The 66,275-nt window shown below is 41.0% G+C and overlaps 2 protein-coding genes across 2 annotated transcripts in view; one reads left to right on the top strand and one right to left on the bottom strand.

Moving 5' to 3' along the window:
- Window positions 1-7,691, top strand: part of STOML3 (stomatin like 3) — a 9,199-nt gene extending 1,508 nt beyond the window's left edge. Inside the window, exons 2-7 of the mRNA XM_036388384.1 lie at window positions 1,348-1,451; window positions 2,074-2,146; window positions 3,361-3,443; window positions 5,156-5,359; window positions 6,345-6,479; window positions 6,891-7,691. Of these exons, the coding sequence (XP_036244277.1) occupies window positions 1,348-1,451; window positions 2,074-2,146; window positions 3,361-3,443; window positions 5,156-5,359; window positions 6,345-6,479; window positions 6,891-7,091 (800 nt within the window). The 3' untranslated portion in view covers window positions 7,092-7,691. The remainder of the gene's footprint in view (window positions 1-1,347; window positions 1,452-2,073; window positions 2,147-3,360; window positions 3,444-5,155; window positions 5,360-6,344; window positions 6,480-6,890) is intronic.
- Window positions 7,692-8,919: 1,228 nt separating this feature from the next.
- Window positions 8,920-60,595, bottom strand: LOC118689901 (complement C4-like). The gene is made up of 43 exons (XM_036388372.1): window positions 60,530-60,595; window positions 56,201-56,260; window positions 49,128-49,210; window positions 47,469-47,661; window positions 46,279-46,459; window positions 45,567-45,637; window positions 45,169-45,254; window positions 44,406-44,488; window positions 43,178-43,265; window positions 40,658-40,763; window positions 40,343-40,466; window positions 39,909-40,024; window positions 38,989-39,156; window positions 38,045-38,242; window positions 36,861-37,052; window positions 35,372-35,521; window positions 34,827-34,953; window positions 34,385-34,456; window positions 33,325-33,525; window positions 32,441-32,552; window positions 32,147-32,217; window positions 31,170-31,309; window positions 30,125-30,337; window positions 28,801-28,852; window positions 28,302-28,382; window positions 27,047-27,250; window positions 25,469-25,544; window positions 24,893-25,049; window positions 23,785-23,880; window positions 23,293-23,461; window positions 22,446-22,612; window positions 21,852-22,010; window positions 21,208-21,267; window positions 20,651-20,744; window positions 19,738-19,906; window positions 17,995-18,082; window positions 17,315-17,389; window positions 16,585-16,693; window positions 15,524-15,613; window positions 15,039-15,131; window positions 14,260-14,343; window positions 10,368-10,500; window positions 8,920-9,256 (listed from the first exon to the last, which is right to left on the bottom strand). Exons 3-43 carry the CDS (start codon window positions 49,208-49,210, stop codon window positions 9,118-9,120), a joined length of 5,070 nt encoding a protein of 1,689 aa, XP_036244265.1. The 5' UTR covers window positions 56,201-56,260; window positions 60,530-60,595; the 3' UTR covers window positions 8,920-9,117.
- Window positions 60,596-66,275: the final 5,680 nt, after the last annotated feature.

A 66,275-nucleotide genomic window follows, 5' to 3' on the forward strand; every position in this document is an offset into this window, starting at 1 on the left:
CCTGCCACACCACTAGTGTAATGTAATGTGAGGAGAACAGATAACAGCTAAAGGGTTAAAGATTTTCACACTAAATCCTAATAATCCTGTTTTTATACACATGGCCTTAAGATTTGCACAGTAATTTGCTTAGGGAAGCTCCTCAAATCAATTTTGCCACTGATTGCAAAGTGCCTGATGATACCTCATAAAACAACCAGGGATTTAAAATTGCTGTTTTTTTGGGAAGAGTGAGGAGGAAAGCTGGGCTCCCAGTGCACCAGTTCTGTGCCCAGCTCTCAGGGGACACCTGAACCAGGGCCCTTCTGAATGCAAATGTGTTCACTTGTGAGTCATTCAGTCTGCATCAGGGGCCTCACAAGCAGAATGGGCCAAGCTGTGAGCAGCCAAGGGCGAGATGTCCCATGTCCCATGTCCCACCCAGGAGTGGAGCCGCCACCGCAGCAGGCACAGCCCAGCCATGCGCAGGGACCCAGGAGGGGCAGGGGCTTCAGGAGGGCTGTGCTGTGTGTCCTCCTGCCCCGGAGCTGCTGGGAATGTTCTGACAAACCTGTCAGTCCTGCTCTGCTGCTCTGCCAGCTCCTGCCTCACAGACCAGGGAGCCTCCTGCTGTTTCAGGGTCCTGACAAGCTGGTTTTTTCTTACGAAGTTTAAATTGAATTGTTTCCTATTTCTCATTTCTGTCGGCATGTGAGTTTTATTTGGTATTAGAAATTTCCAGTCCCTCCCTACACCTTTGAAATAACTTACTTTATTACTGCCTTCCCTTCAAGCACTAAAACAATGAAATTAGTTTTATATTTGTTTTATTTCATTAGAATGAAATTTTGGGATGAGATGAGCTGAACATACCAATATAACTGCTTAAAATGCATGGGCATGCATTCTGACAAGAACTAATTTTGAAGTTTATGGTCCAGTGCATAGACTGGTCCATGAATATTCCTCAAAATGTCCGTCTAAAGAAAACAGGATTTCCCCTCATTTACCTTGCTACTTGTTTCACACGAACTAAACCCTTTGCCCCACCCAACAGTTTCATACTCATGGTTTCACCCATTCATTTATTTCTCCTTCACAGCCCCCAGCTTTGGTAATATCTTTAATTTTCCTTTTTTGTCCTGTTGCAAAAAAGTATTTCCTGAGTCTTTTCTAATTTTCTGTGCTGATGGGCCATAAAGCTGAATGTTTAGTTAGGTGGTTTATGGCTCTTTTGGAAAGAGGAAGAGGGAGTGAGTTTCTGTGGAATTTGTGGTCCCATATAATTGCAGCTGGGCTAGATGTACATCCCTGGGATGACTTCTCAAATTTTTCATTCATTGCTCTTCTTCCTTATATTTTTTATAGCTGACAGGCAGGGAGGAATTGGTGTCTGTGGCTGGATCCTGGTTTCACTTTCATTCCTCCTGGTGCTTATTACCTTTCCTATTTCCATCTGGGCATGTATCAAGGTAAGCTAGCAGGATTTGAGGCGCATGAAGAATGCTCTATTATCATTGCTGTTATTTTTTTTACTGATTTAGTTAAGACAAGGCACCTCACATTCACATTTTGGGAATCATAAGGGTTTGTAGCAAAGATGTGCTCTGGAAATGAGATCCACACAGGTTCTTTCACAAATGTTCTGTGTTGCCACAACTTCCTCACTTAATTTCTTCCAGTCTCAACATTCATCATCAGTTAAACTTCTAGTTAAACATCAGTTGGATGCCAGGCCTTCAGTAGTCGTGATGCACTAAGTGAAGTGGTTTAGATTAGCTTCTCTGAGGTGAGAGCCCCTTTGCCTACAACTCCTCTGAGTGTGCTGCTGATGTTGAGAGACCTCTGGGGTGTCCTTTTTAGACCGCTGTTAATTCTTTCATATGTGATCTGTTTTGTTTCCATGGGCAGGAGCTGAGTTCTTCCAGCAAATCATGAGTCAAGTAGAAGACATGAAGAAAGTGATTTGCAGCTTTGTTGCTTCCTATATTATTTGTAACTTTCTTCACATTTAATATGGGTGCTAAAGATTAAAGGACCAGTGAATGAAAATAGAATTAGTTGTAAAATTCTAAATTTCAAGTATTTTCCCAGGTTGTCAGAGAATATGAACGTGCTGTTGTATTTCGTCTGGGCCACATCCTGTCTAAGAAAGCAAAGGGACCAGGTGAGTGCATGCAGTTTTTCTCAGTTAAAGTCCTCTGGGTTTGTTTATGTTATTACAATGCACTCAGACCACATAGAGAATGGCAGAGGTTCCATGAAATCCTTCTTCATAGCATAGAGGGGAATGAGAAGGTCCCCTCTGCTGCAGTTCCTTTACCTGCAGACTGTTTATTTTTCTCAAGAGATGATACAGCCACCCTCCTGTCATAGCACAGAAGTTTGAGAACCTTGATACCAGGTGTGACTTTGCTGCTGAGCAATTTGGACAACAGAAGGATGAGTTCATGCTGCACACACTGTCAGGGGACTGCAGGGAGGTTGAAATGCAGTATTCAGGTCTTCCATGGTCTTTTTTGAGTGACTGTGGCCTCTTTCCCTGCACCTCACTTCCAACAGAGCTTGTTGCTGCCAGCTCCTTAGCTGTCCTCTGCCCTGAAAATGGTAAATGTGTCAGGGCAGGGACACTCAGCAGCTACACCAAGGCTGTTCCCTAGGACCAGCTTACAAATCACAAACCAAACCCAGCCGCATGAGGAGTCTGCATTGGTGCAGTTACCACCTCTGGGCAATGAAAAGGGCCAACTGGAAATTGAAATAACAGGAAAAAGTCCTTTTCAGGTACTGTCCTTCCTCTTGAATAGTAGTCATGTGGTCCAAAGAGCAGCTAGGCCTCCTGTGTGGCTCTGTGCACCAAAGCAAGGCGCTGAGGTTACAATAGAAGATTGGAAGTTTTGCCCAGTATCCCTCTCCAGTGAAGGGGAGTGGAGACTCCTTCACAGGATTTGTCACATCTTGGGACAATGTTCCTCATGTGGTGCAGGAATCTGGACTTGGGTGATGTCTTTCCTGAGGACACATAATGAACCATATATGGCTTGTGATTTAAAAAGGGAAAATTAAGGGCATGGAAGGAATTTTTGTCAAAAGTCTCATGGTAGACTTCAGACAAGAGCTTCAAGGTGCCCACTTCCAGACAAGAGTCCTAGGTCATTAAGCTCTAATGAGTTCACATTATTTGCAGATATCTGGACTTCCTCTGTTATTTGAAAATGCAAAACATCACTGTTGTCCTGTCTTGTAAGCAGAAAGGACAGCTGCAGTGATAAGCAGGGTGTTATTCTGAATTCTGTGGGTATTTCCATCTGTTTTTCTCTAGGATACCTGGATCTGGACTTTAGTTTCAGAGGTGTTTCATCTAATAATTTTTATTTTCAGGAATGATCCTTGTACTTCCATGTACAGATACATTTATCAAGGTTGATCTGAGGACTGTTGCCTGTAAGATTCCTCCACAAGAGGTAACTTCTCTAGCAGCCATCTAAGACAGGAACAAAAGATTCAGCAGCAGATTCATGGCACAATCAAAAGTAATGCATGTTTTGTAATTTTGCCACACTGAGCTACCATATGGAATTTAGTTACCATGTGGAACTTAGCTTTTCAGCTGTATCTTCTGCATTTCAAGCTGCTTACAACACAACTTCTTGCCCAAAGAAATTATGGGTGTGCCATCCCTGGAGGTGTTCAAGGCCAGGTTGGAGGGGGCTCTGAAAAGCCTTGTCTAGGGAAAGGTGTCCCTGCCCATGGGAGGCAGGTTGGAACTGAGTGAGGTTTTGGGGTACCTTCCAACCCAAACCATTCTGTGATTCTCCTAATGAAAATCTGCAGGTGCATCATTGCAGGTCAAGCTGGTGTTCAGAACTGTGATGTCAAAAATAAGGGAAGGGAGTTACAAGTGTGAATGTGAGACAGGGAGGACAAGACAGGAGCAGGCTACAAAATTCCCAGTTGCAAATTAATGTCCTAATAAAATTGGATCTGACGTGTAGCTCACCATTCAAAAGAGCCATCTACATGTGTTTGGAAAGGCAGATTACCCAGGGGTAACAAATCCCATTAAATTAGCAGGAATTAGCAGACAACCTTCCACAAAACTCAGGTCCAAGCAGGAATGGATGGAGGAAGCAAGATACATCCAAGTAGGATATATCTTCTGGTATTTTGTTGGCAAATTTTGACTGAAAAATTTAATCTGAAGGATGAGTTGTTGAGCAATCCTGTTCTGATCAAGTTTTGGTTCTGTGTGGCCTCAGTCCCATGGCAGAAATATTCTTCTGCTTATGGAGTTGACACTTCTGTCCCCTTCATTAAACAAAGAGCAGAGGGAGAAGAGACAGCTCCAAGACTCTTTGGGACCCCAGAATTTCCTATTGTGTTCCCCAGGAGATGTTTTTTGGGCTATTATCTTTTTGTAAACAGAAAGAGCCTTTTCTTAGAGAAGAGGGTGCAGGGGTGTGTGGTGTGAAATGAAAAATGGCTCCTGCAAAATGTGAGGCCAGAAAGAAGATGGTTGCAGAGCTTGTAATGTATAAGGCTTAGCAGCTTTTGGCCAGGCTCCTGCAGCATTTGGCAGGGTTTTTGTGAAGCATCCCCTTGCAGGCAAAAGATGCTGAGGAGGGAAAGTGATAGTGGAGCATCATCAGTTCTCCACTGAGGCCAGCTGCCTTCTGAGGCACAAGAAGCTTGTCTGGCAAAAAATGACAACTCTTCTGTGAATGCTTAAATATTTCTTTCAGTTTCTTCTCATAATTTCTTGCACCTTTTGTTTTAATGTGTTTCTTACAAATACACTGTTTAGGGGAAGTAGCACAGATCTTCCGAGCTGCATGAAATGTATAAGCTCATTAATGGACCTTTCTACAAGAAAGGAAGAGGATAGCCATCATTTATTATTGCAAAAGAAATTAATTCAAATTATGACATTCACTTACAATTGAAGCAGTTATTTAGAGGATATGTAAAGCATTTTCCTCCAGTTTAAACTTTGTTGATGCTGGACAGCTCTCTTGAAGGAATTTTTTGGGGGAATGACAAAGAAATCAAAAGAAATTCTTAGTTTCTTTGAATTATCAATGCCTTTTACTCACTAAAGGTTAAAAAAACTTTCCCTTACTAGGCAAAGGACGTGTTGTTGGATCTTTCTGTGACTGTGTGCATTTCTCAAATGCAGATTCTCACGAGGGATGCTGTTACTGCCCAGGTGGATGGGGTGGTGCACTACAGGATCCACAGCGCTGTCAGTGCAGTTGCCAATGTCACTGATGTCCACTCTGCCACCTTGCTTCTGGCACAGACAGCCCTGAGAAACGTTCTGGGTACACAGAGCTTGGCTCAGGTGCTGGCAGGTCGTGAGGAGATTGCGCACAGTATCCAGGTAAATCTGGAACTCAAAATTCATAAGCATGGAGACATCTTTTGGGGAGTAGCAAATTAGAAATAATCTCTCTTTTTTTCTTCAACAAGGATAACAAACTCTCCCTTTATGTTTTTTTTTTTGTTTTTTTTTTTTAATTATACATCTCATTGCTTAGAGTCAGAAAGAGTTATTCTAAAGGTATTTCCCCAGCCTCCTGCAGCAGAGTTATCTCTATCAAAAAGCAATTAAAATTCTGAAATTATCCAGTGATTTAAAAAAAATCAGCTTAGCCCTTGCACAGAGGCAGCTGCAAACATGGAGAAAGATATGCTCAGGGGAAGCTCTGTCTTGAGTAGACCCTTGATTGAGGCAAGACTTGTATCTCCTGTCATTGCAACTAAGAGCACAAAATTGAGTTGCTGTATACTTTTAAATGCCATCTGGTTTCTTTTTTTGATTTGACAGCCAGGGAGAGAGCAGAGGAAAAATCCAATACCCAATTTACTAATTTCAGTCAGAGACAAGGCGTAGTCAGACCAAAGAGAGACTGTACCCTCTGCAGCCAGGAGAGTGACCATGAAGAGACAGGGTCATGGTGGTGGTGTAGATTGCAGGAGTGCTCAGGAGCCAGAGCCCAGATGAGTTTGCCAGTGCTGCAGGGCTGTCTTGTTTCTTACCCATAGTGTTCTTTTACCGTGTTGTGCTGTTTAAGGAACTTGCTGTAGTGTTTCTTTGTAAAAGGGAGAAGTTTAGTAAGTGCCCACCTAAGGAAAGGATGGGGATCATAATTTAGGAGGCACACCAGAGACACTAGTGTTGACCAGCAGGTGTTTCCTGAGGCTGTGGTACCCACTGTGCACACACCATGCTGGGTGCTGGTGCCCCTGGCGCATCCGTCTTTCTGCTGTGTGGTTTGCCCTGTCCTTCTGTCCAAGCAGGGTACACCACGTGGCTTTCCCTCTGCCAGCACTGTGCTCTTCCTGGTGTGTTGTTTGTCCCCAAGGCTACCCTCAACAGTGCCACGGAGCAGTGGGGAGTCAAAGTGGCTCGTGTGGAGATCAGAGACATCCGGATCCCCGTGGCCATGCAGAGGGCAATGGCAGCTGAAGCAGAGGCTGCTCAAGAGAAAAAAGCTAAGGTGAGACCCATGACAGGTGACACCCACCTCCAGGCTTTCATTTTCATGTCAGAGAACCACAGAATTGTTTAGGATGGACAAGACCTCTCAGATCACCAAATCCAACCCTTAAACCCAGCATTGCTGAATCCACCACTAAACTATGTCCCTAAGCACCACATCTACATACCCTTTAAATGACCCCAGGGTTAGTGACTCCACCACTTCCCTGGGCATCCCCTTCCAATGCTTGACAACCTAATTTTTTTCCTAATATCCAATAAGAACCTCCCTTTAGCAACTTAAAGGCCATTTCATCTTGTCCTCTGTTTCCAGGTATCCAAGCTAGTTGGTTTTCTCCTCATTATAAAGCTGGATTTTCACCACTATGGGCAGCATTTCTATGCCATTTCCATTTCTGTTCCTTTGCAGGTTGTGGCAGCTGAAGGAGAAATGAATTCTTCCAAAGCTCTCCAGAGGGCCTCCATGGTGCTGTCTGAGTCTCCAGCAGCTCTGCCACTGCGTTACCTGCAAACATTAACAGCTGTGGCAGCACAGAATAATTCCACCATCGTCTTCCCTCTCCCTATGAATATGTTTGGGAGTTTAGGGCAGAAACGTACAGGGGGATAGAGACTGTTCTATGCTAGCTCCTAGGCCAGAGATATTTAAAGGTTTTCCTAGGAAGCAAATTGGCAGAGTTAAAGTAGAAGCATGTTTGGGTCCTCTGCCCACAAAATAAGTTTAATAGTCACACAGAGCTCCCACACTGAGACTGCATTTGCAAAGTTCAGACACTAAGCAGTTCCAGCTTAGACTCACCTGCAAGTAAAATGGAAGAAAATATGTAAAATGTAAGTTAGATCTGATAAAAAGTTTTAAAGATGCCTTTCACCACAGTTTACAGAGTCTTGAGTGTTGCAATTATTTGGTGATTTGTTTGCCAGGCAAGATCCTCTGAGCTGTTGATATACTCCGCTCAGCAGAAGGGTCAGACATTGGTTTTTAACTCAAGCCTTGTCGAGTGGAAAGGAAGAATTTGGCTCCTAACCTTAGAGGTATTCTTTCATAAAGGTTGGCAGAATTACTGGATAATGGGTATGTCAGTGCAGCAGCCTATTCTTTATCTTATATGAATAGAAATTAGTACTTGCTTTACTGACCTCAGCTGTATTTTGCCATATCACTGACATTTATATAAGCTGTGTAATAAAGAGAGTGTATGACCAGGTATTACAATCGCATTTCATAAATGTGAAAGCTGGGGTGAACCTCGAGGTCATCTGTCAGTTTAAGTGTCTGTCTTATGCCTTCAGTAGGTTTTCTATCTTCCTTTACATATGTCATGAAGCAGTCATTGGGGTTTTCCTGAAATGAGCCTTCCCTACCCTCCATCCATGCAATGCTTGGCAGCTGAGAGGAAGATGTTGGTGATATCCAGGTCCAGCTGATGCTAAGTTTGAGTTTGCAGCCTTCAAAGACAGCTGTTCAGTTCTGAGTTCAGGCACAAAGCAATGAACTGTCTTCTGTGAATCTGAAATTTCTGGTGATGAAGCTGTTTTGGTAGGTGCTGCTGCAGTGTAATGTCTTGGCCACATGAGCATCACTGTTGCCCTTTCTATCAGTAGCATCATTTGACTCCAAATTAATCACCTCAGCATGGATCTACTAATTATCATATCATTGACACAGGCACTTCTTATTTTTACTGCAGTGTAGCACAAGCAGTCCAGGTGGCAAATATTTGTACTCAGTAGCTGCTGGCACAGATAGTGGTATGAGCATCTGAGGATGGTGACCTACACAGTTTTCTCTGCTTCAGACATGACTGCCAAATGGCATTTTGCTGGCAAGCTAAAGCAGCAAAACCTGTGGTTGAAAGTCATCTGCTTATTAGTGTTACCAAAACATTTTCCACAGACTTTTTCTTATTCCAAGAAAAGAGCAGTTTTGAATTAAACTCAAGAAAAAGAAAAACTTGAAAGACATGTGGCTAGAGAGTGCAATTAAAAGCAATTCTGTGCCCTCAGTGAGCTACCAGCCTAAAAAGCTAGTGGAAGACTCCCTGTGGAAGAGTCCAGCACAGGGCAGGCACAATGTACCACTCCTAGTTCCAGCTTTAGAAGTGTATGGAATCCAGCCATGGGGTCAGCAGGACTCACAATTACAGCCAGAAACCAGCTGATGTGTTGAAGCATGAGCTGGTATCTCTTTCAGTTTGTTACAGCAGTGTAACACAGGTAAGCTCATGAACACCCAGTTTTCTTTTTGACCTGTGAAAATGTCTTGGTCTTTTTTAAAATATTTTTTTCGTTGCCCAGGATTGCAGACATTATTCAGGCAATGCACAGTGTGTTTTTCTTTTGACTCTCTGCAGGATAATTGCACTGTTGTAGAATAGCTCAAGGGGACACAAATTCCTGCTCTCTCTTCCCAGTGTCAGGTACAATAAGCACAGTAATTAGGAGAGGAACTGCATTTTTATTGTATTACCACACACCCCCCCACAAGAAGATGTTTCACACCCCACTCAGTGAAACAGCAATGCAAGCAGTCCTTCCATGTTTCAGGTACCACTGGGATGCACAGGCTTTGCAGGAAGAATTCTGGCAGAAGGTGAGCTGCAGTCGCAGAGAGATGTGGGGGTCAGAGCCGTTGTTCAGACATGGCACAGGCTGTCAGAGGTGCTCAGGAAGTCCTGCAGGTGAGCACAGCTCTGCCGGCGCAGAGTGCTGCGGCACTCACTGCCCTCCGGGATTTTCTCCACCCAGGCTTGTGCATCAAGTAAGTATTGCATCCTGAGGGAAAATGGGACAGGTAAAGAAGGTTAGTCATTATTCCTGACATGGAGCAATGAGAGAGTGTAATCCCTGATCTACTCATCCCTCCAGAGAGGCATCTCTGAAATCAAGAGTTATACTAGCCAAGAAACTTGCTTCACCAGCAGGTTAACTGAGCTTCGAACAAAGTCTGGGATGTGTCAGTGCCAAGCTGGGACAGACCTGGCTGTACTTGTGTTTTGAGTATGTCAGGTAAGCTTGGGCTGAGTTGCTGTTAGTTTCCAGAATGACACAAAAGGCCCAAGTGCCCACCAGTGGGACAGAGAGGGGAAGTTTAGTTCCAACAGAGTATATGAGAAGCTGTGTAACTTCCAGTATTCCATGCCTGAACTGGAGAAGATGTTGGAATTTAAACCTCTGCTAGGACACCCCAGTCTCTATCAGGCTTCTTTTGAAGCAGGCCAGCTGACCTAGGTGGTGTCATAGAGATGGGAATGGGACTTTTTAAGGTTTTAGGAAGTGGTGCTCACAGCTTGATGGAGATCTCCTCCCTAGAAGCTTTCAGAGTCATTACCTTTGTCCAGTTCTGTGCAGGGAAATGAAACATTTACGATGTCTTCCTTCCTGAATACTTGATAGTGTCATACTAAATTCCCACTCAGATAGATTCCCTTTTTTAAATTAAAGTGTGACAGTGAGAAATGACAAGAATATGCTACCCACATGCATGGAGGAGCAACCTTGGGAGCTGCTCTTAGTCATGGTCCCACACATTTCTTCCGCAAACACAGGATCTGTTTAAGCCATGCGCAGTAGATGGACTGGGTAGCTTTTCCCATTGTCCTTTTCTAGCTGTGAGTTTTTAACCCAGGGGAACCAGGGCCAGATTTGATCCTGAGAAGTCTGGGAACCACAGAGCCATGAGCCAATAGATTTGGGTGGCTCAGCTCTTCCCCAGAGCTCTGCTTTTGCCTATGGAGTGGAACACTTTGCATTTTAGTAAGTCCAGCAGAATCATCCCCTGAGAAATTTGATGCTGCCTTTACTTTCTGGAGGTATTCTAACAGATTGAGTATCCTCTGGGTTTATGATAGCAGCTGCTGCTGCCCAGAGACCATTTTGCACTCACTTGTTGTTGCAATCCACTGTTTGCCCATCTCTCCCCATGAGGAGGTAGCGTTTGCCAGGGACAATGTTTAACTGGCACATGGAGCGCGATAGGAACTGTCGGTGCTCACCCACTTGGATGCTTTCATCCGCAGCTGTGAGAAAAGAAGAGAAAACCCCATGAACTTTTCTAACAGAGCGAAGAACTGTAGGCCACAGGACACAACCCCCTGTGGTCATTTGCGCCACTGCTAAGCCAAGGTGATATTCCTCTTTGGAATTGGGCTTGTCAAGTGTCACAGACATATTTTCTGAAAAATCCTTTTGTTAGAATCTTTTCTCCTGAGAAGCTGGAAGCTTCAGCTTCTCCATGTTTTGCTGCTTTAGAATGTGATTTGGAGAACTGTTTACCCAGCATGTGAAATTGTTTTTACTTGATGACCAATGACAGCCACCTGTGTCAAGGCTGTGAGCGGTCACAAGATTTTATTATCATTCCATGCCTTTCCTTTGCAAGCCTTCTGATTAAATCCTTTTCTCTCTCTATTCTTTTAGTATACTTTAGTATATCATTTCTTTTAATATAATATATATCATAAAATAATAAATCAGCCTTCTGAAACATGGAGTCAAGATTCTCATCTCTTCCCTCGTCCTGGGACCCCTGCGAACACCACCACAGTCAAGTGAATAAATGGCCCTGCTATGGTAGGATACATTTCCCTTAGTGTGACCTGATAGAAAGTAAGCCACTTTTGCCTTAGCTGGTTGCCTTGGTGTTTGCTGTAATTATTGAAGGAGATGTTTTCCTATAGACCTTAGGACCTTTCAGACGCTTTGAAGTTAACTTCAGTCTCAGAGACTGAAGGAAAAGCCAAGGAAAATAGAACATGCTGTCTTCCATTTCAGAGTATTCAGGTTCAGGGTGCTCTTAAAAACTAGAAAACTAAATTCAAACATTTTGAGGCTCAACAATGCAGCAGACAGTATTGAAATCTCACTCTCCTTAGTACACCTGACCTGAACTTTGCTAATGCAGCCTTTATGCTCTTCCCTCTGAATCTGATACACAGGACAATCTCCTGGTGATTTCCATGTTAAAGTAGCTTAGAAGATTCTGGTCTGGATTCTGGCCCAGAAGTTTATTAATTCAGAATTGCACTGCCCACTACAGAAGTGGGGATCCAAGGCAGATGAGGTGGCTGCTCAGGTACTGCAATGACATGAGAGCTGAAAAGATGCTTATTCATCTGAGCAGTCTCAGGTCATGAGGACACTATGTTGTTTAACTAGAACAACGGCTTTTCAAAGTCCATTAAAAAAAAAAAGTAAATAGCAGCAATATTCTAATTTCTTACTCTCTTTCTAACTATAATTTAAAATTTCTTGTAAAAATTCAATATTAAACCAGTTTAAATTACATGTAGATGACACTATGGTCTTTTTATCAGTTAACAGAATCTTGTGCATCATCTGCTCTAATATAGAGTATTTTTATAAGTATGGAAAGACTAGTCATCAAAATCCTAAAAGCAGAACAAAACTGAGATAGAATATTCTAACATTAATTAGATTTCAGAAAATTTGGCAGAGACTGCTAATCTGTGAAACCTAGCTTTAAGAACCTTATCTACCACCTATTTAAAACTTGCATCAATTTAATATATGTTACCTATACATCTGCATTTTTAGAGAGAATATAAGTCCTGTAGATTTTCTCATATAAGCCAAGACCTTTTTGCTGTTCATGTGCTGCATATTGTCCTGAATTTTCATTTTGTTCATGGAATTCAGAGATGGGTCAGAACTACTTGAGAAAATGATGATGTTATGGCTCATTTGGCTTAAATTACCAAGGTGTTTCTTGGTTCATATGTTTCACAAATGGCCTAATACAATTCAGACAGTGGGATCATAAGCATTTGAGTCATTACCTTGAGTGGTTATTATGTAATTTCCAATTTTAAATCTCCAACTAAAAAGAAGTTAAAATTTTATGTTTCAAAGCATCCAAGTGGAATTTAAGGTAAATATTTACTTAGAGTTTTAGAATCTGTAATGGGAAATACTGTTTAAAAAGGGCAGTAGGGGGGGAAGAAAAGGGAAAAGAAAGATTCTGTGCTACTTTGTATGGGCTATACTGTTCCCCTAAAGGACTCTGGAGGGCTCATAGGACAGCACAAATATTAGCCATCCAAAACCTATATACTAATTCTGTCAATAACCAAAGTAGTCTGAGAAGCACACACCTACAATATTCTCTTTTGCTGACTCCCAAACACAAATAAGTGTTTCCATCTGTCCTCTGAACAAACCCTTTACATCAAAGGCTGTTAAGGAAATAATGACAGGTTCCAGAGAATGAGATTTTACCCAACTAATTCTCATCTAAATTTATAATGGCAACAGAGGCCAACCTCACTCAGAAGAGCTGCAGAGAATACAAGAGATACTAACACTAGTTCAGTCACAGGCTGATTTGGGTGCAACACCTAGCTTTTTCTTCATCCTCATATATCTTTGTGCCTCCTGCCAGCCTTTCCCAAACCTGCTGAAAGCTTTCTGACACTCAGAAGCTGCATCTGACAGCACAAACCAAAAAGAATTATCAAGTATGTGGGAATACAAGACATCCTTTCCCTTCAACTTCACATTCAAAGGATATTTCTCTCAGCTACCAAAACCCAAAATCTTTCCACTGCTTTCCTGCAAAGTGTGAGTACAAATGCATTTGGACCCAGAGCCCTAAAGCCTTTAAATGCTGTAGGTATTCTCAAGAGATTAATAAAACTTTCCATTGGGATACCATAATCTCCTACAGTCAGTTTTTTGACCACCAGGTACATTATCATTTCCTTCCATATGGAAAGTCCTGGGTATGTCCGATGCTTTCTTTGGATTCAGGAAGCATGGACCTTATTTTACTGAACATTGGGCACAGATCACAAGCTGTGTGCCATAAAGTACTGCGTGACATTACCAGGCCCCTGGACAAAGACTGATGGAGTGAGTTAATTATTCTGTTCCAGAGAGGGAAGATTTCAAAACCTTTGAAGTCCCTTTTTAAAGGCAATCTCTGGCTGCCAAAGTCAAAACTGGTGACCACATGACACCACGGGAACTGAAGTCTGGTGTGTCACCTGACAGCTTCCCCAGAAATTACTCTGAAGAGTATCAGTGCTCTCTGATGCTGCTGATTAAGTTCACATGGGGGCAGCTGGGATGGCAGGCTTGCAAAATGACATTGTCTGAGAGCTGTGCAAACCTTTTCACTGCACCTAACAACAAAGAAGCCATTCTGTTTCTTTAGCACAGTTATTAAATTGAAGTTCCAGAAGTTTTCCTGTCTTTATTGACCTCAGGCAAGTAACTGTGGACTACTCTTATCCTGTTCCACAAGAGTTGCAATTGCTTAATAATTAGTTGAGTAATAGGCACTTCAAATCTTCATTTAGTATCAGAAGAGAGGTCAGTGGCTATGTCCACATGAGAAAAATTAAGGATCTGTCAACAGTCTATAAAATGAAATAGTTGATGCAGAAGATGTAATACCCCCACTATGCATGTGTTTGGAGGGGTTTATCTTAGACTAGCTCCAGTCTGTAACCATGGACTCAATGAATCTGGAACGCGTCTTCTTGTTTATTTTCATCTGAAAAGTTTGAAGCTTGTGTGCTCTGGGACTGCACAATGTGAACCAAGAAAACTACCCTGGGGCTTAACTGCACAGTGAGGCAGCTGCACCAAACAAGCCTTGCAGCAAATAAGCCTTCTTGAACGCCTGCTGTGGAAATATATCTGACCTCTCTTTCCCATGGCAGAAGAAGGCATCTGCATGGCTCATGCTGGCCAACATTTAGTCAACCTAGTTTTTCTACAGGTGAATGAAAGGAGTAAAACATTATGATACTTACATGCTTTAAGGATCTTGTGGATTTTGGCCTCATAGTAATCAAAAACATTCTTCTTTGTACTGCTGAGGATCTCCACCTCGTATGCTGCAACAGACAACAACTCTGTGATGCCAGATGGCAACATGAAATTCCATCCAAAGACTGAGTAACAAGTGTGCTTCTACCAAGTGTCTGAACAGAGGCCAGTGTACCATCTACTCACAAACCATGGAATTATTAATCAAGAGACCTAGATTTGTATTCCTTTCTTTGTATTTTTTCAAGGAATCTCTTCTGTGGTTAGGTTTTCACTCTTTCCTGTCCTCCTGTTAGCATCTAATTTACCAATGGTGCACAACCAGTTTTCCTTCAGAAGTTTATGCAACTTTGTATCCAAAGAAGAGGCCAGAAAGGTGAATTAACAAAGGGAAAAATATTCATCTAGCTCTGCAGAAGGAGCTACTGAACTATGGCATGCCATGGAAACCCTATTCTTTTTTTACATCCTGTAACATGAGTTACTGCACCATGGGTTTTTTCTAAACATAATAACATAATGTAACAATGTCCACCCCTCCTGCCCCCAGCATCCTGCTGCATCTTTCCAAGGCCTGTCCTTCCCACTTCTCTGACCTGATGACTACAACTGCACATGCCTTCATTAATTTCTCCTCTGCCTCTTGGCCACTTATGGAAAACCTACTCAATTCAGGAGAGGTCTGGGCACAGTTTAAGTTTGATAAGTTTATACTTATTAAAATGAATGATGCTGAAATCAACAGTTGTCTTTCATGCCTTACCATAATCTGCAGTAGGTTGGTAGCAGACAAAACTAACACGTGTGGTTTGTGTTAATGATTTACTGAAAGTTGATTTTTGTTTTGGGCAGGGACCTGGAAGGAAGAGAATAAGTGATACACCTCTATAGGCATGGATATGTAGACAGATGTAGTTTACACATCCATTGTCACACAACAATACAACAGAGAATAAAATGGCAGAACAACTTCCTTAGTGGTGCGATAGAGGGTTTTTACATATATACACACGTGTGTGTGTGTGTGTATATATATATATACATATATCGGATTTAGCTATCAAAAAATCCCGGATAGCTGAGAAAAAAGTCAACTTGATACTGAACACCCTAGAGGATGAATGTGTCCTGTATTACACATTAGGATAATTCTAATGGTCCTTTCTGGGCTTAACAATTCCCATGTAAATTGTTCCTAGAAGTAACTAACTCTCTTCTGTTAGACCAGCTCATGCAGCCATTCCTTACCTTCTGCGCACTGGCAGACGTCGGCGTGGCACAGCTTTGAAAGCATGGCACTGTGCTTGGGAGCACTGTAGAACACACTGCAGCTCCTGTCTGTGGGCAAGGAACAAAGCAGCTTGTATGGGAGAGCTCGGGTGGAAAAGCCTGTACAGCACAAACTATGTTTGCAGCCCAGCTTTTCCCTGGTCCAGAGAAAGCAGAGCGCTGAGGGATCAGATGCACATCAGCAGTTCCCAAAGACCTACAGCTTAGGCACCTGGAGTACAGTGTTGTATTTCAGCTGGGCAGCAGCTGGAGGTTATTTTTGTTCAGTTTGGGTAAATTTTGTTTGGGCATTTTGTTGTTGTTGGGGTTTTTTATTTGTTTGTATTTGTTTTTTTAAGTTGTACTTTTCCCTCCCTGCATCCCCCTTTTTTTTTTTTTTGTTCCCTCTGGAAACCATCCACCTTAAAAGCCTCTTTAGACCACAGAACAACAGTGAACACTGCACTGTTTCAGAAGAAGAAGACAGGATCAACCAATAGTTAGTTAGTGGTTTAAACCCAGTGTAAACTGTCTTGGATCCCTCTGTTAAGGCAAAGTAGAGATTTGACCTAATTTTCAAACACTGTTTGCATAACTTTGGCAAATGGGGATGATTTGCATTTAACCTTTCTTTGAATGAAGAACAAGGCTGCTTTCCCTGGCAAGCACACTACAAAAGTCAAACCTCCAACATGGTCTATCTTAGATGTATAAAGACACAGCCTGTCAAAACAAAATGTGAGTGAAATATGTTTAAAAGCATCATGAGAAGCAGGAACTCAGTAAATCTGATTTAAAAATTCATGAGTGTAAAAGTTCACATTTTTAGTCCCTTTGCAATACTAGGCCATTCCTGAGAAGATCTCTGTTTAGATTATCTGAAGTAACTGGAAGACAGTTATGCAAAGCTTTTTTTTTTTTCCATCACTAAACAAAATTATGTGGTTTCACACACTACATCAAAATCAACTTTCTATGGACTGGAGGGTTTTTTGAGACACTCTTTCAAGCAGTTATGTATCATTTTTCTGTGCCCTTACCAGGGTTGTAAAAATCATAAAGGATGGCATTTGCTGGCTGAACCAAGCCCATGGGATTGATTTGCTTTGCCCCAAATGATACACAATCTGGGTCTGGTCCACTTGGGAGCTGGAGGAAAAAGGAAGAACAGTTTTGATGAGAAAACTCTCTCTCCTCAGTCAATTCCTCAATATTTGTGTCTGTGCTACATGTGGAACACTTGTTCTGATGGCATAGATGAGTTAATACTGATATCTGCTTTGGCTGCAGAGGTGAAGCAATTCAAGTGGATGTAGGGTGGAGTCATTATCCAAAATATTGGGAAAAATACAGAGACTAGGGGTCCTGATGTTTACATTTGTTAATCACTATCTGGATTTTGGTCTTGACATGTAAGATGCCCATGCGGAATTTACAGGACCACCAGTTAACACTGTTGTTATCATGTATGAAAAACATTCCTTCTGGCTAGAGAGGGAGAGGATCTCTTTTTTCTTGGGCCAAAGATCAAAGCTTGAATATGAACTACATCTCCTTGGACATAGAATGGTGGAAGATGAAGGTGTGTGTTTCCCTTCTGCCCTTCCTCTGTTCCTATCCTCCTGTCCTCTCCACTGAGCTGTTCAATAATAATAAATGACAAAAATTACAGAAAGGTAAAGGAGAGTCAAAAATGCAATGATTAGATTTTTAAAAAGTCTATATGCTATCTGAAATGGCAGGGATTAGAAAATCATTGGGTTTGTTTACCTCACCAAAGTAGAGCAAAACCTTCCCTTCCTTGTACTCAAAGTGCTGAATGTACCTGTCTGAAGCTGTCACCAACTGCAGGAAAACAAAGAAACAAATCAGAACAGAACAGGAATATTTTTGCTGCCACCTTCCATTTTCTAGTTTGCTTTTTTCAGCCCTCTTTCTTCCTCTGTAAAGGAGACTGTCCCTGAAACCACAAAACTGAGCAAACTTCCCTCAACCAAGCCGGCTCCAGAGCCCCAAACTCTGAAGCCACATTTTCAGAGCACTGTGCCCCATCTCCTTGTCACTCTGTCCTGCCACCAAGCACCACTGAAAGACTACTTGCCTTCTGCTCTGCAAACACAGGATGCCCTGTCCTGGCATGTCACAGGACAGCAGGATATGATAAGGGCACATTACTGCCCTGCTAAGCCTTGCCCTAATTTCTTTTACAAGGGACTAAGAAATCTGAACTCCCTTCACCATGAACTTTGCACTTCTTTTATATATTCAGCAAATATTTTTATTAGAATGAGAATAGTGAAGATCAATCTATCTATCTATTCTATTTATCTATTCTATCTATCTATTCTATCTGTTTTTCCATGTCTCTTGTGTAGATTTTTGGAAAGATTTTGAAAGACAAATTTTCTAAAGGCTAAATAAAATGTTGCATAGAAAAGTGTGCTTCTAACCTGTTCGAGCTCCTTTGTGTCAGGCTCCAACCCACTCAGCAGAGTGAGATCAACCAGGGACATCTTTGGTGCTTTGGGACCTGTGGACCTTTATAAGGGACACGGTCAGCAGTGAACAGCTGCACTGAACAGCCAGGTTGCTTTGAAGAGTCTGGCTTTCCAGGCTTGCTGAAGGTGAAGTAAAACCTTCCACTCCATTTAACTTTCCTAAGTGGATTTTAATTTGAAAATTATCTGCCTAATTCATTAAGAGTCAGGAGGTAGAATGAATCATCTAAACTAATCAAATGGTCATCCAAAACCCAGATGCCTTGCCTGAGATTTTCATATAGGCTTTCCTTGGAGCTGATAGGCAAAAAAAATCCCCTGTAAATGACAGTTCATCCCACCTTAAAAGCATTGTTGAAGCCAGGGAGGTAAACAGCACTCACTGACAAAGTATTTGTTCTCTGTTACTTAGAAAGTGGAGATAGGAAATTAATTTATCCAAATTTTTCACAGACTAAGTCAAATTTACATCACCTTTGCTGTCCGAGGCAAAAATCCTCATTGCTGTAATTATTCACTAAATATCTGTATTGGATTTCCAAACTTTCAGCTTTCAATATCTCAAAAATCAGGAAGTGGTGTCATTGCTGGAAAATGAAGTGTTTCTGCACTCACACGGGGTGCCTTGACATGAGAGATTTTACATACACTTGGTGGAACTACAGAACTTTTTATTTTGGCACTCTCCCTTTCCCATAAAGGATGCACCACAGTGTAGGAAGGAAGAATGGTGATGTAAATCTTGCCTTCAGTTTTCTCCTCTGTCTTAACCACAAGGAATTTCACATTATTGTCTAAGCCTCAACCTAGCATTCAGCAGAATAGTGATGCAGAACAGTGGATCTGGTAGCTGATAAGTGTTACATAGCAACTAATGGGGAAGATGATGCTTTGGCCAGTAAAAAATTCACTGAATATGTGTTTAATGAGGGAGAGTGAAAATTGGAAATTAGGGTGACTTCAGTCCTCCCCTGCTATTGTTCATGCCACGGTTTGAAAGAGGAGATAAAACCACTCTCTTCAAGGCTTTGACAAAAGTCAGTGGAAAACCAAAATTCTACTGGAGAGAAAAACCTGCTTCTTCCATCCTGCTCCTCTCCTATCTAGAATAGATAGGAAAGACACAAATTTGTGCTTCTGAGACCAATGCCAGACTGTAAATGGGAGAAAAGACAGGTGTTTCAGTGTTATGCTGCATAGGAGGGGTTTTTTTTCTCCTACTTCTGCCCTTGCCAACTTCTTGTCACAACAGAATATCCCATCTGTCTCCTCTTTTCTCCTAGGTTGTATTAGCCATCCTTTTTTTATGAGGCCAGAGTGTGGCCACAAAGGAAGTAACAGCATCTCTCCAGAAAGTGATGAAACTCTGTAAATATGCTACTACTGCGTTTCAGCTGTATTTATCTTTTTTAATAAAACATTTATTTCAAATTTTTAGCCTGCCAAGTGTTTTAGAGACTCCCCAGAATTTGATAGGGAAGAATCTGCAGTGGACATTTGAAGTCTATGTAAACTATGTAAATAAATCTCATCCATTGTTTGGAAACCTTTTCTCCTGCCACGGGAGAGAAAGCACGTGCTTACAGTGTATGCAGACTCACAGGAGATGACTAGGTTGGATGCTGAGTTTGTGGACATGAAGAGGATGACTAAGGAGAATTACAAGCAAATGAGGAGCTGATCTTGCAGACCTACCTGACACAGACTTTGTACTGCAAGGATTCTGTTTTGCTTTGAGTGGTCAGATCCCTTTTTCTTCTGCTGCGGATATCAAACCAATCCATTTTAGACAGTGTCTCAAGTGTGCTGTTTCCTCCTGTAGTCAAGTCCTCATCATCATAGTCTTCATCAGAGTATTCAGCTTCTGGAGGTGAGAGACAGGGTCAGCCATGAACACGTTTGCCTGCAGTTTGGCTCCTTTTTGGCTTAATCATAAATTCTGGTGGGCAGTCATATAGTAAACTGTTATAAAACTCTCAGTCACTGAGAGTTTTACAACAGTTTACTGTACACTGTCTCAGTGGTTCCAATTCATTCAGAGTTAGAATTCTAGGGATAACCATAGTAAGAATAATTAACAGGCTAAGAATGGAGTTTAGGCTATGCATAAATATTTAAAGGACAATCCCTCCCTCCAAAAGTTAACAATTCAAACAGAAAAAAAAACAATGCAAACATAGGCAGAGATGATGATGACTACACACTTCAGGAGATGCAAAACACATTCTTGCTTATATGAGAAACCTATGACAGATCTGCCTCTAAGAATTTTAAGCCCACATGGTAGGTCCCTCATTAGCCAGGGAACTGAGCAGGGCTTTCCCCTCTGTGAAGGGAGTTCGCCTCCCCTTTCTCAAGAAGAGTGTCTAATGGTATCTGTGTAACTGCTAAATACCTGCCGCACCTACAGTCACTCGTAGTTGTTACACTATTTAAGGATAAGAATAAGAAACTAAATGAAACAATGACTGGGTAGAGTTCAGGAACTTCTCTTTTTCCTTGTTTCATTTATTTGTTCCCACTTTCCAAGGCTGGAAAGCCATGAAGTATCATTAGCAGCTGGCCAAACATGTCCCCTTTGAGACCCAGCCCCTGCCCTTTCACTCACCAGAGTACTTAAGGCTCCCTTCCACTTCCACTGTCAAAATCAAATCATTGCAGGTGTTGTTCTTCAGCTCAGGTGACCAGTACATTTTTAATATCTAAGATGAACACACAAACAGCAAGCCACTAAAAATATCATTTAAATGGGAAGGAATTTACCCATCCAGGACTCCAACAAATGGTGATGGGACATGGGAACGTGGAGAGAATGGCCAGTCCCCCAGTGGCACAGGCTGGTCACAGCAGAGTGTCACAGATATAAGCAGGTCCCATGTGCAATTCACAATGGGGTGGGACTCCTTTAAGATAACTCTCCATTCCCAAACAGAAAGAGGTCTTTCAACTCCAGCCACCTCTATCACCCTTGGCATTTTATGGATTTAATAAAGTTAAAGACAGGAAAAATTGACAGTCCATAAGGGCAGGCTTTAGGCCCCACATTTTAGAATTTTGGAGGTAGGAACACAAAGGTTGGGGCCATTTCAAGTAAGTTTTCACTTGGGTTTCAATAAGAGATTAAAGAAGTCCAGCTGGACCCTGGATTTTGAAATTACAGCTTACACTCATTGTCCCATTTCCTTTGCCGTTCACAGATACTTCAAGTTTTCTCCCAAGTTCAAACTGCAAACCAAGGGAAAAGAAAAGATATTTAGTTTGTGCTCAGAATTTGGTCTATTGTTTTCCTAACATCTTGACAGTATTGTATGCCTTCACCCCCCAAACCTGGGTAGGGAAAAGTTTTAGCTATGGAAGGATTTATGAGACCTCATGTCTCAAGATTTTAAATGAACTGAGCTAATGAATCTTACTCTGCTGTTTTAGGCCAGTAGATGTATTTTACCAACTTCACTATCCTGGATTTCACATTTTCACAGTTCCAGGCACAGTGAAGATCAGATTATTCCCCTTCCTCCTCATTCCCTAGAAGGACTTAGGTTCCTGGTGGCTCTTTACTTTTGGGAGAGATTCATGCCACCAAAGTCCTCAGAGGCAGAAAAGCACCTCTAAAGCGTGCTACTAAGCACCTGATGGGTTTGGGTTTTTTAACTTTAAAAAGATTCTGTTGTTTTACAGATCAAATTATTTAAAGGTATAATAAATCAGCTGCATCATGGTTGTTTAACATGACAAAACCTAGGCCAGAGGATTTGATTTCTCCTTCTTGAGGAGAAAAAAAACCTTTGAAGCAACCGATGGTTGTATACCTCTAGCTGCTTCTGAAATTCTTCATGGGCATCAGTCAGAACAATGCTGTAGTAATTTCTCCTTCCAGGTGTTCCCAGTCTGACAGTCAGGTCAGTGGAAGCAGTGTCCAGTGTCTGTATGCTGTATGCTGACAGAGCTTCTAAGGCCACCACTGTGTCCTAGGTGAGAAAGAAAAGCAAAAATACTAGCAGTTATGCCAGGTTACTTCAACAACAAGCGAGATGACATTATCAGTCACCTTGAATTCAGTTTTATGCTTTTTTGCTGCTTTGAAGTTCTCCTGCATTTGTCGGTTCCTACTTGCACAGATTATTCATTTAATTTCCCAGATTCTTCTTATAGCACTAAATTGTAAACACATTGGAGTCCTGACCTTAGATTATCCTACTTTCTTCATGAGGACAAAGAATTTTCTTTGCTGGCTTTCAACTATTTTATTTTGGCCCATTGCTAATTAACGATCCAAAATCTTTACTGCTTCATATACCAAAGAAGTTGAAAATTCACTGTTCAAATCTAAATTAAAAAGTTCTTAGGAGGCTTTTACTTCCTTCCCTCCCCTTAAGACTGCCCCTGAACTCTTGGTCAGGCACCTGTGTAGAGCAGTATCCTCCACCATAGTTCCTTCTCTCTGTCAGCCACGTGGCAATAGGCCTTGCATATTCCATGTCATCCAGGAGCAAGGTTTGAAGCAGGGCATAGGCAGTGGTTTCCACTGAGACTGCGTTGTTGCCATTTCCCCAGTAGCGCTGCTGCTTTGCTGCAAGAACAACTCAGTCCTGAATCACCTGGGCAGAAACTTTTGCCAAAAATCACTATTGCTCTACACAGTGGATACTTCTTGTCATGGCACTGTGGAACCACAAGATACAGATGGTGGAGGAGCCACACAGCTGACTGACTCAGCAGTCACCACTGTCACACCCCATGGGCATCAGTGGGGACATCCATGGGGAGCTGGGACAAAGCACTCAGAACGGGTGTGGGGCTTTGAAAGCAGGTGAGCTGGAAGAGCCACCTTCCCTCTTGACCACAAATCCAGTCTGGACTACTCCTGTCTGTTACTATTTTTTCATATGAAGTTTCTTCTTTCTCATTTGGCTTGGACCTTTTTTTTTCTTCCCAAGGGAAGCAGAAAACATAAATGAATATTTACTATAGTTTTGTTCCAGTTTCAAAATCAGAGAAGGTTATGATCCAGGCTTCACTAGCTGTCACTTTATAGTGATATAAATTATGAAAATTATGTATTAAAATGTAGAATATTGAAATATCTAATTATGCAATTTAAATAATTAAATATCTTACATATATACATACATGGTTGTATAAAATTAATGTTTATTCATTTACTTCATTTTGTTTTGTTCATGTTAGTGTGTTTCCATTAGGAAAAGTGCTTTTTAAAGGGATTTTTTTTAAAAGAATGGTTACCAGTACCTCCATCAAAAGAAGAACAGTCCCTTAATTTGTCTTTCACAGACTGAGCTTCTTCACTATCAGACCGTACAAGTGTCAGAGCATAAGCAGTGATGGCTATAGAATAGCAGTCAGTAGTTCTTGAAAATTGATTCTTCATGTAAGCCACTGCTCTTGTAATCACTCGTGCCTGTGGAAACAGAATAGATCCATTTGTAAAGATCTCTGAGACTGCTAACTGTTACTTATGCCACTAGGAAACTAGTACTTGGAAATTAGAATACTGCCCTGTGGTAATTTTTAAGACAATTATAATATTTGCTTAGCAATTAAAGCCATTGGTGATGGAGCGGACAGCTCGAAACCCCTTGTTGTATAATGGGCCACAACATCTTTTCCTATCCACCACAGGTGCAAGCAGATTTTAAACCCCATTTGCAGTTCTCCAAGGGATGGTAGGGTGGATACGCCATAGTGCAATAGACTACAGACTTAAAGAGCCAGGCTTCCTACCACATCAGGTGATGGGAAGACACGTAGGGTCTGTTGCAATGCTATGGTTACAAAGGCTGTCATAGCCAAATCCTCTTCTGCTGACCCAATGCCACCCTGAAAAACGAAATACGAAAAGTTAAACGTGCATGCATATGTTTATGATTAAATCTAGAAAACTACTTTCTATAAAGTCAAGGATCTTCTCTGCAGACCCTCTGACCATGTACCATGTAGCTGTTGCCTTAATTTTTTTTCAATAATATGTGTCCATCTAAAGTAAAACTCCTATGGTGGCAGCATTAAAAGTTGCATTGAGCATGTCAGAGATCAGGAACTCACCACGTGGAACCAGCTGATAATCAAATATTTAGTTATTTATCTTACAGCTAAAAATCTATAATTTCTCATTGAGACATTCATAGTTTCAATTTTTAGTCGTTAGGAGGGTGGGGCTGTTTTCATTTCTGTACTACTCTCTACACACTAAAGAGCCCTCTACCTTGCAGACAGAACACTTCTGTAAAGGTATTTATACACCAGTACTGGCTCATTTCTTATCCCTCTTCTTGATAAAGTAAGCACTGCGGTCTCATTAACTTTCTTTCCCTGAAAGCTCTTGAAGTATACGGAAGAGAGAAGATAATCTCAGCTTGAACACCGGTCAAAAAACCCCAAAACTCAGGTTACCCAGAAAGACTGGGACATACTTGAGACACAGCTGGATGTGGAGTCTGATCTAACTAGAACTGTTCTGAGCATCATTTGGACTAGATGAGCTCTGGATGCCCCTTCAAGACAAAGTTACAATTCTATACTCTATTGCCTTAAGCAATAAAAGGCTTACATTTTTACCAAACATATGACCCCCCCAAAATAATTTTTTCAAGTGCCCCATAGGCATAGTTGAAAAACGTATCTAAGACTGTATAAAAAGTTAAGGTGGTGAAGTGCTAGCTATGCATCTGACATAACAGACATCTTAACGAATTGATCTTGAATTTTGTACTTACATTACAGATTTATTCTCTTTAGACACATTTCTTGTTATTTAACAACTCACAGCGTTCCTTTCAATCCCTAACAGCCCTAAATGCACAACAAATTATTCTAACTATGGATGACCTACCTGCATTTTCCTGTCCATTACAGGGTGGTGGTCATGGAATGAACCATCTGCCTGCTGTTGATTAACCAAGTAGGAAATCGAGTTGCTTATGTGACTGTCTTGTATACCGAAGTATTCTCTGCTCCTTGTGAGCACTTTAACAATGAACGCAGTTAACCTGCACAAAAGAAAATTTTCCAAACTTGTGCTGACAGATATTTATAGTGGACTATATTGACAGGAAGAAAAACAAACTAATTTTATGCACAGACTCATACTCAATACAGTGCACTCACTGCAACATAGTGAGTTGTTGTTCACCATCAGATTGAATATTTCTACCCTGTAGCAAATGCAAAATATTCAGTGGGCTCAGTATAAATCTCTTTCACCAAGGACTGAATACGCTCAGAGAATTTGGCGGATGATTATTCATGGCAAAAGTACATAGGCAACAACCAGATTTTCAAAATTCATCACCAAAGAAAAACTTCTGATTCATCAAATGATAATAGAGATAATTTGAAAAAAAATCCCAAGCAAATAAACAAAAATAAAACCCCAAAAATGAAAGCCCAGCAAAAGAAAATCACTTACCATACACTGCTGGGGGTTGTTTTAAATGCTCCATAGGACCCATCCTCCTTCTGAAACTCAAGCAGCCTAGTGTAACCTGCACGAACAGGAGAGCATGTAACTGTTCAGAGAACAGCCATATTTATTGGGCATTTTCCTACATCACTTGTATTATAATGGACATGTTTTGTATTGACTGGTGGAAGAGTTCATGGAGGTGTTCACTGGGGCATTAAGGAGCAAATGACTGGGTCAGGAGAATTTGACACAGAAAAATCACTAGGCTTAGAAGGTCCTCTGTCTTGTTTGACTTAATTGAGCCAGGAAAATAACCTGAAAACTGCAGATACCTATGGTTACAAAACACTGTATGTGTAATGAATACTGGGAAATTATTTTCCATTATTGACAACTTTTCAAGCTGTTGATTTTATGGTGCACTGAATCAAAAAGTATACAAAACATCTTCTATTGGGTCAGACACAGTCTTAGAAAAATCACAACTTGTGGCTTCAGATCTTGACTGCTATTCTTTTGACCAAGTTTGTATCATAGCCACACAACTGATGAACTTTTTTACCCTGATGAACTTCAATAAGAATAAATAAAAGCATAATGTAGGCACTAAATGATGCTGATAATACAAAATACTTATTAGCAGGATCTCATGTCACTTTTGCCAGGCTTGATAAATAGGCAAAGATCTCCATGCAGCAACTGCTAGCATGTTTTTAATCTCTATTTATACACTTGCTTATCATTGATGAAATGTGTTTGTCATATCTGAAGATCACAGTGACAAGTACATGATATTGCCTTGTGCCATAAGCACATCACTGAAAGATCAGCTGTACCTGCTCCAATACTAACAATTCCCTCTCTTAATTCATGTGAGCTGGAAAATTTCCACATACTGTGGTCCTGACTTTGCTGTATGTTTAATACCAGCTTTGGATCACATCTTGGAGTGGAGTCTTCCAGAAGGAGACTTGCAGGTGTCCTCTCCCTAAGGAAGCTCCATACCTGGCTTGGCCCAAGTCCTTCAAGCTTGTGCAGTGATGAATACAGGGGTGGGCAAAGGAAGGTGTCAATATCGTGATTAGCACTGGGAATTTCCTTTGTTATACTCCTCTTGACAGCCACAGACAGAGATGTCTACATCCCAGCTGGCTATCCTAAGCAGCATCTGTGAACCATGGGGAGAATAAGCATTTTTAGGATGTGATTTATCTTGGTTGATTTTGAACATTTGGAGGCAATGAATAACTGGCCTTTGCTGTCCATTTAGTCTGAAAAGAATTTTCATTGATCAGCTCAGATTTTACTTTCTACTTCTAAATTAGGCAAGAGAGAGAATGGACTGTCAGTGTCAATACCATCCAGTGCCAGATGCTGGTAATTAGTGTCCTAAGCCCTCCTCACATGTTCTGTCCCTCATGTCTGTCTGCAGACTGCCAGGGGCATTTCTGTGAGGCTGTGGTAAGACAGTGGCCACTCCTTCAGGAGGCAGCTGCAGCCAGCGTGCAGCGCAAACAGATAACAAGGATCCCATCCTTTGGCCTCTGGTTGGTTTGCCTTGTTTTGTTTTTTCCTGCCTACCTTTTTCAATCATACTGATGGCTTCCTGCTTCCGTTCGGGGTTAAACTTCACCCACTGCTCGCTGGCATCCAGGTACTCAATGGCATAGACTGCAGGGGCCATTTTCACCATTGTTTGCTCTGCACAGCCCTTGGGCACCTGAATCAGCCTCTCAACTCCATTGAGACTCAGACAGTTTTCAACAGACTGATCCATAATGTTCCCTGTTGCAAAAAACGCAAGCTGTAGTACGTATCTTATTTAAAACGGATTGCTGTAGTATGAAGAAAGGTGATCCTAACTATTCCACCGTGGCCCAACACTCCTCACTGCTCAGCACTGTTCTTAGCTACCTGAGACTTCATAAAGCTCTTTGAAGAAGGGCAAGGATGAGGTGCCAGGCCCCAGGAAAGCTGGAGAAAGGAGGCTGGCACAGTGAAGGAATATGAAGGGGAATGAGTCCTCAGGCTACTGGAGGGAGGGGAGAAATGGAAGGGGGAAAGACTTGTCTATCAGGTTTGGGCTGGAAAAGTCTTGTCAAACCAGCCCTGATCCTCCCACAGAGGGATAAAAAGATTGTGCATTAATCATGACAAACAGTTTATGTGCTTTTTTTTTCTCTCTGCAATTTTATAACTTTATGAATTCAATGATCCCTTTATTTTAGAACAGGGATTTGAAATTGAAGCCAATATCCTTTGTGTTACAAAAACATTATTTTACATTTCAGTGCAGGGCAGGGGGGAGTATTTATCACTACTACAAATACTTGCTTATAGATGTTTTAAAATATGTATGCATGAGAGTATATGTATATATATATGCATACAACTCTATTTGATTGAATGAATATATGAACATATCTCCTCTTTGGAAATACAGAACTCTTCAGAACCTATGCATCAGAGTCTGGCATCCTTCTTTCTGGAATCCAAAGCAGATTTCTATAGCCCTGCATGAAGTTATTAGAGAAGATGAACTCTTCCCTTCATGTCTGTCTTTCCCATAATGTTAGTCCGAGCACAGTGAGGAAGGATGGATCTCATAAAGCTGTTTCATTCACTATCAGTAAGGAGGAGTAATTAGAAAGAGGAAGAGGTACTGGCTCAACCCTGGGGATGTTTTGTTTTATGACCTGGTCATGTAGCACAGACCATTTGAGTCATAACAGAAAAACCAGGAGAGAATGGAGACTTGCCATGCAGGAATGAGCAGCACAGAGGGGCCTGCCCCTTGTCACCTATGGAGAAGTTGTTAACAAAAAATTACATTTACCTTTCAGGCTAACTAACACGTGGCTATCAGAACCCGGTACCATATTAGATGGTCTGTTCAGGTCCACTGTATGGGACTTCACTGTAAATAAATAATAAATAGATATCTGCATCCAGACTTTTAAAAAATAAACAACATACTGTAATTTTAGAAAAAACATACTTATCTTTCTTCTAGTAATTTAATTTTCAATCTTTAGCAATATTTTGCACTTGAAAAAAACCTTGTTTTTAATACCTTTTAAGACCCATTAGTGAATTAAATAGATACCTTGTTAATATATAAAGAATGATACCTTTAAAAACAAAAGAAAAATAAATCAATTCTAAAAATTTAGAATTCTTGGGTTTTTTTTCTTTCACAAGTCTTTTGGATGGAGAGATTTCTGACAAGTTCTGGTTAACTAAAGGAACATCTGTGCATTAAGGAGTATTTAATAAATTCACTGTTCAGTCTTACTCCAAACCTCATCTGTATGTAATCCTTTTGGGTAACTTACAGTTACTGTTAATGCAAATGGTCTCTTCTTCTCTCTGTAAAACACCTTCAGCCTGCACAGTTAAAGAAAGAAAAGTCAATAGGCTTGCAAGCACTCACACCTGAAATTAAGCTGCAAGAAACCTGTGAGCTCCACCCAAGCACTAGGCCAGCAGGTGGCACAAATAAGTGGTTTTTGAAGGGAGATTTCTCTCTAGGTAAAACTCAACCTTTAAATCAGAATTTCAGTTTCCCAACTGAAATATTAATAAACTTTGCTGAATTTTTTGTGTTACTATTGAGATGTTTCCCTGGATGAAATTCCTGTAACAAAAACCAACTCCCAAGAATTAAACTTCAAAGTTTATTCTCAGCTTTGTGACCCATCAAGTCAAGCGCACAGAGGGACTCATTTAAGTAAACCTCTCATGTATGAAATCCATGAATTTCTGAGTACATATTGGGTGTAAGTCTTAAATATGCTTTCCTTCTGATTCCTCACATCCCTCTTTCTACAGTTTCAGTTTTAATAAACATATTTTTATATCTACTTCTAGTGTTTCGGGGTAACACTGAACACTGAGATTGTGTCAATATCTACAAAATTTATAGCCTTTAACAACAGCAGGTTCCCAGCTTCCTGTGCCTTATCCTTACCTACATGGTAATACTTGGCACCAGGGGTGCAAGGATTTGTATTTTGCACTTTTTGTGTGGATGGAAAAAAGCCCTCCATGGATGACTTAGGTATTGTAATGAGTCTGTGTTGGCACTTGAAAAGTAATTTTTTCTAAAAGGCTCCTCCTTTTTATAATTTTGAAAGAGAGATAAGGTATTAAATAATCAATACAGCATCTCTGTTGGCATGTTTAGCATATGTTTTTACCTATGCAATTGTTAAGATTGAAGATTGATCCACTGACGAGAAGGGATAAAATAGGGTTTAACTTTCTTACTAGCAGAGAGCATTTCCTTCTTAAAAGTTTGCTAGATGGACATCTTCAATCTTGGCTTCACAAGAAAAAAAGAATTTTCATACATGTTGATGAAGCAGGGAGAAGTTAAGGATTCTAAGACATGCACCTGCTGAAGAATTTGTTGCTGTATCATGGGTAAAGGATGTTTTTTGCCATAGAGAACAAACCTTTCTATATACAATAGACAAGAGGCTTAATTTTTTCCTCTCAGTCCTTGCTGAAAAATAGATTTCCTGAATTGCTTCCAGCCTTGTGTTTGCACCATTTCACTCGCTCCACGAGAACTCCACACATAGTGAATGTCATATTTGAGGACAATTTGTGAAGTGCCTGCCCTCAATTAGGGCATACATACTACAGAATACATACCACCACATTGAGATTCTTCCTGATGCTATCACTGTGCCCAGAATCCCGGTCGAAGGCAATAATGGTGATTGGGATTTCTCCCACAGTCAGAGGGACAACGGAGAAGAAGGCTGGTGTTGCTGAGTTCCCCTTGGCCAGCAGTGGCAGCTGCACGGCCTTCGCCGTCGTCTCCGCGGTGCACAGCCCCTTCACTGCCTCCATCTTCACTGTCACCTGTGGGGACAAGGCAATGCCCAGGAGCAGTCCTGGTGCACAGGGAAAATACCTCTGGATGCCCCTTCCAATGTAAATTGTTCTGTGACCCCATGGTCTGTTAATATGCAGCTATATTGATTAGGGCTCTGAAGGTAAATCAGCCAACATTTCTTCATTACACTGAACTTGAAACAGAGTTTTTGCCTATCCCTGAACCACAGTGAAGTAAGAAGGATAGTGCATTTTTATACATCCCAGTTCTACACAATTCAATGCAACTCAGAGGATGCTGGTTGAACAGCTGCTTGGGAGATGGGAAGAAGTGGGAAAAAAAAAAAGAGTATCAACTTTAGGATGATGGAGGCCTCTAGCCCAGTGACAACTGTGGCTGTATGCAGGACTGCATAGGAGTCACATGAAGAGAAAAAGTGGCTCTGTGTTGTATGCTCAATGAGTTTTGTGGCCATCATTGGATGGTGCACTCATACTCATTTACCTCTCTGCCTTGTGTACCTTGTGAAGTGTCAGCAAGTGTCAGTGCCAGCAGCTGGGTATTGCCCAGATCAGCAGGCAGCAAAAAGAGAACAGATTACTTCAGTGAAGGGGAAGAAGTACCCAAAACCAAAGGATATGGCTATGTAACATGGTGAATAAAATCTGCTTTATATGGTAAGTTTGGTTTCCAAATAGAACTGGATCCTGTGCCTGGGAAAGAGCTCAAGGTAGGAGCATTATGTCTGGGCTGTAGGGAGACACTGAAGGGCAGCCAGGACATCCCCATTAAATTATTACAGAACTATAGATCTAGCTAACTTGGCATGCAAGGTGCAGCAGCTGTTGATAACAATACCTGGAGATCGTTGGGCAGGTAGTTGTAAACCACTGCTTTTATTTCCAGCTGCTCATGTCGTCTGACCGAGTACGGTAATCTCAGGGACACAAAAAAGTCTTTGAAAACTGCAAAGCTGTGGGGGTCAGCCACACAGAACCCTGGGGTGAGAAAAAGAAAATCAGCTAGAATTGAGAATGGCACACATAACATCGGCTGATAGGAAGTTAAACGTCGAATCTAAATTCAGTGCCTGGGCTCTCCTGAGGTCACAAGCAGGAGAAGAAAACAGGCATACTCAGAACTCATTTAAACTCTTTTGCACTAGAGACCTACCTGTAGTTTGCCCCCTGGAGTCATTTCCATGGTTTTTGATAGCTAAAACTTGGCAGAAGGGTTTGTATGTTTTGTGAGTGAAATGTGGCCCAGTTTTCCTCCCCTTTCAAAGGGGAGCAGGCAGTACAATATAGACCCTTTGTCTATCCTGTGTAGTCCTCATCAACTCTTAGGAGCTCCCAAAAGGCAGCACCTGAGAACCTGGGTTCTCTGGCTGGTCCTTTGCTAGGTTCTTGGTGTTCTTTTCTGCCTTAGAGGCCACAGACATTCATGCTTTGAGATGGCCAGAGCCTGGTCCCAGAATTATTCAAAGAAAAGTGATGTTACTACTGCTACCTCTCATGTGGCTTCCTGACCATGTGGAAGGTAAAATCAGGTGGTTTAAAGAGTGGAAAGAATGAAAGACAGTTTTGATTGTATGACCCATCATCCTTGAGCCCCTACTCTCTGTTTCTATAAATATAAATCTATACCTTAACTTCTAGTTGGGCTTTAACATGGAATAAAAGAGAGAAGTAGCTATTACGATCAAAACACTGCATTTTTTTCCATACAAACTGTTTTATTCTGTCAACGTAATATTGTATCTCTCTTTTAAAAATTACACATTGTCTACTCATCTTCATATAAAGAAACAAACAAAAAATACCCAATACTTATACCTTTTTCAGGAGATATACTTATTGCTTGAACTTCCCAGGTAGTTATAGAGTCAGGAGCAAAGTTTTTTACACTAAAACCATAAAAAAAAATGTATTAGAAGGCATGTATAAAGTGTAAACATCATAATTTGATGAAGTTTGAGTATTTAAAGAGAAAAACATTCCCTCAATTGTAGAGACAAAGTACTTGCAATATTCCAAGGTCCTCTGCATCAGATACTACATAAAGCTGATATTTATATACATTTGAGAGTACAAATTTAAACATATTCAGTTAGTCAGGGAACACAGTACCTGTGCTTTCCAGGGCTTTCCACTTCTTCAAAACTCCACCACCAGCTCTCAGGAAAATAAGAGCGCAAGCTGACAGAGGTTTCATCAAACAATTCTTCCTGGTCACTGTATTCTGCAAAACAGGAGCGAGGTTTCTTTTTGGAAGTCTTCAGCTGCTGACCTTACACTGTCTTGCAGAGAGTCAGCTTGTAAAAGCACAAAAAATGCTCTGAATGAAAAGATTTCATCTGTGTTTCATCTTGTGAATGAAACAAAAATCTTGGAAAAAGAGAAGCAATGACCATAGCTTGTCCCTGAACAAAGAGTTCCTCTTCCCATTTTTAATACCATATGCTACCAAATGAGAAATCAGACCCCTGTAGTAAGGCTAGCAAATATGTTCCCAGTGTCCCATACTTGTGACAGACAGAGGAAATCTGTGCAAAATGGTAGCAGAAATTACACTCAGAATGAGATCATTTTAGAGGGAAAGTAATTTTCTTTTTGGTAACATAATAGTAGTACCACTATTAAGGAGCTGAAATCTGAGACCACTTAGAGCCCTAAATGCAGACATCCACCCCCCTCCCCTGCTCTGCTGTCCGTGGCCTCTCTGGGGTGTGGGCAGGGGCCATCAGTTCCTTTGTAAGACTGGAGGGGCCGGCAGTGGCCGAAGTGACTCCTGCCTATTCTGACCCCAAGAAGTTATCCCGTTCCACTCCCACCTCCCCAGTGCAGAGGTGTGAAGACACAATGCTGCGTGGCTGCTGCACTGTACCCGGGCTCTCTGAAATGCTGATGTGAAAACCTCCTCCCCAGCCCCACAGCACTAAAATGCCCCTTGACCCTCCCCAGCCACCACAAGATGGGTGAAAGTGGCAGAGCTGTGTGCCACTGCTCCTTACGTCGTGCCAAGCCCACTCTGTTCCTCTGCTTCGCCTGCTTCCTGAGGGCTGTGGCTTTCTCACAGCACTCCTGGAACGCGGCCCTGCACTCCCGGGAGCCAGACACCTTTGCCAGCCTTTTTGCACAAGAAAACCTCATGGGATTTAATTTCATTCCATCTTGGCAGCATTTTAGTAGAGCAGTGTTTTGGTATCTGCTGGCTGCAATAGAATTAAAGCCCAGAATTAGTGCTGTGTAAGAAGAAATTAGTGTAAAGGTGTTCATTGTGCTCAATCATGTCATTCTTTGCCATTAACATCAATTTCTATTGCAACAGCCAAGCTTCAGCCTGGGACCCTGAAAACAGTCTGTCCTAAACACAGTCCACAAACACAGGAGGAAAGCATAGGCTCTATGGCATCTTAGACATTCTGTTCTAAGCCCTCTCTTCCCAGTCAGACTGAATTAAAAGTTAAATCCTCTTTGCAGGCTGGAATTCTTAATGGAAATAGCAATATCAATGTTCTCTTTCTTGAATAGAGTCTGATTTCAAAAGAAAGGAAGAATCCGACTCCAACCCTTCATGTCTTCTGTCAAGAAAATGAGAAAAAAAAATTTTGCACAAATTGACATTTTATACCAAATGCTATACTAACTCTTCTCTTAATTGAAGCACAAAGTACCGAAGTTGGCACAGCTTCAAAGCTGAATGTCAAGAAGAAACAGGATTTATAAAACATCTTTCGACCATACAAATGATTTTGAAAACCTCAAAGTCGTGACTGATGACATGACATATTATCTACTAGAACTGCTTTGCATTTGGGATTATAAAGAGGCGAACTAGTTTCCATTTATAGACATTATTTGGTTTTGTTTTTTGAGCTGTGCTGATGAATGATGCATCATGCAGCATAGTACACATATTTGTGCTAAGTTATGTCACGTAATGCAAGAGCTGGAACTAAGAGTATCTTGGCATCCTTCACTGTGCCATCACTTTGTGCCCCCTAGATCCCAGACACATCCCTTTGCCTCCCCCTGCTAAGATTTTCAGGCCACCCAGAGCAGCAGACATACCAATTCCTGACATTTTTTTCTGAAAATCCAAAGATCTCTTCTGCCTTTTGGTGCCCTGGAGGCATTTATATCCTGGGAAGGTAGAACAGAAGTGCTTGGTCACGATGATATGACAAGAACAGCCTGATCAATCACATCATTCATGAAGATCTCTCTTAGGACCCATCTCATTGACAGAAGACCCACAATTTGAGGGAGAGTCCCACAAATCCTCCACCCTAGCCAACTGCTGCCTGCCCAGCTGAGGTGGTCACCAAAGGACCTGCACCCACCATCTGAGATATCTGAGCTGTCAGCATCTGGTGGAAGAGCAGTAGAAAAATCCAAAGGCAAAGGAGATTTTACATCATAAGAGTAAAAATGTTTCTGATTTTTTAAGCAATCAGTCTCCCCAGATCTATGGTGGTCTCACACAAATTTCTGAAGGGCAGGTTGCACGTACCTTCCCGAATGCTGGATTGAATCGTGCCTGATAGAAAAGCCAGACCAACATCAGTAAAAACTTGAATGCTGTTTGCGCCACCACCCACAGAACAGCCGAGATCATACGAATTCATAGCATTAAATACCTGCCAAATAAAATGGCACAGATGGACTGTACATGCTTGTAAAGGTTTTATTCATATATCAGAACAATTCTTGTAGCCTTTGATGCACAGAAACAAGAGAAACTGGTGGTGCAAGCTGCATTTAGAAGCAGAATAAAGATGAGGGATGTTTTAGTTAGGGAGTGCTTTCAAGCCATGCTTTTTTAAATTTACAAAACTGTTTGCCATAGGATGGAAATCCCCATCTTAAATATACCACTCATCTTAAACATACAATTCATTTTAAATAGATCCTAAATTACAAAAGAAAGGACATTTTCAAATTTAGCAAAATGTTGTCTAGGCAATTAATAGCCATTAATTATATTTTGATCCTCTCATTAGTCATGGGAAAATTTGCTTGACTAGTAGATGTGATATTTTGTTACAAATATCTTACCTTTTTGGCTGTAAGCTTATTTTTCTTATTCAGAATAAAAACTGCCTTATCAACCACAGCTAAGGCAACTTTTCCTGCATGGTCCGTTTCAATCTGTAAATTGACCTGGTCTGCTGGCTCGTATGTGTCATGTTCTGTTCTCACTTTAATCTAAATAGAAAAGATTGAAACAAAAATATAATATTTTTATATTATAGTGAAGTTTCTTTAGGCCAGGAATACTGTCATCTGTGATTGTCAGCAGTCAGAAGCTGAGAGATGTTCCTGTTTTGTGGAATTTCTGCCTGGGAGCCTGTGTTTGGAACATTTAGGTGCAGATATTCTACACTGAAGGAAATCATGGGAAGCTGAAAGATGTGTCCTGCATAATTTTGGATGTTGGCTTTCAATGACACTTAAGGACGAAGGGAAATGAAAAGTTTGTGTTAGGGGTTTGTGGAACTGGGGTCTTCAATATAATTTTGTTATTTTCCAGTGGAAAAAAAATTGCCACGAAACACATGAGTTAATGTCTTTGTCATTAAATGGTAATGTACAAAATTAACCAAATTAAACCAGTCAGTAATAATATTTCCTGCTTTCTATCACTCACTTGAAATTTTTAGCATATGTGAGCAAACACAGATCTGGTTGTGATGTACACACTTCTGTGATTTAAAGAGGAAGTAGCCATGGTGATTATGAAATAATAGGGAATTATTACTATAAAGTCCTGTGAATGTTACTGAATTTTGTCCTTGTATAAATGAAGGATTGGTTTGTCTGTTGGAGAGAGATGATTTTTTCTTGAAAACTTCTTTTCCCCCAATGGATGGACTACCATATTCTTTTTCCAAAACAAACATTTTCAGTAGAAAAAATAATTTTAGACAGCTGACAATTTTCAGCAATTGGGTTTCATGCTATTGGTAGAAATTCCTGTGCCTTCATTTTTTTTCATTTTACCTTATGGTCCGAAAGCGAGGAGGAGGAAGAGGAGAAGGAAGATGAAAGAAAGGCTTAGAGGGCCTCCCATTTTGTCTACACTTCATTTTCTAATGTAAACTGTTCTTAAAAGCTTATAAAATACTACCAAAACTCAGAAAATTACTTTTAACAGAAATTTAAAAGCTTGAAAAATTACTTCAAATTCATAATTTTTTCTCCAATAAATGGCTTCACTTTCTTTCGTGCAACACACATCACTACAAAAAGTGAAAGTTACAAAGAGATTCCTCCCCCTCAATAACTCTATCAGCATTTTCTTGTGGATTTCTGAAATACAGACACTCACAGGGGGTGATTTTTTTCTCTAAGAAACTATTTCTCATCTCTTTGAAGCACAGCCTGAGAGCCTTTCCGAGTTATACCTTTTGTCATGACTCCTGATGACTCCTTTTCAATAAAAATGACATGTCTCACTTTATAATCCCAGGCCTGCACTTGCTCTGCCACTACCCCATTTAAAAAAATTTTGGAATGCAACAGAAGCCATGGGCTTTGAAAGCACCTTTCCTTCACAGATATCCATGACATCCACCCAGACAGAATCAGCGATGATCTCTTGCTGGCCCTCGTTCTCAATGAAGTAGTAGGCTAAAAACCGAAAGGCAGGCACCATCTTCTCAGTGATTTTAAGGTTTATTACTTTGTTTGAGGATGGGACCCTTCCCAGAAGCTCAGTTTGTCCCTTTGCCACAACCTGCAAGGCAGAAACAATTGAAATCAAATACTGTGACTATGTCCCAGAAAGGCCATTATGATGCATAATTTTACTGGTGTCTGCCACTATCCCTCCCACATATCCTTCCTGCCCAGCACTACACCTTCCCAAAGACTGGCAGCACCAATTCCAGCCCTGTGATACATCATCATCCATTGAAAACAAGCCCCCAAAGCTAAACTTAACTCCTAGCGATACTATTATTCCAATATATCAGAGTCCTTTTAACAATAAATGGGAACTGATATCTTGGCACTTATCATCCTGTGAAATTTAGGCTGCCAAGGGAAATTAGGATAAAGAGAGTGAGAAGGTGATTAAACACATTTTTACATTCAACAGATTCACTCCTGGCATGTACCCACAAACACTTTTGTCTCATTCAGCAAAATAAATACTCTGCATTTTACATGCCCTAAAAATAACTGCAAATGTATAAAAACCAGCAGAATCATAGAGATAATTTCTGAAAGGACCTATAGAGATCTCTAGTCCAGCTGCTTGCTCTAAGATGAGACATCACCAGGATAAGACTAGATGAGACTGGCGAGGGTTTCTTTTATTGAGTGTTGAATTTTTCTCAGGCTGGAAAATCTCTCAACTCTCTGGGGAGCCTCTTCCAATATTGCACTCATCACTAGTGCATAGATTTTTCCAAAATGAATCTTCCAGGCCATAATTTTTAACCTTGGTCCGTCATTATATTGTGTGGCACCACCTAGGACATCTTGTCTCCACTATGCCTTAATTTCTCTTCAAGTAGTTTAAGGTTGCTATTAACTCATTCTTAGGCTCTACACCCAACGGAACAAGGCCAGTTCCCTCAGCCTGTCTTGGTGTGCCAGAACACCAATCATCCCACTTGCCCTTTGCTGGACCCCCTTGGTCTTCCCTTGTATCAATGACTAGGTAAATGTTCCAGGCTGGATAATTTCTGAAAGAAATTACTGATATGATACTATTCTGTTTACCATATAGTAGAAATAGCCAATGTTTCCTCTGCCAGGCTGATGAATACCATTCAAGGTGATGGGTAAGGTATCTCCAGGTGCCACAACAGTGTGTGGGATGCTGATGCTGAGGTAGTTTGGAGAAGCAGACTGGTATCTCTCAGCTCTGATGTTGGTTTCAGGTGTTTCTAACCTTTCTTTACCCTCTTCAGCCTTTACCTGTCAGGGAAGAAAAGGACAGAGTGAGTAAAGTGTCCCACAGGAGACAGTGTATAGTGTCACCAATAATTCATATTGTGCCAGGTTATTTGGAAAATGCTGTGAAGTGAGAGGAATAATTGCTGAGCCCTCGTTAGCAGAACATGGCATCAAACCCCAGGATTTTAATTACTTTATTCTCTTACCCCATTTTGCCTCTTGCTGTATTTGCATTTGGTATGTTCACCCTTGGCTCTTTCTAAATGGGAATCAATGGGTCAAAAATCACAAAGTGATTTTGTACTCAGACAAATTTTTTTCACCATTTTATATTGTCGACATAATTGAACCCTCTGAGTGGGCAGATGTAGTTGAATCTCTGCATTGCTCAGGACCTTTTCCTTCACTTTCTTCTCATAATTTTTTATCACTTTGTATGGTGATATTCCTTACAGTCCCATTTCTGTCCTTCATTCCAGGCAAATGCACATCCAAACCACAAAAACGCATCACTATAACCAATGCATGTACTCCCAAGCCTCTGATGACACTACAAGAGTGTCCTTCACTTGAGACATCCCTCAGGCCTCTGCTCTGTATAACAAATCTCACACAATCTGGACAAGGATCTACAGGTCTTGTAGAATCATGTTCCACCCTCTGTGCTAATTCAATGAAAAGTGATCATCTTCACAGTTGTTTATAATTGTCATATGAGCAATTCTCAGTGGGATACTTTTAAACATGGATGTTTGCATTTTCTTTACCTTTATTTCAAGCACTTGAGCATCTTTGGGGATGTTGAAAGTAATGGAGACCAGACCCTCTCTATTACAGGAGGCAGTCTTCTTCACTGGGGGTTTTCCAGGCAAGGTAAGAGTGGCAGTGATAAATAGGAAGGCAGCAGGAGTACCATCAACCAAAGTGGCAGTTACCTATTGAAAAAAAAACAACGTTCTGTTATTTAAAGGAAATCCTATGTTTAAAAAATGCACACAAACAAGAAGCAATTTTAATTTATAACTATCATTTTTATGAACTGAGAAAAAACATAAAACTGTACATACCAGCATTCAAAAATTTGAGCTTTGAGAAAAGGGGACAGCAATTGACTCAGTCTGGACTTCAGTTTAGGTAAAAACCTGAGTACAGATTACAAAATGCCTCAGATTTTCATTTAGCATCTATTTAATCTAAGCAGGTCCCAGAGATATTTGTCATTAACTATTATAAGGTAATATTCTGACTTTAACTCTTTCTAGAAAACTCTGGAAAAACTTGAAGGAGTGAAGTTTCAAGCCACATAAACTTAAATGTATTTATTTAAAAAGGCAATAATACCCCATTTTACTGTTAAGAATTTTAATTTGATGTGGTATTATTTTATTACAATATTCTTGTTTCAATCTTTTGATATGGAAGAGAGGAAGAGACTGCTATGTTTTATAAAACTTTGTAGGGCAACAGTGCACCTTGACTTCTAGAGCAGAAAACCAGCATCTTCTGGCTGTTCAGGTGCTGAGCATACAGAAATGGGACAAGCCAGACACACAAACAGTAGCTCTGTGTTGCACCTATTCTTGAAGGTCTGAGTCCTACAGAACTCACAGTGGATCAGAAAAGGAAAGAGGGCAGGTGTAAATGCATTGCTGTGGAGGCAGACAGATACAGTCAGAACAGTACATACCATAACAGAGAAGGGGGCTCCAGGCACAAAATACTTTTTGGTGTTAGACAGATCAAGAGCATAAGGAGATCTCACAAACTTCACACTGCTGAGTTCCTCTTCTCTCATCTCACCACCTGTTAATATTAAACAGTATGTGTTGCTATGGAGGCACTAACTATGGATCTGCATACCTTGGATATCTAATCTTCTGAAAGATTTTGTTTTAATTTTCAGCTATTGGAGAGAGTTGAAGTGACCTAATGTCATCTGCAACTTGGAGCTTGAGCAGCCACTTTCCATATAAGATTCTTCTAGTTCATTCCCTACATCATGAGCAAGCTCTACAACAAAGATGGATCCAGTGAGACCGGATTCCCCACATAACAGATCACACCAGAGAAAGATCAGTGTGAATCTTCCAGACTGTATCAGCCAAGCCATACTGTACTCACTTGCAGTTTCTACAGTGGTAACAGCAACATATAAATGAAACCCTTCCAGGGTGGAAATAGTCTTTCTCAATTTCTCTTCCAAAAGTGGTGTACTTAAAGTAACTCTTCCTTTTCCATTTTGGATCTAAAACAAAAGTGGGAGGGGAAAAAAAGAAACAAAAAAGGAAAGAGAGACAGCATTACTGGTTTGTGGCCATTAGAAATAAAGTGTTGTTTATATCACAGCTACAGTATTACGGACTTGTAAGTTTCCAGAATTTCTGACAATATTCAGCTTAGGTAGGATAAATCAGAATAGTTCCGCTGAATACTTACTGATAGCTGTTGCTCCAGGCCTGGAATAAATATTTTGTTCTCGTTTTCATCAATTATGCCAAATCGCACATATGCGGCACCTTGAATCTCTTTCCCATAAGAATGTCTTTGGAAGGAAGAAAAGTGAGGAGAGGGATCATTATTTTAATAAAAAGCAAGCATAAGGCAGACTAATAATTTTGTGCTGAAAAAATATTGGAATATTTGTAGGCATCCCTTTTTTAACTAATAGCTTTAAAACAAAATTTAGTCCCACTCTCTCATAACTCAAACATGAAAACTTGTACTGATCTTTGTGCCAACTGGTGATTTCAAATGCAAAGATATTTATAGCATAAGCCACACCAGCAGAATCACATGAGGAGACATCATCTGATAAAATTTCACTAGAGTCAATTTTTCTTTTTTTTTTTTTAACAAATTAATGAGAATTTAAGTTGCACAGAGAGGTGTTACAACCCTCATCCCATTTAGCTTGGATGAACAGCTATTTCCTTTGTATGAGACACCTCATGAGCAGAGCATAGAAAATAAAGGATCAGAGAATCATTTCAGGGACTGATAGGAAATATTTGGTACCTCTGAAGACGCACAGCAGAAAGACCCTCCCTACTGATATTCTAACACCTGCATTGGGTAGAATGGACATCCTCTGCCCCATGGCACTCCTACAGATTTAGGCAGTATGGCAGAAAAGTCCTCTTGTGAGTGAAATATTTGCCAGATCAGCATCTAGCCAGAACACCCCTGAGCATTTAATAAAGGTCATGGGGAGAGAGGATAGGGGATGTTGTTGCACCTGGCTCTGTACTCAAGAAAGGCCTGGCAGATGGCTTCTTTCAGCAGCACAGTGTGCAATGTGCTACATGAGACTTGTCATGGCCATGGTGTTGCCTTTTGCTTGTAGAAATCCTGCTTCACTTCAGTCCTGTAACGGCTTATTTTTGTTTAAACAAGCCTCTTTCAAGCTGACCTGATCAGCAGCACTGATCTATACCAATAAAGCCAATGGAGAGAAGCTCTTATGAAAACTGCATTAAATGCCAGAGCTAATAAATGGGAAACAATAGTCAATTAAATCAAGTAACTTCATTACATGCATGGCCAGTTTAGAGAAATAAGTTCAATTATCAGGAATTCCATATGCTGATTTTGATGAAAGTCATGCAGGCCTGTGTGGCACCACTAGCACCTTTTCCAATAAGGAAAGGAATGGTATCCAGTATTGAAGGTCAATTTTTCTTCTTTAATAATTATGATGTTAATGTGGAGTCAAATATATATGAAGTTCATAAACTCAAAATAGAGTGCTGCAATAGCACAGGGAAAAATTTAGAAAGGATTAAAATACTGAAGCCCATGATTTGAAATCACTTCATATCACAATATGAAGTGATCATGATTAAAGCGAGTAATTATTCAATAGAACCAAATAAAAATTTAAGGTGATCAAGAGGAGATAAGAAGAGTTGAGTTTGTTCAGGCAAGCACAAGGAGGTGGATACAGGCTCTGTCTGCTCTCTCAAGGTGTGCTGGGGAATGGAAGGACCAGCACAGTCAAGGACAGCAGGCAGTAGTCTAACAGTCCTCACTCCTCTGAAACTGAAAAACTATAAACTATAAAAGAAGGTCAACTGCTTTCACTTGCCTGTTCTCATTTCATAACATTTATTCATCTTTAGAAAAAGAAGAAAACCCAAAAAGTATCAAGTTCTAATTTAGTCATTCTTCTAAGAGGCAGTTTCTTAGCATTCCCCTCTTATGAAACCTGAAAATTCAACAGGCCAAAAAATATTTTGATTGATTAAATTTTCATTGTCTGCCTTCCTAAGTTGCTCGGTATTTGATGCCATTCTAATTTGGTATGGGACCAGGTGTAATTCATTTGCCTTTGAGGCCTGCCCCATGGTCTGGTCAGTCTGAGAGCTCTGTAGCCATGGAACACCCAGGCCAGAGCACTGCTGTTAAGCAATGGACATGTGATGCTGTAGTGATGCTCATGGAAACTCCTCTGATTATTTGTATTTATCTTCCTGGAAGCCTTTCTGCATAAATCATTACTCTCAAACAAGCACTAGCTTATTACTTACGGACTTCACTGTGCTTTGAGAAAATTCCATACCCAAACTTGAATCCAGCTCTACGTGAATTATGTTACATAGCACAGTGAAGGCTTTAGAACATTTCTAAATATTTAAACTAAAATTAAATAGAAAACCAGGTGATTTATTTGCCTGGACCCTTGCATAGGAACACAGAGGAGAATCCTAAATAGCCACCTTTGATAGCAAACAGAAATATTCAGAAAATCTTGTTCCAACTTGATCAGCATGACCTGGATCCAGGCAGCACTTGGCACCGATGTCTCAAGTCAGTGGTGGAAACAGAGATTATATAGGATAAGTCAGATCTAAGTCAAGCCAGAAGCTAGTAACTCTTAATGACAAGAAAAAGGTAAAAGTCACAAAACTAATATCTGCTTATCTGGCCCTTAACGGGCCTGGTTCTGAGCACACCTACTTTGCCTCGATATCAAACACAAAGCTTTCATTCCAGATGTGGTAGTATGGATGAAGTGGGATGAGTTTGACTTCAAAACTTGGAAGTTCTGCATGAAAAAAAAAAGACAAAAGGTCATGACATGTGAGTTTCAAACATACCTTAAACTCCTGTCGTGGCAACACACACTGAGACAATGCAGCTGCACCGAGGGATGTTTTATTTTGAATTAGTAATGCTCTTCTGAAGCAAATCTACTGGTCATTTTCAGTTATTCTGCTCTGCTTCACATAGTGGAGCAGTCTTCAAGCACACAAAATCTATTTATTTACAATGAAAACAAGATAAACTCTGCCTGCTCATGGGCAGGAAGTGCCCTAGACTAGGAGCAGGCTGAGCTAAACCCACCCTGAATTGGGTAGAGAGTGGATATGAGCTCCTCAGCATCAGCTGTGTCACTCTGAATTTGCTCCTACAAAGCCAACCTATTTGTTTCTGCAGGTATATCACAGTGATTTGCTCCTGCTTGCAGCCGTTTGGGGAGGGGGCAGTAATCTCCACTATTCTGCTACCTCCACTAGCTAAGGCAAAATCAGTTTTGTTAAACAGAGATTTTCAGACAATCTCAAGGTTTTCTTTTGTCTTTAAAGGAATAAAAATCAAAATAATGAAACAACAAACCCACATTAATTTTACAAGGAGGTATAATTTCAGTGTAAATAAATCAAACCACTTCTTATCCCAAATTGCTATGTTTTTACATTTTTACTTTATCCAAAGGACCCTTATTTTCCATAAAAAAGATTCTTCGAGGATAGGAATAACTCTAATAAACTTCCAGATTGAATTTCACTGAGACAAAATGGGCAGGGGTTTTTTTCTCTCTTTTCCATCTCAGTCTTCACTGCAAACTTTAGCCAGAATTGAAATGACTTCAAAATGGAGCTCATCTAATTTTTTTTCCTGTGGTAGGAGAGCCCACCCACTATTTTGTGACAAAATGTTTAAAAAGTGTTTAAAAAGTTACTAAATCTGTATAAAAACAGAGGTGTTTCTTTCTACAAATATAAGTGGAAGCCACACAAACCCAGAGCTTTTCTTCTGCACATCAGAAATAGCAAGGATGCACTGGAACACCACCAAAGTTGTCCTTAGTGCCTAACTACAGCCAGATTTAACCACTGCAGTGTATTTTTAACGCCTTGTGATAACTCCTTATATTTGTAATGCAAATTTTATAATATCTCACCATATCTTTTAACTTCAAATTCAGTGGAAACATTAGACATTTCATGTTGATGAAACCAGGCTTTGATTTTCCAAGTTCCAGGCCTAAAGTCCAGATTCAGCAGAAAATAGTTAATTACAATTCCTCAGATATTTTCTGATGCAAACACATAAATTATCACTGAATTACAATATTTTCCTTGCTTTGATCTCATCCCAACTAATTAATTAATGGTTTTCTTTTTACTGGGAGGAGCCAACAACCTATATTTCCAAGTGTCTTAGGAAACACTCAAAACAAGTATGAGGAAGTGCAAGATAACATATTTGCAAACCACTACCTTTGAAATTCTGCAGAAACAGAGAACTCATCAAATATTTCCTATAGCTTATCTTCACTGAGATATCAAAATAAACTTAGCATGCCAGAAGACCTTGAATATTAAGTAAAAGCTTGATTGTTTGAAATCAGATATAATAAGTGACACTTTGCAGACTAGCCCTTTTAGAAGTGCTCCCTTGAATGCAGCCATATGTTTCAGCAGATATTTGAGCAGTTTAATTGTTCTTTACCAGGATACATGTTGCTAATTGCAGCATATTTACAGTAAATTCTGGACTCATCTCTCCAGGATGAGGTGCTTAAAGGTGAAAAGATACTGATCATAAGCTCCACATGTGTCCCATGGTGAAAGAAAGACAATTTTGAAAGGTAATTCAAGAAATTCAGCAGTTAAAAATCTTAATCTACAGGTTTTGATGCAGAAGGCACAACAGCAACATACTCAGCAATGTCAGGTATAGCAAAGTGTTCGCCAAACACCGCGTTTATTTTCCGGTCTGACTTTTTAACCACCATTCCCTTGGAATTCTGTTGAGACAGAAGAAGCAAACATGAAATTATGCACCAGGTGTCAAATATTTACATCCAAAAACTCAAGGTCATATTCTAGTGCTGTGGAAGAGAAAATATTTTGCTTACTTTCCTACTGTATTATCCACATGTCACATATCTTCACGTTTCTGATATCGGCAAAAAATAACTACAGATATCTCACTATGTGCAAATACAGATTTCTGGAGAGGAGTCCCAGTTATTGTTATGCTCTTGGATGTTTTGTAAGTTTTTTCCATAGCTCCTGTGCTGAAGAAGCACTCATCAACAGTGTTTTTCCATACTTACTAGCAGAGCAACTGTAACCGTGTCATCTGTCGGCCTCATAGCATTGTCCAGAATGAAGATCCTGTATCTGACTGGTTAACAGAAAAATAAATATGTTCACAAATTTCTTTCTGGCCTTTCTATATACATATCATTGCAATCTGTAAACTTAGTTACCAAATTTAAGATAAAACACTTTCTTTTAGTGAAATGTGAGAAATTTAAAGAAAATAATTGCATTCTTCCGTAGCCTTTGCATGTTACATGACTGGATAAATTTTTGAAGAAAATTCTGAAAATTACTTAGGGAACTTCACTCGCTTTTGTATTCCTTCTGCAGTTGAGGCCTGAAACCAAACTCACACCCTTTTTTTACTTCCCTCTTTTGTTAATTTAATTGCTAAGTAACAAAGCAGTGGGGGTCACAAAGAGCAAAGGTAACTTATCGCTGGTGTTACAAGCAGAAGCAGTAGGAGTTCAGTTTTTGGCAGTTTCTCATGAATTTTTTCCAAAGGAAAGTCATCATTAACATTTTGAACAAAAGGGAGCAGAATTTGTCTGTCTCCCTTAAAAGTGACTGTCTCTGGAGGCATTTCCACAGGGCTGCTGCAATGTGCAGAGCAGTCCCTGCAGAAGCCCTGGCTGCTGGAACAACCGGCTTGTTATTACTTTTCTAATCCTGCCCTTGTAACATCCATATTCAACACCTGAAGAGAAGCATTTGTATTTCTACCTTGGGAACTCGGTGTGTATATGGGCTTATCTGTCTGGATAAAAATGTAGCCTTTCTTGGAGGACAGGAGGATGCGAGTGCTCTTGGCAGTCATGGGGAGCTCCTTGCTTTCAGTGACCAGTAGAACATATGGCAGATGACTCTTCTTGAACAGGCTCTGCTGCAGACTCCCTGGCTTGATCTGAAGAGAATAAAAGGGAAAACCCCACAGAGTCAGAGATGAGGCTGGTAACTTTGGGACCACATAGCTGAGGTCCCACAACCGCTGAAGTGCTTAAATAATCTTGTTAGCACCATTCGACATAAGATTCACAATTATATCTTTCTTGCTGGGTGTTATATCTTTCTTACTAGATGAATATTTCTTTTCAAGTAAAAATACTCTCTAATCATCCATTTTCCACCACAGAAATACACTTTCTTCTGCCCAGTCTCAGTAATTCCAGAATTCAGTCTACATGCCTGTTGATTTCCATTTACCACATATCCTGCAATCGCTATTTATGCTAAAATCTTGGTTATGAGATTGTTGCTTTACTTCATGCAGTTTAATATCTTGCTTCTAAACATCACCCTTGACAGGAACCTGATTTGAAAGCTCTGCTGTTAGCTTTGGGAGTAACCAACCAGAGCCAAACTGAATATTGCTGTGTGCTTTTTTTCCCAACCAAATAGCCCAAACTAGTGCTACTGAAATAAATCCTGCCAGACGTCAAAGAACTGTGCCAGGAGTAAATGATGCAACATAGGATGTAAAGAAATAATCAACTTAAAAACCTGTAGAAAGAACACAGGCTTTGGTCTGAGAGACTACATATTTTTAAAGGTTTCTCCTGTATTGTAAAATGGCTAGTAGTAACCCAAAGGCCTGAATGCATAGTTTAAGTGAGGAAGAAAACCCAACAGTGATAAAACAATTACATTTGTTTAAATTAAATTTCATTTATCACCATGTGACAAAATATTAAGCTTGTTATATGGGCACAAAAGAATATTCACAATCACCAGTGAAATTACATTGGGCATTGTTTTATTAGCTGGATGGGTGAATAGGGTGCTGCTGTCACTGGAATTGGTTTTGTCAGTGCCTCTTGAGATCAGTGTTGTCTCTGTTCCAGCCTATTCCAAGTAGAGATTATGTGCTTTTTATCACCAAATAAAAAAAAAAATCACTGTGATGTCAGACTCACCATTATTTTTTTCATCTCTTGGTAGCCATTATTTTGGTTAAGGTTAAAGTAGATCTTCTCTGATACGAGCTGATTTTTCGTCTCCTCCTTGAAGAACGCAGTAACTTGCACAGGGCTCTGTGCCCCGTGGACTTGAACTGTTATCGTCTCATGTGTGCCCAAACGTACCACATTTGGGGCAGTAATAAGAAATCTAAAACAACAGATAAACAGATTGTCCAGTATGTATGTTCAATGACTGTCCAAACAATATGAATTTTAAAGATAAAACAAGCTCTCACAAAATAGCTGAGCGAGGGACTTGTGGAGATCACCTAATCCATTGTCCTTGTTAGTCAGAGTAGAGATTAAAAGTAAATAATTTTCTCTGACTGATGTCCAAATTCTGAACTTTCCCATTTAAGCCCTGTAAAACATCAATCACTATACAAGGAGGAGAAAAAGCCTGCAATATATCCCAGGGATTACCAATGCAATTTATAACCTGGTGCGACTCAGAGAAAGCTCTATAAACTCAAATTTCTGAAACAGAACGAGGGCATGCATTGAAAGACAATGAATACATATTAATAAATACACAATTAATGCTACAAAGTTATGTATCTTCATGTACTAGCACCCACATTATGCCAGCTTATGCTTTAATGTATCAGGAGGGATAGATTCCCTATATAACCATATGTATGGGGTTACAAGTAGCTGATCTTCCTTGCAATATCACTGTGAAATGTTGGAAATGAGAGATCACAGAAGATAAGACCACATCCCTGGGAAGGGCTGATTTGGAGGCTAAATTGGTTGGGATTTTTTTTTTCCTCTTTATTATTTTCCTTCATTCTTGACCTACTCTGGTGCTTCTAAGTAATTGATTTCATGACCTTTAAAATGTAGATCATTATCCTTGCTCTCATTTTTTTCAAGTCTATTTTACACAAAACAGTTTTACAAAAATCAGAGAACTGTGTGAAGAGCCAAGTCCATGATGTCACATAGACAAAGAACAGTTCTGAGCTCAAGACAGGTGCTTTTGGAAAATGATCATTCTGCAGAATGTTTCTGAAATGAAAGGTGAATGATTTTCTATTATCAGAATAGGTTGGCTGAACTACCTTTTTTATTTTTCAAAAAAAAACCCTCTTCTTTCTTAAATGCATAAAATGAAAGGCGAGGTATAGAAATCAGGGAATAAAGCTGGTATTTAATTTCATTCACTCAGAGTCTCTTGGCTGTAGCAAAAGGTGGCACAAGGCCTGGGTTATATGTAAATCTCCACTGAAATAGAGGATAAATATAGAATACTGAAGGTCTCCCAGAAGTTAAATCTTTGCTTTCTGCAATTTATAAATCAATTACAGAGGGTTTTTTTCACCCAAGATTTTTCAATCCCATAAATGTCATGAACGATAAATGAGCGAACAGCAACAAGAGAGTGAACAAGCTGTTCACTCTCTTTTTAATTGTTGGTTCCTGAGAGAATATTTCTTCCTTCAAAGGGTAGCTTTAAGCCTTATACTTCTTACCTTTTTAAGGTTACACAAATTTTCAGTGGTCCAAGAACCTGGCTTTTTTTGATTCTCTATTGGGAGAGAGAGACTATTTCCTACCTTCACTTTCAAGGGATTTGTTAGGATTGAAGGATTTGTAATAAAATATACTTACGATGGTGCTTGTTGTGTAATGGACAGCAGCAAACAAAAGCTCACCAACGATACCAGCCTTTCCATTGGAAAACTCTGCAACATCTGCAAAACAGAAGCACCAAAGAGCCACCATCAATCCAGGTGCTGGCTGTAGGAAATGGGCTGACAGCACATTGCAGCAAATGATGTTGCCTATCCTGGTTATTTATTAATAACTTGCAAAACTATGCAGGCAATAGTGATGGACATGCTGGTGGTGCACACAGTAATACCCTAGGGAGAAACATTCTGGACTAAGTCACAATTTTATACTTTTTTGTTCATGCATTCTCTTCCCAGCTTCAATGTTTTTACATGACAGCAACTAAAAGTCAAGTGCAGAGAGAAGTTTTCACAAATACTACAAAGGCATCCCAAAATCCAACAAGACACTGTGGCTTGAAGAGAGGCTGTAGAGTATTTCTAAATGGGGACAAATGCAGGTGACATGTTCCTTCTCTAAGCCTTTATTTAACCCCAGGCATCTCTGTGGTCCAGCAAAGGTGAGAGAAAGTTCCTTCTGTTTAGACAGCACCAAACGTGCTGTGCTGGAAATCTACCTGTACAACTCAGTCTCATTCTGTGGTGCTTGGAGGAATTCATCTGCCTTTACTTCATTGGAAATGAAATTGACACCTCTGTCTGAGCCACTCAGCCCAATTTTCTTTTATACCCAAGACACTGGGCTTTTCCAGAGGGCAAGTAGTCTCATCTTACCATAAACATGTAAGATGAATCATCAGCTGAAGGCATTCCAGACTGAACATCTTAAAAAGTAGGATACTGATAAGCAGGGGAAAAAAGCCCATCTGAAGAATAACTGTTTGTACAAGAACCAGTTTTGATCAAAGGTAAATGAAAGAACTGAAACCATCATCAGGTCTCATTTTTGCAAACTTTTACTGGATCGTTTTCTCCCAAACACAATTTTGTTGACCCATGAAAATGGAAACATGCCCATCTGATTTTCAGGCAGGTCAAATCCCAGAAATCACATGGCTACTCCCAGGCTCTGGTGATGAACTGCCCTTTAACACACCACAGCTAAGTCTGTGTCTTTAATCATTAGCAATGGACGCCTTAAATCAGCACTCCCTTATTTGCAAGGTGAATTCACGCTCACACCAAAGACTCATTGCCCTTTGTCATGGGACTTTCCCTCACCACGTGCCTAAGTGACATCTCCTGCCTTACTTCAAGACAAGGAGATCGGGAAAGAGAAGAAGCTGACTATGAATCAGTTCACTGTTTTACACTTAGTGTGCTACAGGTTGGTAACTCCCTCTGACACAAAATGAGACAGAAGGTACTCTCTGTCGACTGGTGGTCGCAGAAAGGATGGGCAGCAGTAATAAGCTTCAAACTCATGTCAGGAAAAGCTACATTTTGCCTACTCTAGACATAGTTTTTTGGCTTTTTTTGTTCCCCAAGAGACAGTCAGTTTCCTTCACCTCTTCTGGCTTTTTCTCTCACATCAGCTGTCAGGAGAGAGGAAAAACTTGAGGAAAGATACCTGTGGATCCTCAGGGTCAAATCCATGCTCTTTGGGAGATGTTTATAAGATTTCAGACTCGGGAACCATTAAGAACAAAGTTATTTTCTCTCTGCCCTCCTTCCCCACCTGCTAATTCACCTGCTAATGTACTCACAAAACTGATTTATTTCCATGCCAGAATAATTTTCCTTCTGGCCTCCCAAACCCAATAGAGATGATGAGGAAGAGTAGAGATTTCCACCATAAAGCTGGTCTATGTTCAAGGCAAAAACACGTGGAGAAAAAAAGTCCTTTTGGGAACTGGGCTTGTGCTCTCTCTAGGGAGAAGAAGAGTCTTGTTAAACCTGAAGCTGGTAAAATAAGGATTATCACTCTTGCAGAGATAATGGAGAGAGTTAATAAAGAGCAGCAGTGGTTGTGGAGCATCCTAAGGCTCCTGCCCTTTTCAGAGCCTGTTCTGCTGCTCCATCTTGCACTGCTGCCATCCAGGGTTGGAGCTGATGCAATCACTGAGCAATCCTAGTCCCTAAAACAGGACAAGAGACAAATGTGAGTGGGTCCTTTGTTTTTCTCCAGACAAATACAGAATAAGAAAAGAAATAACATCTGCAAGGTCAGTGCCCATTCCTTGAGAAAGACATAAGGGAGTTCTCCCAGCTGAAAAGCCAACAATTTCCAGAAGACAGCAACACAACCAGCAGGGATTTCCTACTCCAGAAGTCACAGGAAAGGCACCTCTGGAGTGTGAGGTCACACCAAAATCCTGCTCTGTGCCCATCTTTGTCAGAGGGGAGGAGATGGGATTTCCATTGTCCAGGCTGGCTTGTTTGTCAGGGACCGAGGTCTGTTTGCACAGCAATGCAAACAGCCATGTATGAACTCACAGCTAGACATTTTCACAGACCACTTTCTAAAGGGAACCTCAGAAAAGATATTATTTTGGTTTCACTTGTCTTTAATTGGATTTGTACACTTTTGCTTCCTTAAGTGAAGTATGAATAAATATATGAGAATACACAACAACTGTCCATAGCAATATGCAGCATAACTATTTTATACTTGAATTTAAGGAGGTGTTCTGACCCTTAATAAAGCTATTTTGTCACCAAAATATAAACCAGTGACTTCAATTAAATATAATTTTTTCACTGTATCTTGCAAACGCAAAAGAGCAAGCTTATGCATAACCACCTGTATAATGGGAATTAAAATTCCTTATGCTTAGTTGGTCTGTCTCTGGGTTTGTATAAAATAATCATTGCTTTTCTAGTATCACAGATTCTTCACACAGTGATTTGTAGTATAATGCAAAACATTCCAGTCCAAAGCCACACTAAAATATAACAAAATGAAACTAAATAAAATAAAACAATCTTGGTTGAAGGTCTCCAGCACACCCATGAGAGAGAGAACACAGAAAATTCCCTCTAAAATAACTTAAATGTCTTTTCTTTTTCTAAAGGCAAAGTCCTTTCCTGTTTACTCATCAGCCACATTTCACCTATTGATCCTTCAGCTGGCCCATGTGGGCTGTGGAAAGCACAGCCTGGGATTGATGTGTGTGTGAGCCCCAAACCTGGGGAGACAGAATTGCTTTATTTTCAGTATGTGCTGTCTCTCCTTTCAGTACCTTCATTTGAACTTGGTGGGATTTCAGAGTGTTTTGAGCAGCAGCAGCAGTTTTTGTTCCTTGGCATGAAGAGCTTCCCAAAGCCTTTTTCCCCTTAATCAGCCTAAATACTAACGAGGCCAAACTCTCCTTTCACTTTTGTCCTGTGCTCTTTCACCTCTGCTGGGCAGAGGGGTACAAAGGGCAGCTTCGCAAAACCCATTTCACGAATGAGCCCTGCAGTGACATCCTCTCTGCCAAGTTACAGGGACTTGTGACAAACACAAAAGGCAATATTTCACTTCTGACATTTCAGAAAATTAGATTTTGAAATCCCTTTTTCAACAGCAGACTATGAAGTGTGGGTCTAATTGGAAAAGTTACTCTTAACAGCAGGATGGCTTCTCTTTAGTGTCAATACAAATTGGAATTGTAAATTAAAGCCATACTTTTTTTTCCTACCATAATTGAAGTAATGAAATGAAAAGGCTGTAGCTGCTTTTGCCACTAAAAATTCTTTAAAAGTTCTGCATTTAGTGCTTCTATGTGTATCTACTGAAAAAAATCATATATTCAGAGGAGGAAAACCAGATTTCCCTGGCATTTTCTGCTTTTACTGATGAGTCTGCATTTCCTGGGGATTAAGCCTTAGTTTTTTCTCATGGTTTCTTCCTCCCTTCTCTCTCATTCTCTAAATTCTGTGATTTTCTGAATGTTGTGTTGAAAAAATAGAAATAAGGATTTTTGAAAATACACACAAAACCAGCACTGCTTCTGTAAAATTCTTATCTTGCAAAAGTGATCTATGAGAGATTATTTTAGTTCAAGCAATAATTGTGTAACACCACTGTAATAACATTTCACCATATTGTAAAAATGCATCCTGTTTTCTTGGTAAACCATGTTTTCAAGGATCTCAGTGCTTTTGGCACCTTTAAGAAGCCATTGACCTGGCCAGGAGGAGAGGAGATACCTGAGCATGCAAGTGACTCACCCCAGGTGAAAGCACAGAGCTGCTGGAAATGAGGAATAAAATAATTTGTCCTAAATAATACAGAATATTTGGAGTACTGCCCTTGTACTCAAACATCCTGATACTCTGCCTAGAGGCTTGTTCTCAAATCCATCCTTTGTGGTTTACTGTTTTTTTTCTTTCAATTTTATGATAAACCCCAAAGCAACCCAAATTCTTCCTTGTTACCAACTGTAAATTACATATAAAAATTAATGCATTTCAAATAATTTGATCTTTCCCAACTTCTCCATTCCTCTGGACTGTAATGAGCACAATTGTTTCTCTAGGGAATTCTTTTCTTCTCCTTTTCAAGGGAGTAAAAGGTAAGAATAAGTCTAAAGAAGCAAAAGGTATCTTGAGCACATCAGTGGAAAAAGCTAAAATTTTAAGTAGCTGAGAAGAGTGAAAACAAAGGTTGCAAATCCAGTTCTGTGGATTTGGAGGCATATTGTGAAATCAAGTAAAGCCAGTCTCTTGCAGGAAAATTTTAGAGAAGTAACATATAACTGAGCCTCATTCCTAGGATTTCCTGACTTGCTGCATGGAGACAGTCTAAGGTTTCAGACAATTGCACAATTTTGCCAGAAAACGTTTTACAGGCACAGCAAAAGAGAAAAAAATCCCATACCATATACAACCACAGCTATCCTTATGCCTACCTGCCACTGGCAGCCTGCCCTGCTCTGATCTAAAAATTAAATCTAAAACATCCACTTCACCCAGCAACTCAGAGGAACACGGGACACCAGAGAGGAGAAAGCATCTCCTCCCCCAGGCTGGGAGGAGACTCAGCTCCCACCTCCATCACACTCAGGCAAGTTTAGGTCAGCTCCACTGGCAGATGGGAAGCTGCCCTACTTTTTTGATCCCTCAGTTTATTAGATGAAACACAAAGAGAAAGGAGGAAAGGGGACAGGATGTTAGGGTCAGGAGAATTTTGTTTTCATTGTAAAAGAGAAGCTGCTCAGTGAAAGCAGTTTCAGTGTCAGGAGCTGCAGCACCTCCCCATGTGGCAGGCCTGTCATCTGCTATCCTGATGGAGAGAGGAAAAGTCTGGATGACTTTTGTAGCAGCTCAGTGGGACAGTTGTTCAGGTAATGTATGCTGATCCCTTCTTTCTCTGAAATTTAGCCATGGAGCTCTTTGTGACACTCAGCTTTTTAGGCAGCTCTTTGGATGAACAGTGTGCCTCTTTTTCCTGGCAGACACAGACACCGTACCCAGCCTGGACACAGCAATCATAGGAGGAATGCTCCCTCATAAACCCAGTTTTACACAAAACCACCTCCAGCAAAATAATGCAAAAGAATTCAGCTCTGCTGCCCTCTCAGTGGCTTAGATGCAGAGGGGAATATGGATGCCTTCAAAAGGGGACTGACTGGATGTCCCCAAAGCCCTGCTGGTGCTACTTGGATCAGACACCCTGCCCAGATTATACAGTTGACTTTACATTGTACCCACAGGAAAAAAAGGTGAAGCTATAAAAAATGCGAACAAAAAGGACATTTTAATGCATTTAGTCAACATATCTTGGAAGACACAAGGATCTGCTCTTGCTAATATGTGACTACATGTCTTGCTACTTTGTGCTGGTTTTGGCTGGGTTAGAGTTAATTTTTTCAGAGTAGCTGGTGTGGGGTTGTGTTTTGGCCTTGGCCTGAAAGCAGTGATGATAACATGGATGTTTTTGTTACTGCTGAGCACTGCTGACACAGAGCCAAGGCCTTTTCTGGTTCTCACCCACAGCAGGCTGTGGGTGCACCAGGAGCTCCAAGGGGACACAGCCAGGACAGCTGACACCAACCAACCAGAGGGACATTCCAGACCATACCATGACAGCTGGGGAAAGAAGGGAGGAAGCCAGGGACATTTGGAATGATGGCCTTTGTGTTCCCACTGGTTTTTTTACTCTTACAATTCTCTCCCCATCCTGATGCAAGGGCAATGAGTGAGCAGTTGTCTGGTGCTTAGTTGGTTTTATGGGGTTAAAACACACATATATATTTTTATGACCTGGGATACTTTTCCAGACTGTTCACCCTTGATTTTTACCTGACCTCTGAATGAGGAAGATGAATTTTCAGTCACACCAGGATGTAGTCTAAAAACACATCTGCACCTCTCTGGTTCAGCTTGTGGTCCCAGCAGGATCCTGCTGCTGCCTCTGACAGCAGGGCAGCCTGCAGCCCTGAAAGCAAGGCTGGGGCTTTACCTCTGCTCTCCTCTCTTCAGGGTGGGGGACAGAGAGGTTTGGCAGCTGGTGCCAGCCACATCTGGGCATCTCTCTTAGCTTTCCTTCTTCTCCCTGCACTGGGTGTGTCTATGGGGTCTGTCTCTGGATCAGTGTAGAAAAAAGGGCAGCTTTGAAAGAGACAGTGCTTGTGGAACTCTAAGACTCAGGTAGAAGCCCAGATCTGTGATCTAATTCCCTGGGTGTTTATGCTGTTCCTGGGCTTGGACAGCATCTAGCCCTGCACCTGGAGCCCACTGGCCTCTGTCAGCTAAATGGGGAAGCAGGTTTCTCCTCAAGGTTACACCCAGCTGCTTGGGGCTGCCAAGGCTGGCCCTTACCAAGCAGCTCATCCTTGAGCTGCAGTGTTCTGCCTTGCAGGCTTTTCTCATCCTTGCTGCCACCAGTGATGCCTTTTTCAATTCCCCCTTCTTTTCTGCAGCCCCCCCCCCCCCCCCCCGCCTTTGGTACTAGCTGTGCTTTGTTGATGAAAATGTGTCTTGAAGAGCTGGTTTTTGGCCTTGGTTCTTGGGAGAACCAAGATAGGATGGGTGCCTTTGGAATGTGTTTTGTCCTTCTGCCTAGAGAAAGGCCATGGAAAATTACTGGGAAAACTAGCCACTAATATAAAAAGCTACAAATATATGTGTGAAAAATTACAGAGAATACACAAAAGAAAAAGGCAAAAATCAGCATGGCCTTACCAGCAGCAGTTTCTTTATATCTGGGGCTGGCTCCTGTTTCACGGGCTTTTACACTTCTGCCTGAGCAAAGATAGATAATAATAAAGATGCAGTCATCAGAGATCATTAAGAATTACACACAATGTATGGATCCCTAAATTTCCAAACAGCTCCCTTTTCTTTGACGACTTCTTGGAAGACACAAGGATGGAAGACACTTACTGAAGCTTCTTGGCTTCAGTAAGTACATTGCAGATGCACATTTAGGCAGCAAGCCCAGCTCCAGTGGCTCTGGAGAATGGTATTAACTTGTACATTATTCTATAAATATCTGCCATAAGTTTGCTGCATGCATTCTCCTCTGAGGGATCAAAAAGTGTTGACTCACAGTGGCAGCATTAATGCCTCTGACCTGGCTCACATTTGGGATGTCAATACACTTTAGGACATGGAATCTTGCAGCCACAATCTGCACAACCCGCAGCATTTATATACTGCTGTTACTGCAGCCTGAAGCAGCAACAATGAAGATTTGTAACACCACAGCTGGAAAAAAGGTAGTGTTTTTCCCCCTAGCCTATGGTTAGAGAAGTGTATTCCACACCTGTGATTATTCTCTATGTGAGTAGCTGGAAATAGCAACTTGTTTGGATAGGAGCATAAAGTACTCTGCAGAACATTCCTATCTTGGTTACACACCATAAAAGATCATTTGCCCCTTTGAAAATATTAGGCGTGACAGCATCAAGCACAGCTTTCCCATCTGTAATTTCCCCCATCACCTCGCTCCCAGAGCCTTGCTGAGCCTGTTGGCAAAGCATCCCTTATCCCAGCGATGGATGGCACGGCTCCGGGAGGCTGGAGGGGAGCCTGCACACACGCGCGGAGTCCTGGTGCCATCCAGTGGCAGCTGTGCTCTGCACCGCGCAGCAGCTTTCGTGAAGGACTGGGCAATTGCCAGCCCTGCCTTCTCAGACACCAGGTGTCCACCTCCCAGACTGTACTTGGAGTAACGGAGAGTCAGCTCCCGATTACCACATCCTCAGGTGGCTCTCCACAGCGCAGGGTGCTCCTACACGGGCTGTGGATCTGAGCCATGTATGTGACAGTCAACTCAGCTAAGTGGGTTTTAAAAAGCAATTTGAGGTACTGAAAGGAGGGTTTCCATCCTTGTTCATTCCAAGTAGTGCTTAAACATTTGTATGTAAAAAAAAAGAGAAAATAGAATAATACTCCCCAGACAAGTCCCAGGGAACCCACTGGCAGTTCAGAATCAAGTGTTATCTTTTGAGACACCTCTGGTGGGATTCACTTTGGAATACTGAGAGTTGCCCCCCCTCTTGACATCACAACCTTTACTCATCTGTCTCCAAAACCACCTTGTCTAGATACAAGTCCAGGTTTTTATCCAGCTTGCTTGATCTATCATTTTGCAAAGAAATGAACCAGCAAAAGCAGTGCTGCTCAAATCAAATTTTCAGGGTAAGTGTTTCCAAGGTCAGTGCTCTCAGTTGGCAGCACAGTTCAGGGCCAGTCATGAACACCTGGCTCTGCAGGTGCATCAGCCTCATGGCATTAGACTGTGCAAGGCCAGATGAAAAGGTTTGTGCTGACCACCACAGTTTGCTGCCAAGTTCAAGGCTTATCTCATTTGAGTCCTTTCTGGGGTGATTAGTGCACTCAGAAGTTTGACCCCACTGCACACCTTATGGACTTTCTGATTTACTGCAGCACACTCTTCCCACTCCCTGAGAGTCAAGAGCTTATCTGGGAAAACAGATGCCTTGAAAATGTGGGGCCTCTATTCTTTGTTCCAGCTAAATTCCACTTATAACTAGAAGGGAGGGTAAAAGATTACTTTAAACCATCTTTAAGATGCCCCTATTTCACAGCAGGCAGAGGACTAACTTCACTTCTAATAGGAATTAAAGTGCCTTAAGGTATTGTGATAAAAGACCAGCTGTTTAGGAATGCTAAGACCTTTCAGGCAAAAAGGAATAGGCAGAGAGGGTCTTTGGCTTCTCTGTCATAACATGTATCTCTGAGGTTAAGAAAACAGAAAAAAATACTTTCTGAGGATATTTATTTTACTGCTTATTCCTCTTTACAGTCTGCAGATAGCCCTTCTGAGGTGGGAGTTACAGTAGAAGTGAAGACTGTGTTAATTATATTTACCATGCTCTTAAAGAATAAATAACCCTATCTGTAACTGAGATATCTGAAAGTGCCCTCTCTAAGGAGTCAGACTGGCAGGATCCACTACATGGAGCAGTGCAGCACTGTATAAAAGCAAGATAATAGGTATAAGGTAGATACAGAAGAATGCAGCTATGCACTTAGGAAAACAGTCCCCATACAAATTTAGATAAAGCAGAAGGCATTTCTCCCTTTTCTGCAGCCTTGGGAGAGGTACTCTGACTCCCTCCCCATCTGCCTTCAAAGGTGGCCCACAAACACCATTTATGTTGCTGTGTGCATCCCTCTGCCCTCACCCACAGGGGCTACTCTTCACTTCTGCCACCTGACACAGAATTATCTACTGCTTTTCCACTGCAGAGTCCAGAGTGAAAACAATCTAGGACCTCAGAACACAGCCCTAGATGGTTAGAAAGAAGCAAACTCCTTAGTGATTAGAGAAAAGAAGAGAAAGCATTTCTCATACCTTGGAATCTGGACAGTCAGCCTGGCCTTGCCAAAGTTCAGGTTTATCTTTAGTTATGGAGACTCCTTAAATGGCAATAGAAGAAACATGGGGAGAAAAATCTATACAGAGGAATAATCTGCTCATACCCATAATGCTGAGCTGCATTTGAAATAACAGAAGACTAAGTGAAGGGGATAAACTTGTGGAAGAGTTGTGACATAAGAAATTCCCTTGTGGTGTTTTTTGTTGGGGTTTTTTGAGTTTTTTTTTGGGGAAAAGGAATAATCAGCCATACAAAAATTAGTGTTGAAAGCCAAGAAGAACAAAAGCAGAACTGTGGGGCTGGAGGAGTGTTTCTATCCCCTCACACCACTGTTTTTTTGTTGTGGTGTGCAAGTGAGGATACCCAGGGTGCTCTAGACCAAGCTCTTCAGCATTCCTGCATCAGTGAAATGAGAGGAGGGAGATTTTCCCAAAGCAGTTCTGAAGGGAAATATATACATATGGGTGTATACTTGGAGGTAAAGGAGATCAAATTAGGAATTTAAAAAAGCAGGTAGAGATCTTCATTCATTGCAGTCATTAAAGAGACTGGATGAAGTCTTACTTTCCTCATGTCCCTTTACCTTTCAGTAACAGCGGTCAGAATTGGCCTAATTTCTGGTTTCCTTGAAAACCCTTTAGTGAGCAAATTTATTCTAGCAGCTGGAGTGCAAACCTTGTAACTAAAGAAAAGGCTGTGAGCAAAGAGATTTAGATGGTTCAGAGGGATTTCAGAGAAGTGTGCATATGTAGGTTATACATATACGTGAGTGTGTGCCTGCCTGTATCTGTGCACAGATGTGCACACGTTTTGCACAAGTTTCCAGGGGTTATAGATTTTCTTTGGGCTGTGCAATAGCTGAAAAGAACAGAAGGTGGCATGTTTTCAACATTTTCATCCAGCAAGTGCAGTAAAGGAAATGAAAGGAGCTACATTAAAGGGAAAAGGATACAGGAGAAAGAAGAAAAGAGAAAGGTAAACCCAGAACAAAGCCAATTTGATAATTCTCTGCTGTTAATGATTGTATAGATACTGAAGGCTATTTCTGTTCCTCATTTTAGCAGTGTGATTCATTGGTGCCATAAGGGCTGATCTGACTAGAATTTGGAAAATACCTGGTCAGTTCACTACCGTAATATTTTTAAAAAATTGAAAAATACAGGTATGTCTTTTTTTCTGGGTTGTTCTTTTATTTGTTTGGGTTTTTGGCTTTTTTTTTTTTTTAGTGATAAAATTCACACAATATGACCAGTTAATCAAGTACCATATAAGGAAGATAAAAGTAGCCCTGACAAAAAGTTTCCCTTTAAAGTGCAGATACATAGGAGATAGTACCAAGAAATTAATTGAGAATTAATTGACATTTGCCAAAAAGTTATGAAGCAAAAACTCCAAAGAAATGAATTATAAATTATAGAACTGTGTGTTTGCAGGTCATTAAATTAAGACCTTTCTGAATATTTAATCAGGCTTTGTGCAACTCTTACCACAAGCAGGTGCCTTTTAGTCTGCAGGGGCACCCTCTTGGCCTGCCTGCTTTTCTTTAAAGCACAGATTTCACTTTCTTTTCTGACCCACCACTCTATGAGAATCAAGAGGTTCCCCATGCCCTGGGAGGCAGCAGCAGGAGAAGCCCCGTGTTCAGCTCGTGTTGGGGACTCACCATGTAGGAAGCTCCTCTTCTTGAGCTCTCCTTGCACTTCTTTCCACAACTAATAGCCACAGCTCCTTTAATGAGAACCACACTGCTCCAGGGGGGTGGTGAGGGCTGGTCTGAGCAGGACCAAAGTCACCCCTCCTGCCAGGAGCCACCAAGGAGCTGAGGCTCACATCCTGTGGGAATGAAGCTGCACTTTTGTTGCCCCTTTGAGAAATCTTGGACAGCGTCTGACAGCAGACAGCCCTTCTTTGTTCAGCAGCCAAGAGCCCTCCTTCCCTGGGCAGTTGATTTGCTTTTAACTTCATACCTTCACCAGAAGAAAAAGACTCTCTTAGAATGTCAGGGGAGCAGGGAGACAGGTCTCAGGTGGCCCAGGGGCTGGCAGCATCCCCTGCCACGGGCTGCTGGAGACACATGCTCACTGAGGGAGTCTGCTGCATTGAGCCTGCTGCATTCCCCCTCTTTGGGAGCCCTTCCAGGCCACTCTGCCAATGAGGGACCAAAAGCAGCTCACAGCAGTCACAGAAGGGGAGCCCAGAGCCCACAGCTCAGGAGAGGGGCACAAGGGGAAGCTGCTGCCAAGCCTTATAGGTTTCCTGCCCCACACTGCACATTCTTGGGATGCGGAAATTCTGGTGCTGCAGCATCTTGACATGAAATAAATAGAGGAAGCATGGACTCTGGAAAACTTCTGTGGTTTAACTTCTGTTTTTCCCAATACATTTACTTGCTGATCTCCAAACATGAAGTATTGTGAGGGAATGGTTGTGCTTCTCCTTGGCCTCCCTGCAGAAGACCAGGACTTGGAAGCTCAAAAGCTGGGGGTATAGACTGCAGCTGCTGGTCCCAGCTACAACTGCTGGTCCCCATCAGGGAGACAGCCCAGAATGCCACCTGTTTTCCTGTTTTGGACTCCAGGAGAGTGTATCAAATCAGTCTCCCTGACCCCAAGGCTCTGGGATGTGCATTCTCAGGTTTTGGCTGTGGGTCTGGCTACTGTGATTCCTTCCAGGCAAATATACCCTGAATTCTGCTTCCCACCTTGTAACACTTCATCCTTGTGATCTTATCTGAGGAATTATATGCATATAAAATTTTTTGTACTATATAATACAAAAACAGAGACATTCTCATAAAATATCTAAAATTTATATATATCAGTATCTATTACATACTATATAAAATGCACAGATACTACTCTATGTACATGTATGTTTAAAACACATGATAAAATCTATATAAAATTTATATATTAATAAAAACATATTGTGTGTCTGTGTGTGTTTGTGTGCTCATGTACAGATGTTGCAATCATGCTCTGTAAACAAACATTTTGCTAGAGAATAGAACTCCCCAGCACTTCTTAAGAAAACGGGGGAAATGCATATTGCCACAGCTGACAGTCCCAGATGTGAACTACAGGCAATGCCAAAATGCTGCAAGAATTTTTTTGAATTGTTGGCCTCAAATTTACCATTCAGTATGATGTTATGGATAACAAATGCATTTCCTGAGGAAACTGAAGTTTCCTGGGGGTGAAATATTTCCCTGGCACCTTCATTTTCAGAGCCAAATTGGAAAGGAAAATCCAAGCAGCAGTGTACCAAGTCAAATAGCTTGGACAGAAGCTGTTATGGGTGGTCCTGTTCTGAGGGTAGGGTCGCAGGGTAGAGAAAGCACCACAGCTGAGGAAAGTAATTAATGAGTAATAAATGAGTGCCCCAGCTGTGGCAGGAGGTGTGTGCACAAACATTTTCAGTCTAATGTCTGATAACAGAATGTGAACTTCTCAGAAAATGTGTCTAAATACCCAACTAGTTCAAGAAAAAACCCTCTGCTAGAGAAAGCAGGTATTGAACTGCTCACATGTAGCCTGGCTACATACAAACAAGAAGTGGGTTCTGCCTCTGATACACACCTTTTTCAAGGTGCCAGCCAGGTTAATAACAATTTAGTAACAAAACAGCTTCAGGCATGCACCTCTCTGGGTTGCTTCCTACAGCTGGGTTAGGTCTCAGTGCACAGCATGCTGTGTTGACAATCACTGCTGACAAACCAAACTTTTCCCATGACCAAGACCCTTAATCAGCAGTAAGAACTGCACTTCTCTGTCACACTTGTGTTCAGAAAATCCTAGGTGACTATGACCAACATGATACTGTTGATAAAGGGGCTTTTCTTGGACCTTGTTACTAAAGTTCACCTGAGTTAGGATCTGAGAGGAGTTCAGGTGAAGTCAACACGCTCTGCTCAGCCTTTTGCTAGTGACATCCTGGAAGATGTGACATACACATCTCCTGTGCAGCATGGCAATGTTGTGTTTGACATTACAATCTGTGATGGAAAAATTCTCCTTGCAAAGGTGCAAAGGAGCCCCCAGAGTTCCTGTGCTGTACCGCACACTCTGATCCATTAGGGTTGCCTGGGTTATTAAGGGCATCATGTGGCATGTCTGCTAAATCCTGGGCAGATGAAAGTTGCTGAATGTGTGATGCATGGGCAGGTGCTGATGTCCATAAAGCCATCACAAGTCTCTCCAGCTCTTTGAGGGTGGATGCAAATCTTTCCTCCTACTGGGAGTGTTTCAAAATCCTGACAACAGGAGACCAAGAATCCCATCTCCAGAACACTGTGGAAGGCACACCACTGATGAGGTGGTCTGTGTCATGAGATGTGGGCATTGGATGACACCTATGAAGCCAACTTCCTGATATAGCAACATAATTTTGTCCCCAAAGACAAAGGCTTTTTTTATTCTGAACAATTAGCCAGATCATACTCCTGCCTTGGTTTCATAGGCCTGACAATACTGGGGACCAGTCCCTGTAAGGGCACAGTGCAGCTTGCTGCACTGAAATCCAGGTGTCTTCCTAAGAAATGGAAGCAGAGCCCAGCCACATTCCCATGAACTATTACTTTTAAAGAATTAGGTATTTATGTTTCTTTCTTGTCCTGATAATTCTGGTGCCATTAGAAACATTAGAAGAAAATACATCAGTGAAAGAGACACTTGAGAGCCCAAGAAATATTATTTTAACCTTTTGGTACAAACAGCAGAGAATAAATGGAGCATGTTTATAAGGCAAATAAAATCATCAACAGTATCTTTTACCTTGGCCCCCAAGTTCCTCACTCCAGATGCTTTACCTCATTCTGCCCAGATCATATGCCTTCACAGGATAAGCACCAGGAAAAGGCTATTGGATCCTGCTACCATTTCAAGCAGTCCTCAGCAGGAGGTTTAGGCAGATGTCAGGTGCAGGTGAATCAGCTCTTAGAGACCTAGGGAGCTGAAAAATGAAAACTTTCATTCCTCTTTTACTCCAAGAAAAACAAAATCAGTAAGGCACATTATGGTATTTGTACTTTAAATTACCAGTTCCAAGTCTGGGGCTGGTGATCTTTGTACAGCTGTTAGGGTTTAGAGTGGCTCTTCTGGGTCAGTTTGTCTGCCTCTGGCAGTGCCCTGGAGTGGAGTTGTAGGGAACAGAAAGGAAAGAGAAGATGAATAGCTTGATCCTTCTCCTGAATCCTACTGGCTTTTCCTAGTCCAGGCTTTCTGAACCAGCTGTTGATACAAAACAGCTGATTGCCAATGACTTTTCTTCCATGAATTTCCTTTCTGCTTTTTTTGGTATGGTATGCATGTCATCCTTCAGTAATGAGTTTTTCAAGTTTAATTTTAGGTTGTATAGTTAGGTATTGACTACTTTCATTCTTGTAGCCAGCAAATTTTTATTGTGTGGAACGTCTCTAAAATATTACAAGAAACAGTGAATCATTGCTTTCTACTCACAGTCTCTCTAACATTCAGGATTTAATGTACCCCCCTCATACTCTCTCTTGGGTAATTCTCTCCAAGGCTGAAGAGTAGGAGAGAGTTTTATCTATTTAATATCTCCTTATGGTGAAGGAGATTCCTTACCTTTTATCATCCTGTTTGTATCATTTGCTGTGTCATTTAGTTCCATTGTATGCTTTTTTTTTTTTTTAATGGCGGAGGGAATGAAAGTAGGAGAAAAGTGGAAAGTAGTACATTATCAAAGAGGAGGTACAACACACACTTACCCAGACTGCCTCCTCTTGCCTTCCATGCTGAATAAGAAGTTTTGCTGCAGAAGTGGTCAAAAACACGCTCAAGATGACAATTGTTACGCATGACCTTCTGGTTGCACTGGTTTAACCTGAGCACTTTTACTTGGACAGCTACAGATTTATGCTCTACATGTGAACTTAAACTCAGGAAAACTTGTATCACAAAACTGCAGGTAACAGGGGGTAAGAGGAATCCAGCACATGCTGAAGTATTGGCCAGGAAATGAAACAAGATGTATCATTTAAGAATCTTCCAGTTGTCTGCTCCAGTTACAGTGGAAGTCAGGGGTTACTTACCAAAGCAAAGTGGTACAAGATGAATTCTGAATGAATTACCTCTTGAGGTAAATAATAAACCCCCCAAACTCAAACAGGCAACCTTGAGAGTAATTTACTGAATGGCTTTCAAAGCTAAAGCACTGCATGGGTTGAGCTGAATTCCTTCAGGGCAAGAGCTGAGTCATTCTTCCAAAAGACAGTGAGGATACACTAAAAAACCCCAACTCACAGAGATGCTGAAATGGGACTATGCTTGGGCTTGGAAATGAAAGTCATCCAGGACCTGCTGAGACATGCTCGAACACCTCAGGAGTACCAAAATTCTTCCACTAAGTGCCAAAATGAGTGTGATCATGGATGTGTGTGGATGTGACTTGATTGCTGCAGATGATCTGTTAATCTGATCAATTAATGCCCTTTGATTTATTGATAATGCCATACTTCTGGGACCAGACTCTTTATTAATTTATATCATATGCAGCTATTTATATTGGGAGCAGGACAGAAACTCTTTCAGTCTGATTATCCCTGGCAGGAACCCCAACCCAGAGCTCACAGATATGGCACAAAGTTTCTCAGCTCACACTAAGTAACTGCTGAGAAGGATCCACATAAACAAGTTCAGATAGCAGAAGGGAATACAGGTAGCAAATCAAGAATCACTGCCTGCAGGCTTGTCCTTCCTTATTGCAAGGTAAATTAATAAGTATATTGTGTCACTCGTGTGAGTAGCCATGAAATATGGCCTTTCTGACAGTGAAGGAGGTAAGTGATTGCTTAAATTCACACAGAAGTCAGAGGTCAGCTTACAAAGGGCAGGTGAGAAGGGAAAAGTTCAGGGTGGCTTTTTCTTTCTGCATCATAGTTCTTCACGTGTGTCTACATCTATCAGTGATACATTAGCCAATAGAAACAAAAAAAAAATCTGATGACCTGGCACAAGAAGCAGCACTGGCTTTACAGGAACAAGGGAACTGCTCCCTGCAGAGTCATTTTCTCTTGTTAGTAAAATAAAGCCTGCCAGCAGCACACAGGAACATGGCAATCCTGCCTACCGAGGACCTGGGGGCATCTAGAGATTTCTGATGTTCTATAATTGAAAGAGAAACCCCTCTCTGAGCCATGAGTGCAACCACAAAGATTAAAGAACAAGCCCTGTGCTGAACCCTTCATGACCAGAAAGCAATCAATTGAGGAACAAAGCAGTGAGATTTACTGCAAACACAGGAACTTTGTGTTCCACTGATGTGACAAATTAAGTTTTTCATAACACTTCATTACTGACCTCTCTCCAGAGCATGATAATTATATACAAACTTTAGATCAGTAACCAAACAGAAGTAATTTTATTTTTTCCTGATACAAATGCCAAATA

Source organism: Molothrus ater, chromosome 2 (genome assembly GCF_012460135.2).
Source record: "Molothrus ater isolate BHLD 08-10-18 breed brown headed cowbird chromosome 2, BPBGC_Mater_1.1, whole genome shotgun sequence".
Classification (NCBI taxonomy): domain Eukaryota; kingdom Metazoa; phylum Chordata; class Aves; order Passeriformes; family Icteridae; genus Molothrus; species Molothrus ater.

Excerpts from the sequence above, each read along its gene's own strand:
- LOC118689901 (XM_036388372.1), bottom strand. The coding sequence starts at position 49,210 with ATGTTGCAGAGTTTTCCAATGGAAAGGCTGGTATCGTTGGTGAGCTTT. Across the intron at positions 40,764-43,177 it reads GTGTTTGATATCGAGGCAAA|ACATTCTTATGGGAAAGAGA; the intron begins GTAGGTGTGCTC and ends TTCCTTCCAAAG. Across the intron at positions 23,462-23,784 it reads TCTTCCCATCACCTGATGTG|GCACGAGTGATTACAAGAGC; the intron begins GTAGGAAGCCTG and ends CTGTTTCCACAG.